This window comes from Salmo trutta, chromosome 1 (genome assembly GCF_901001165.1).
Source record: "Salmo trutta chromosome 1, fSalTru1.1, whole genome shotgun sequence".
Lineage (NCBI taxonomy): Eukaryota > Metazoa > Chordata > Actinopteri > Salmoniformes > Salmonidae > Salmo > Salmo trutta.
Window position 1 is genome coordinate 72,627,092 of NC_042957.1, and position 62,968 is coordinate 72,690,059.

A 62,968-nucleotide genomic window follows, 5' to 3' on the forward strand; every position below is an offset into this window, starting at 1 on the left:
CAATGTCCATATATGTCTTGATGATACTCAGAAACATGTATCTACCACATCAAAATCTTCACATTTTACATTGTTCTTAAGATAATTCCTAAAATAATCACATAAGGTTCACATATGGGAAAGTTAACAATATCAATTGTAATTTAATATACCTTTGCCTTAAAAATATGTACCGCGATGGTAATGACTTAGAGTTGTGGTAATAAATAAAGGTTAAATAAATATACTTTTAAATGACAGTGTGGTGGAAATTACATTTCATATAAAACTGATGAAAAATACCATTAAATATTTGAATGTCACAGTTGTACATGTTTAATTTTATTGAAGATATAGAACAGACCATTCGTTCCAAATCATCCCAAAGGTGTTCGATGGGGTTGAGGTCAGGGTATTGTGCAGGCCAGTCAAGTTCTTACACACCGATCTCAACAAACCATTTCTGTATGGACCTCGCTTTGTGAACGGGGGCATTGTCATGCTGAAACAGGAAAGGGCCTTCACCAAAAATGTTGCCACAAAGTTTAAAGCACAGAATTGTCGAGAATGTTATTGTACGCTGTAGCTTTAAGATTTCCCTTCACTGAAACTAAGGGGCCTAGCCCAAACCATGAAAAACAGCCTCAGACCCTTATTCCTCCACCACCAAACTTCACAGTTGGCACTCTACATTGGGGCAGATTTCTTTCATCGGACTGTCAAATGGTGAAGCATGATTCATCTCTCCAGAGAACGCATTTTCACTGCCCCAGAGTCCAATGGCAGCGAGCTTTACACCACTCCAGCCAACACTTGGTATTGCAAATGGTGATCTTATGCTTGCTACATGCTTCAGCACTCGGAGATCCCATTCTGTGAGCGTGTGTGGCCTACCTCTTCGCAGCTGAGCCATTGTTGCTCCTAGACATTTCCACTTCATAATAACAGCACGTACAGTTGACCGGGGCAGCTCTAGCAGGGCAGAAATTTGACAAACTGACTTGTTGGAAAATGTGGCACCCTATGACAGTGCTAAGTTGAAGGTCACTGAGCTCCTCATTACGGGCCATTCTACTGCCAATGCTTGTCTATGGAGATTGCATGGCTGTGTGTTCGATTTTCTACACTTTTTAGCAACGGGTGTTGCTGAAATTGCCGAATCCCCACAGCATGATGCTGTCACCAGCATGCTTTGCCGTAGGGATGGTGCCAGGTTTCCTCCAGATGTGACACTTGACCTTCAGGCCAAAGAGTTAAATCTTGGTTTCATCAGACCAGAGAATCTTGTTTCTCAGGGTCTGAGTCTTTAGGTGCCTTTTGGCAAACTCCAAGCGGGTTGTCATGTGCCTTTTACTGAGGAGTGGCTGCAGAGATGGTTGTCCTTCTGGAAGGTTCTCCCATCTCCACAGAGGAACTCTAGAGCTCTGTCAGAGTGACCAATCGGGTTCTTGGTCACCTCCCTGACCAAGGCCCTTCTCCCCTGATTGCTCAGTTTGGCCAGGCGGCCAGCTCTAGAAAGAGTCTTGGTGGTTCCAAACGTTTTCCATTTAAGAATGATTGAGGCTACTGTGTTCTTGTGGACCATCAATGATGCAGAAATGTTTTGGTACCCTTCCCCAGACCTGTGCCTCAACACAAATCTGTCTCAGCACTCGACAGACAATTCCTTCAACCTCACGGCTTGGTTTTTGCTGACATGCACTGTCAACTGTGGGATATAGACACACGTGTGTACCTTTCCAAATCATGTCCAATCAATTGAATTGACCACAGGTGGACTCCAAGTTGTAGGAACGTCTCAAGGATGATCAATGGAAACAGGATGCACCTGAGCTTAATTTCAAGTCTCATAGCAAAGGGTCTGAATACTTACATAAATAAGGTATTTCTGTTTTTAATTTATTTGCTAAAATGTCTAAACCTGTTTTTCACTTTGTCATTGTGGGGTATTGTGTGTAGATTGCTGAGATTTAAAAAAAAAATCAATTTTAGAAGGCTGTAACGTAACAAAATGTGGAAAAAGTAAAGGGGTCAGAATACTTTCCGAAGGCACTGTATATAGTTTCCATTTATTTAACTCTTTTTTTAAACAGGTGCATGAAATATTTTCTAATTATCAAGACCTTTGTAAGTGTAATGCATAGTAGAATGTCAAACGCCGGGGTGTGAGACAGGACAAAACAGTGAATTCCAGACATGAAACGCTTTATAAAATAGAAAAGAATATTGAAAGCTGAAATAAAAAGTTTAGGTTATAATCTCTGGATGTGAAGAATTTTTTTTTCTAAATTAACATTTTATCTTAATCTAACCCTGGGACACAAAAAGGCCAGTATTTGCAAAATCACCCATATATGCATACAGGCTACAGAAAAATAGTTGAAATATTTAATTAATCATGAAAGTTTTAGAAATAACGTTTAATAAAACAGATCTAAACTTTACACATTTTGTTCACAAAATATATAAACTCTTACATGTTCAGCATATTCATGTATTTCACTTTGTATAGACCTAATAGTACCACTTCCACCTTGTAACAGTGATATTGCAGTCAAATGTGTAAAAGGGCTGAACGTAAAATGTCTTATGTAAAATACTGTAGTCTACCTACTGTGTATGTGTAACAATCTGTCTTATGTAAAATACTGTAGTCTACCTACTGTGTATGTGTAACAATCTGTCTTATGTAAAATACTGTAGTCTACCTACTGTGTATGTGTAACAATCTGTCTTATGTAAAATACTGTAGTCTACCTACTGTGTATGTGTAACAATCTGTCTTATGTAAAATACTGTAGTCTACCTACTGTGTATGTGTAACAATCTGTCTTATGTAAAATACTGTAGTCTACCTACTGTGTATGTGTAACAATCTTGAACAAGTCTATTTTAAAGAAGATATACATCAACAAGACAAACCTGGATAAAGAAAGGCTCAATAGAATTTCCATTTTGTTGTGGTTTCCAAGTGTGTCTAAACAGTGTTGCTCCTTCTACAAACTGAAAAACAACGTGTTCCCTCCCTCAGTCAGGCTAAAATTATTAACATACTAAAGCTGTAATATAATCTCTCAATCAAGCAAAGAAAATAGCCAGAAAATGAATAGATAAACAATAGAAAACAGGGGCCTTTGCTGTTTAGCAAGACAGACCGAAATAGTTCCAGTAAGACTGTACATAATGTATGACCTAACAATCTGTCTTACGGAACATATAGGCACACATTCTATGAAACAGAAGCTATAGATAGCTAAGCACATAAAACATCCAACTCCACATCGGCCTCTGTGTTTCTACTGAAAGGGAGTGGGCGGCAGATAACCTAGAGGTTAAGTACGTTCGGACAGTAACCGATAGCTACCTGGTTCGAGTCCCGAGCTGACTAGGTGAAAAATCTGTTCACATGCCCTTGAGCAAGGCACTTGACCATAATTGCTCCTGTAAGTCGCTCTGGATAAGAGCGTCTGCTAAATGGCTAAAATGTAAAGGAATTGTGACCTGTTGCTCATCACCATGTTGGTTCATCTTAACTGTCTAGTGTCGTCGTCTTCCCCCGGTCACCTCCTACCTCTTTTCTCCTTCATCTGCACTGATATGACAACACTGGACAGGTGAAAGCCATAATGCCTATTAGGAACTTGCTTTTACCTGTCCAGATGTTTCTAGTCAGTGAATATGGAAGGAGACCAGGAGAAGTGTCCCTTCACCCTATATCCTCTATTGCTGCTCTAAGTTTATCCTCAGGCTATAACCATAACAAATTTTTTAGGGTTGAAATAATATGTTCAGCAGTGTTTCATTCTTTTGAGGGTCTCTACCTGGGGCGTATCACTAGGAAGCAAACAGACCGAAACAGGGAGGAACTTGTCCACTAAGAAACTTGTTTTTGCTGCAAAATGTTTTGATATGGTCTGCAATGCACTAATGAATACACCACTGTTCTGTGATCAGAGCCACTCAGTTCAATTACTTCATATGCCTGGGGTTGCTGCTGCTGAACAGGCTGATCCCAGATCCCGTCCGGACGCCCACCCCTTTTCCCACCCCTGGCTGCTGCAGAACCTTGTCCAGCGTAGTCTTCTTGATGGCTGCAGGAGAGATCTTCTCCTGGTCAGCCAAGAACTGGAGCTCCCTGATTGAAAGAAACAAAGAAAGAAAATAAATGTACATTACCTTTTACTCTTAACAGAGGCTGTTATCTCAAGTGACCTCAAGTGAAATATTCACACACTGACACTCCCGTTTGAGCCACATTATTTAAAAGAGATGGGACTTTGCTCATGGAGTGTGTCTACTATCTGTCAGTTACAAAAGGTTCAGACATATGCATCTAGCACCCTCTGCTGTCTAAACAATAGCATCCAGCCATACAACAGAGCACTATGACACAGACATTAAACACAAACATTCAAATTATTATTATACAAAACATATAGGTCTGGTTTCCTGAACCCAGATTTAGATCAGTCCTGGACTAAAAGCACACTCAATGGAGAATCTCCAATAAAAGTGCTTGTAGGCTGATTGAATCTGGGTTCGGGAAACCCGACCCATAGCGTAACTGCCATCAGTGCTACATCAGTATTATGTGGTTATATCAAAAAGCCACATTTTGTTAAATACTATGTCCAGATGGCCTCACTATGGCCTCACCATACCACCAGACATGGCTTATCCACAAAGATCCAACATATTGAATGTTGCAGATAGAAATGTAACACGGACTTGACATAGTTCTTTATTCTTCACGACAGGGGATCATGTCTTCTCTGCCACACAGATTTCTATCTGCACATTCCGGTTTGATTTCCAGGACACAGACTTAGCCTAGTCCTTGACTAAAAAGCATTTTCTATGGAGATTTTCCATTGGAAGTGCTTTTTAGTCCAGGAAACTGTCCCTCTGTAAAGTGGTGCCCAGCCTACCTGGTCCTAATGCAGGAGGTCTCTACAGCGTTGATGAGCAGGGAGCGGAAGCCCCCACTCTCCATGACGTGCAGGGCGTGAATGGTGGCGCCGCCTGGGGAGCAAACGTTGTCCTTTAGCTGGCCAGGGTGCTGCTCCGAGTCCAACAGCATTTTGGCTGCTCCCTATGGGAAAGACGAAATAGAGACATAAACATACTGTGGTGAATTTGGGCGTAGCATCGACCGGGGAACTGGAACCCGGGTCCCTGTGAGCGACAGTAACACATCTTAACCGTTACACCAAGAGATCCGAACCCATTGACGAGGTTGCTAGGTATACCAAGGTTGCTTCAATACGGTACACTCTACAGTCAAGCAAACGTTTGCAAGGCTCATGGTTATAGATGTCAAATTTAAGAGAAGAATTCTCCACATTTTCGCTCAGATGCAATAGATTTCTTACAAAATGTTTCCAGATCAAAATCTGATGTATAATAAAAAAAAGAAAACATTCACAAGCAGTCCTGAAAAGAGATTTGACAGATTATATTCAGGGCTTGCCTGATTGCTAGTCTCTGTTCAGCGTTGACATTCCCCTCATTGTACTCTGTGTCATTTGCCAAAGATAGCTGTGGGAGTTATCGAATCAGGATCAAATCCTCAAGCTCATTAATGATAGAATGTTCATATTTGAAGAAAGACCAGTCTCTTTGGTACATGACACGGTGTACAAGGAGTATAATGTTACAGAGACTCGTACCAAGACTAATTCAGGACTAGACGTTCATAGAGAATGCATGTAGATGATGTTCTCACCAGCAGGGCCTGTGCTCCTAGCCGTATAGCCAGTCTCCTGGGCAGACCCATTTTCACTCCCCCGTCAGCAAGCGCTTCCACAGCTGTAAATGCCTATAGGGAGACAAAGACGAACACACACTTATCATATGCACACTCATCACATGTGTAAAACACAGTTCAAAATGGGCTCTGGAGATTATACAATAGAGAAGAGTTAACAGAAATGACTAGCCAGCCAGTAGTTTAAGCGGCATAGTAGGCGTTCTCCTAGGGGCAAGGCAAGGCCCAGTTCTTATAACTCATTATTTGCATGGATGATCATGAAAATAATGAGCTAAAATAGTTTTACAACCCAAAGGTATGGTTGTAGCCCACTGGGCTAGCCTAGGCATTAGCTTGTGGAGCTAGTCTTCTGGAGTCAGGAGAGGTCAGTCAGCCCACAAGCAGGGTTTACTGAACCAGCTCAGTTACAGTGGCAGACATGCAAAGCGCAACTCAAAAAGAGCACATCAGAGTTATCTTGTTGCAGGTGTGTGGGTATAATGTGGTATCTAAAAAGAAAGGAGAAACCTGCACACTACTCCTGCTCGTACTGTATCACTTTTAACCACAGTTTATTCAAGCATGTCGGCCTCTTGGCCGTCAGAGCCTTTGTGATAGTCAATGTAAAATACAAACTACAATAACGTAACCACTCACATAGGCGGGTCCACTGCCACTGAGTCCGGTGACGGCATCGATCAGGTCCTCCTCCACCTCCGTGCAGTAGCCCACACTGGCCATCAGCTGCTCCAGCAGCCTCCCGTCCTCTAGCTCGGCGTGGGTACCCGTGGCGTAGACCGTGGCTCCCTCCCGAACCACCACCGGGGTGTTGGTCATGCATCGCATCACCTTGGGGAACGGACGGTACTGGAGCAGCTTCTGCAAAAGGCAGGGGGAGAATAACACAGAAGTTAAGATTACTTGATAGAAACATGAGGAAAAGCTTCATGAAAACGGTCTCCGCAGTGAAACTTCCTTTTCGAATAAGTTTTTTATAAACTTGCAATGACTTGGATATGTGGTTGTGTGGGGGCCAACCCAGATACAAGTATGTGGACACCCCTTCAAATGAGTGAATTTGGCTATTTCAGCCACACCCGTTACTGACAGGTGTATAAAATCGAGCACACAGCCATGCAATCACCATAGAGTAACATTGGCAGTAGAATGGCGCGTACCGAAGAGGTCAGTCCTTTCCAACAAGTCAGTTCGTCAAATTTCTGCCCTCCTAGAGTTGCCCCGGTCAACTGTAAGTGCTGTTATTGTGAAGTGGAAATGTCTAGGAGCAACAACGGCTCAGCCGCAAAGTGGTAGGCCACACAAGCTCATAGAACGGGACCACCGAGTGCTGAAGCGAGTAGAGTGTAAAAGTCCTCTGTCGCAAAACTCACTAACGAGTTCCAAACTGCCTCTGGAAGAAACGTCAGCACAAGAACTGTTCAACGGGAGCTTCATGAAATGGGTTTCCATGGCCGAGCAGCCGCACACAAGCCTAAGATCACCGTGCGCAATGCCAAGCGTCGACTGGAGTGGTTTAAAGCTCGCCGCCATTGGACTCTGGAGCAGTGGAGACGCGTTCTCTGGAGTGATACATCACACTTCACCATCTGGCAGTCTGACGGACAAATCTGTGGGGGAAATCAACTCCATATTAATACTCATGATTTTGGAATGAGATGTTTGACGAGCAGGTGCCCACATACTTTTGGACATGTAGTGTATATCCTTACTCATCTTTGCTTACAATCATATCATAAATAACCTGCCTAATGACTCACAACTTCAACATGCTCTAAAAGTAGGCAAGTGTTTTCCATCATTCTGTGCCCCACATTACACAGGACACAGAATTCCCAGAGGCCTCATCTCGTGACAATCCAACCTTGAACGGTCTCAAACTGCTGAATCTCTCTCTATGTACCGAAAGTAGCAGATGTCTCACTGTTACCATGTTCAATTGAAAGTTGTATCAGGTTCATATCAACCAACGTCTGTAATGATGCATGTACATGTATACAGCATTCAGAATGACTATATAATGTTGACACTCAGAAGAATAATTTGCCTTTGAGCCATGCCTTTTCAGCCACCTTGCTATTGGCCTTTTTCACGTGACCACTTGTAACCCAAACCTTTTCAATGTCAACTTACTACTGCAGAATTACAGCTTACGGTTGTTTTTAACCTACCACTCGCACACTGACTGGAAACTGCTCTGGATAAGAGCGTCTGCTAACGGACTAAAATGTAATGTAAATGTCACTAAGACAAGGGTTAACCTCCCTGGGCAAGCGTCCCACCAAGTCAACAGCCAGTGGAATCGCGTGGCGCGAAATACAAATACCTCATAAATGCTATAACTTCAATTTCTCAAACATATGACTATTTTACACCATTTTAAAGACAAGACTCTCGTTAATCTAACCACATTGTTCGATTTCAAAAAGGCTTTACAGCGAAAGCAAAACATTAGATTACGTCAGGAGAGTACCCTGCCAAAAATAATCACGCAGCCATTTTCAAAGCAAGCCTATATGTCACAAAAAACAAAACCACAGCACTAACCTTTGATGATCTTCATCAGATGACACTCCTAGGACATTATGTTATACAATACATGCATGTTTTGTTCAATCAAGTTCATATTTATATCAAAAAACAGCTTTTTACATTAGCATGTGATGTTCAGAACTAGCATACCCACCGCAAACTTCCGGTGAATTTACTTAATTACTCACGATTTACGTTCACAAAATACATAATAATTTTAAGAATTATAGATACAGAACTCCTTTATGCAATCGCGGTGTCAGATTTTAAAATAGCTTTTCGGCGAAAGCACATTTTGCAATATTCTGAGTAGATAGCCCGGCCATCACGGCTAGCTAATTTGACAGCCACCAAGTTTGGCCCTCACCAAACTCAGATTTACTATAAGAAAAATTGGATTACCTTTGCTCTTCTTCGTCAGAATGCACTCCCAGGACTTCTACAACAAATGTTGTTTTGGTTCCAAATAATCCATAGTTATATTCAAATAGCTCCGTTTTGTCCATGCGTTCAGGTCAGTATCCGAAGGGTGACGCGTGAGCGCATTTCGTGACAAAACATTTCAAAATATTCCATTACCGTACTTCGAAGCATGTCAAACGCTGTTTAAAATCAATTTTTATGCGATTTTTCTCGTAAAATAGTGATAATATTCCAACCGGGTGACGTTGTATTCGTTCAAAGAGAGAAAGAAAAACATGGAGAATTCACATGAACGCGCATCTCCAGTGTCAATGTTCTCAGCCTGACCACTCACAAAATCTCCTGCTGTTTTTCGCCCAGAGACTGGAGAGACGTCATTCCACTTTCTGGCGCCTTCTGAGAGCCAATGGAAGCCTTAGAAAATGTCATGTTACAGCAGAGATGCTGTATTTTTGATAGAGATGCCACAGAAGGAGAACAAATTGTCAGACAGGGCACTTCCTGTATGGAATCTTCTCAGGTTTTGGCCTGCCATATGAGTTCTGTTATACTCACAGACACCATTCAAACAGTTTTAAAAACTTTAGAGTGTTTCCTATCCAAATCTACTAATTATATGCATATTCTCGTTTCTGGGCAAGAGTAGTAACCAGTTTAAATCGGGTACATTTTTTTATCCGGCCGTGCAAATACTGCCCCCTAGCCCCAACAGGTTTTAAGTTAACGACAAATACCACTGAGCAACGGAACTACGGTATGGAAGGTAGATTTTAGTTTAGAAGTAGTGTATTAGGCACATCCAGTAACTTGCAGGTGCAGCGTACAAAAGTAAAAGACAATATAGAAAGATATGATTCCCACAAACAGTTGAATTCTTCCCCAGTTTTATTGTGCAATGGTTTGAACCAAGACCTTTCCAGCATTACAAAAAACTTGGTTTTGCTGTTTTGTGGTCTGGTTCTCTCAAATATCACAGTATGAATCTATCCTGATTCTCTATTTGTCAGTCTCTTGTGAGAGAGCATGACTGTTCATCAGATTGCAGTGTGTGGCAGCTTTCCCAGTATCAGGACAGAGGGCTGAGGTAATTTCAGCGGAACAGAATGGAAGGGCGATTCATGTTGTAGCAGCCGGAAGTTGCTATGTCTTAGGGCTATGTGAGACCAGAGCATGGTAGTGACTGAGGGGGCAGGGAGAGAATCTCAATGGCATTTCATTGATTTCTTGCGTCCTCTCACCTCCTTCAATTGAGATTCTCCCAGGGAGAGGAGAGGGACTTCTGACCTCATCCAATGGGTTTTGAGGACGATGAGAGAGGAATCAAGGAAATGCAATTTAGATTCTCCCAGGGAGAGGGGATGTCAGTCTGTCTGTGATACAGAACTGGAAGCCTCAGGTTAGGCTATAACAGAGGGCTGTAGCTTCATTGACCTGACAGGATGGAACAAGTTATTTCAAAGCAGGATTCCACCAGAATGCTTTCACCTATCCAATCATATCAGGGGCTTGTTCAATAGGCACCAATTGTAAGAAAACCAGTGAGATACTTGTTCAATAAGAAATATACATTTCAGTTCTGTTACAAAATGTTCACAAAATGAACACGACCCAGATCCGTAGTTCAGTACTGAGGAGAAAGAAAGCAAGAGACAAAACACTAGCTAAAGTCAACTTTAATTGGATTTCACAGTATGAATCTATCCTGATTTTGTATTTTTGTCACTTCCGTTTTCTGTTGCAAAACATTTCTAAAGATCTGTAAATCAGTAGAGAGAGAAAGCTCTAGCTAAAGTCGACTTTCACTGGACTCCAAACTGACCTTCTCAATGGAGCTGATGGTGACACCAGCTGCACAGGACACAATGAGGTGGCGGTCCTCAATGTCCGGTCCGATCTCATCCAACACGAAGGGGATGATGTGTGGTTTGACAGCCAGAAACAGAACGTCACTCTTGTTCACCACCTCCTTGTTGCTGGTTATGAGATTGACACCCATTTTCTGTGTAGAAGAGCACAGCCATTGTGTTGATCGTTACCCCTCAGTATGATAGCATTTCTAAAATATAATTGAAATGAACAAATGTATTATTATGTGCCTTTCTCTCGCTCTGTCTTTCTTTCTCTATGTATCTCGCTTGTGTGTGTGGGATTTCATTTGAGTGTAGCCGATGTGAGATTGTTATAGATATGCTGTAACTGAGGAAACTTATTCACACAAACATCCAGCGCACCCCAATGACTGATCCATTCTACTCACCCGCAGTCCAGACACTGTGGGAAGATCTGTGTCTGGGGAGCTGGCAGTAATCCTCTGGGTGGCAATGACACCTGCAGGGATGGGAGAGGGGAAAATCAACTGGAATACCCTGTTGGCTGTGTTTTGTACACTGGTGGCCAGCCGTGGCTGTGTTTTTACTGGTGACCAGCCTTTGCCATGTTCTGGAAACTGGTATAATCTAAAAATGAAATATTTGTAAACAACTAAAACAAAAACTTGCAAATCAGGCATGAAAACGAACAAACTATAATAACCTTGGATCGGTGTGGTCAGACCAGCTTGACCAAGACCATGGTGGCCCAGCTTGGTCACCAGTGTCCAAAACACAGCGATGGCTGGTCACCAGTGTCCAAAACCATCTCTAGACCATGCTGGTAAACCAGCATAACCAGCTAGACCATGCCAGTCAGACCAGCTTGACCAGCACCAGACCAGCTAAACATTTGGGCTGGTCTATGCTGTTTTTTCAGCAGGGCATTGAAGCGGTTAACACAGAATACATTTCAATCATGAAATCACTATACATTAATTCAGAGGTTCAAACTTCATATATGACAATATAGAATGGCTCATGCTCCTCAAAACACAGCCAGCAGACCTGACCCTCTTGCTTACAACCTTAATAGGGTCGGACAGCATTCCTGTGTATATTAAGACACCGTGGAGCCACCTTGAGCTAGTACCTCAATCCAGAGATGAGAAATGCGCTGTCCTCCGAATTGTCCTGTTATCCCAACGGTTACACAGAGAAGATTGAACGACTGCTCATAGGAACATTCAGAGTAAAAACTCGTTTCTGGATTGAGGTATATTTTCCGAGCCATATCTCGCTCCAGCTCTGCAGTGTCTTAATATACACATGAATACTGTCCGACCTTAGTGCAGCTGTAAGCAAGTGGGTCGGATCTGCCAGGTACTAAAAGCAATGCTTAGATGGTTACCTGCAGCGCTGAATCCCTTCACCAAGGCATGGGCCAACTGACCCGCTCCGATGAACCCCACGCTCATTCTGAAGTTTATGTTGCTGTGAAGGCAAATCAAATCAAGTTGATTTATAAAGCCCTTCTTACATCAGCTGATATCTCAAAGTGTTGTACAGAAAGCCAGCCTAAAACCCCAAACAGAAAGCAATGCAGGTGTAGAAGGCAAAGGACACTGCTAATATCAAGAGACACACAGGTATATGCCATTCACATAGCCTGTCCACCCGCCTTGTGTAAACAACAAAGAGTATGTACCATTTACAGTAAACCGTAGTTACTTCCTGATAACAAATGGAATCACAACACATGCAGTTATGACACAGTTGAAGCAATGGCGACAGCTGCCTGCAACGAAGTAACGTTAGCCTAAATATCTGACAGACGAATCAAACTTACGGATGTTGCGACGATGTATAAATTGTTTCCTTTTCCAATGTTGCCGCCAAACATATAATTCAACAGAGTTACAGTTGTAACCGCGTTAACATGGCTTCCACCCCAAAAACCGACTATGATAATGACATGCAACGTGACCAATAGGTTGAGAGAGTTGCTAAACGTCTAACCAATAACGGTGGCAGCATTCATTTACTGCGCAGTTATGGGTGGGTTCTGTAAACTGTGTACAGCCAGTTGCATCAGCCTTGGAAGTAGAGTGGGCGTGGAGAAGAAACCTCCAGGTTACGTTCTAGATCATGCCCTTCTACTGGCGGAATCCGGAAGAGCATTCATTATTACAGTATAAAGTCGCTGTTCTTTTATTTACTGCCTTAACACTTCGATTTGTTAGTGATAACATGTACTATCAAGGTATTTGCTTCTCTATTTCAGGACACTAATCCTAAAAGGCGGAGGCCTATTATAATTCACTCGTACATTAGGGAATTATAATGTTGAGATGGTGTTTTCACCATTTATACGGTAGCCTCGTACCAGCTTTGTTTTGGGTGTCAGTTGAGGACAGATGAGGACAGAACAGTTTGAACAGAGCCATCATTGTTTCTTTGCCCCCATTAATCCTAGTTCATTCTTCATTTAAAGGGCATTTTAGTCCAGTAAACCAGTCCATACATCACAGGCTATAATGCTATAAAAATGTAAGATCCTCTTACAGAGCAGCATTTTGTGTCAGAAACAAAACCTGATATATCTGATTAACTAGATGCATCAGTAATGTTTATGCCTATTACTAGCTAGTCTGCAGCCTACTATTCATGAAGGGAGAGACAAGGGGAGAGAGATGAACAGGCGCACAGACCAAACAATCTGTTCATTTTAATGACATTTTGAATATTCACAAGTTTCAGAACTTTTCTATCGGTTTAAATCATTTAGTACATCACATGGTTGTCATTACAATACAGTGTTCAGGGATGTTTTGCAGTGGAGACATCACATATCAAAAAGTGGTAGCTGTACCTATGCAGTCAATTCCATAACCCCCCCTTACACACACATACACACACACACACACACACACACACACACACTCACACTCACACTCATGCACACACACACTCACACATACTGTATATTACCAATTTTGTATTGACAGTTGATACACTGAACATTCAGCTCATAATGAATCTACACACTGACTGAACTTGGACTAAAACAAGAGGAGTTGAAGTTGAAACAAGCAGTTGGGTGTTAGTTTAAACACCAAAAGTACTCAGTGATGGAAAGCCAATTCAACACACTACACATTACATTTTTTATATATTATTGTCATTATTAGAAAAAACATCTTAGTTAAGATAAAAGTTTCTTGAAACACAATAAATAAAACAGACTATTTCAAGACATGAAAACAACCCAATGATGATTTACGACGTCCTTCAATACATAATGGGTAACATGTTCATAGTACAAAAGCAAAGTACAAAAATGACCATGAACCTCGTTATAATTTTGAAAATGTTTTTCAACAATGTGCATTATTAGTAGGCGACTACATTTTATCGATTGCTCGGTTTACTAAACCTTATAAATAATAGCTTCTTTATAACGCAGATTGTAGAGGAAAAGTTTCAGTTTAAATCACACTTCCAGATTATGAGGTTTACAGATTTCTTTTGCATTTAGCACATCGCTTTTGCACTACGAAAATGTTGCCCAACATGTTCAAAGCTCTGAATTAAACCAATGTACTGCACCATAAGACAGAGTGCCTACAACAGTACTGGCCCTTGTCTCAGGTTTCTCTTAGAGATTATAATACTGATACTACTGATAATAATGTTAAGACATAACACTTATGTTAACAACACTGATGTTAACAACACTGATGTTAACAACACTGATGTTAACAACACTGATGTTAAGAAAGACAGCACTGATGTTACGAAAGACATAACACTGATGTTAAGAAAGACACAACACTGATGTTAAGAAAGACGTAACACTGATGTTAAGAAAGACACAACACTAATGTTAAGAAAGACACAACACTAATGTTAAGAAAGACAATAGTGATGTTAAGATAGACGTAACACTGATGTTAACAACACTGATGTTAAGAAAGACACAACACTGATGTTAAGAAAGACACAACACTGATGTTAAGAAAGACAAAACTGATGTTAAGAAAGACGTAACACTGATGTTAAGAAAGACAACACTGATGTTAAGAAAGACGTAACACTGATGTTAACAACACTGATGTTAAGAAAGACACATCACTGATGTTAAGAAAGACACAACACTGATGTTAAGAAAGACACATCACTGATGTTAAGAAAGACACAACACTGATGTTAAGAAAGACACAACACTGATGTTAAGAAAGACACAACACTGATGTTAAGAAAGACACAACACTGATGTTAAGAAAGACACAACACTGATGTTAAGAAAGACACAACACTGATGTTAAGAAAGACACAACACTGATGTTAAGAAAGACACAGCACTGATGTTAAGAAAGACAAAACTGATGTTAAGAAAGATGTAACACTGATGTTAAGAAAGGCACAGCACTGATGTTAAGAAAGACAGCACTGATGTTAAGAAATACACAACACTGATGTTAAGAAAGACACATCACTGATGTTAAGAAAGATGTAACACTGATGTTAAGAAAGGCACAGCACTGATGTTAAGAAAGACAGCACTGATGTTAAGAAATACACAGTACTGATGTTAATAAAGACACAGCACTGATGTTAAGAAAGACACAGCACTGATGTTAAGAAAGACACAGCACTGATGTTAAGAAAGACAAAACTGATGTTAAGAAAGATGTAACACTGATGTTAAGAAAGGCACAGCACTGATGTTAAGAAAGACACAACACTGATGTTAAGAAAGACAAAACTGATGTTAAGAAAGATGTAACACTGATGTTAAGAAAGGCACAGCACTGATGTTAAGAAAGACAGCACTGATGTTAAGAAAGACAGCACTGATGTTAAGAAAGACACAGCACTGATGTTAAGAAAGACAAAACTGATGTTAAGAAAGATGTAACACTGATGTTAAGAAAGGCACAGCACTGATGTTAAGAAAGACAAAACTGATGTTAAGAAAGACAGCACTGATGTTAGGAAAGACACAGCACTGATGTTAAGAAAGACAGCACTGATGTTAAGAAAGACAGCACTGATGTTAAGAAAGACACAGCACTGATGTTAAGAAAGACAAAACTGATGTTAAGAAAGATGTAACACTGATGTTAAGAAAGGCACAGCACTGATGTTAAGAAAGACAGCACTGATGTTAGGAAAGACACAACACTGATGTTAAGAAAGACACAACAAGGCACAAAGCCATAACATCATTGAGGCGATATGTAATCTGTAGTAGGCATGGGGCATTCAGAGGCACTTGAGTGGAGAGGCTGTGTGTCATTTCCAGTGTGGTCTCTGTCTGTCTCTGAGGGCCAGGGGTGCAACTCAAAAGTCTATACCCTCTACTCCTCGTCTCCCTCTCCACGCCTCCTCATAACGTCAGAGCGAGGCAGAAGTCCATTCAAATATCGTATCTCCTCTTGTCTTCTCCAATGCTCTCCTCCCTTACCTTGTACGCCGTGTCCAATGAGGAACCGAGGAAAGATTTTTGAGATTCACCCCAGGAGTGAGGAGGGTAGAGGGGTCCCCAGGAGTGAGGAGGGGTCCTCAGGCATCAGAGTGGAGTGAGGAGGGCGGAGGGGTCCTCAGGCAGCAGAGTGGAGTGAGGAGGGTGTAGGGGTCCTCAGGCAGCAGAGTGGAGTGAGGAGGGTGGAGGGGTCCTCAGGCAGCAGAGTGGAGTGAGGAGGGTGGAGGGGTCCTCAGACAGCAGAGTGGAGTGAGGAGGGTGGATGGGTCCTCAGGCAGCAGAGTGGAGTGAGGAGGGTGGAGGGGTCCTCAGTCAGCAGAGTGGAGTGAGGAGGGTGGAGGGGTCCTCAGGCAGCAGAGTGGAGTGAGGAGGGTGGAGGGGTCCTCAGTCAGCAGAGTGGAGTGAGGAGGGTGGAGGGGTCCTCAGGCAGCAGAGTGGAGTGAGGAGGGTGGAGTGGTCCTCAAGCAGCGGAGTGGGAGACAAAGCGGATCCTCTGGGAGTAGATTAGGTCACTGAAGTACAGCACCATGTTGACATGGGTGAACACCGCCACCACCAGCTTGCTGTCCCAGGGACAGTTCTCCCAGGGACAGCCGTCGGGGCGACCCGGCGTGCCATACTTCCTGTCGAAGCTAAAGATGGGCCACACCAGGGCGGCGCTCAGGTACAGCAGCATCGCCAGGAACGTGTAGATGATCACGAAGCGGTCGAAGGGGAAACGCAGGGGCAGAGCCGAGGCTTTTCCCGACACGGTCACAGCGATCACGACCACGGTGATGGAGAAGCACAGGCTGTAGACCACCACGCAGTAATGAGTGGGGATGTGGCGGTTGTACTCGCTGCCGTTGGCCAGGGCCCCGAATATAATGCAGGCCACAAAGGCCTGGACCACCTTGAGCAGGCCTGACATGGTGGCCATGTAGCCCACCACACGGCCGGGTTTGGCCCGGGTCAGGAACACCTCAGCCGCGTAGGCGAAGCAGCAGAAACTGGAGCACACGGTGACAGCGATGCGGTAGTTGCGCACCTCGCAGCCCCCTTCGGACTTGGAGCACTGAGAGTGCAGGAAGTAGACGGGGTAGACGACGGAGGCGGCGACATACATGAGTGTGGCGAGCATGGCGAACGCCACGGTGAGGTTGTCCCAGGAAATGGGCATGCAGCAGGGGAGGCGTGTCACATCCATGGTGAACACCAGCAGGGTCATGGCGAAGCAGAAGCACCACACAAACATGCAGTAGATACCATAGGCGTGGTTGTATCCGGCGCTGTGGGCTACCAGGGCTATGATGGTGCAGCCCAGGAGGAGCTGGAGCATACGGGCCGCTCCTAGAGGAGACAGCACCGCCGCCTTGTTCAGGTAGTGGCCGCCTTGGGGGTCCATGGTCACACCTCCTGTCCCCTAATTGCCAAAAGCTGTCTGGGTGTCTCTTCTTCCCAATGAGGACTCCAGGCAGCCTCCTTCCCTTCGGGTTAGGTGTCGTTGCTGTCTGGGTCTGGGTGTCACTTACACTCAACAATGCCCCCAGGCAGCCTCTTTCCTTTGCCCCTAGGCAGCCTCCTTCCTATGCCTCCAGTTGGCCTCCTTCCTATGCCTCCAGTTGTCCTCCTTCCTATGCCCCCAGGCAGCCTCTTTCCTTTGCCCCTAGGCAGCCTCCTTCCTATGCCTCCAGTTGGCCTCCTTCCTATGCCTCCAGTTGGCCTCCTTCCTATGCCTCCAGGCAGCCTCTTTCCTATGCCTCCAAGCAGCCTCTTTCCTATGCCTCCAGGCAGCCTCTTTCCTATGCCTCCAGGCAGCCTCCTTCCTATGCCTCCAGTTGGCCTCCTTCCTATGCCTCCAGGCAGCCTCTTTCCTATGCCTCCAGGCAGCCTCTTTCCTATGCCTCCAGGCAGCCTCCTTCCTATGCCTCCAGTTGGCGTCCTTCCTATGCCTCCAGGCAGCCTCCTTCCTATGCCTCCAGACAGCCCCCCTCCCTCCCTTCAAGCTGGGTGTCTTTGGCCTGACTCTCCCCCTTTCTCTCTCTCTGTGTGGGGACCTCGCCCTTTGCCTGGCTCTTTTTATAGACAGGTCTAATTACAAATCTCTCTCTATGTTTCCCTGCATGCACCTTGTAATTACTGCAGTGTGTTGGAGATCAGGTTACAGTCGGCCACAATGGTGTTCAACTTACAACGCAGTCAGAGCCTTGAGCAGTGCTGATTTCATCTTCCCTGTCAACAGTTTAGCAATTTTGGATTCTCAAATAACATCAAATCTTGTAACTTCTTTGCTTCTCTAATGGTAATAATTTAATGTTGACCCAAGTGATCTGTCTAGTTTCTTACAGATGCTTGTATCAATAATCACATATTGAGATAAAGTCACAGATTGAGATTGACGGTGGCCAGATATAACATTACCCTTGTGTTCTAACTGAGAAGTCCAACTCAGTCACAAAGGGTCTTGTCATTCACTTCTCCTTCAGGTTATGGAAGAGCAACAAGTTCCTCGCTCCCAACACGTCATTCCAGAGATCCAGAGCCCAACAATCCATCAACAGGCTCATTCAAACGCAGTACAGTTACATGGACATGGGGGAGTGCTCCAATAATAACCCACTATAGAACGGGGGGTTAGGTTGTTGTTCTGGTTGTAGTCCTGTGTCCCATGCAGGCAGCTGTACTAGGCTTGTCAAGGTCCAACACTGATCAGCTCTGTCCTTGTAATCCTTCCACTGCCAGGACCTAAGCTCCCTGGAAAAGTCCTCCTCACTGTCTGATCTCTGTCTCGTGTCCCTCTTTCTCCCTCTCTTCTTCCGTGTCTCTCTCTCACACGCTATTTCTCTCTCTCCCTCCCTCTCTCTCTCTCTCCCACTGCCTCTCACCCTCTCTCTCCTGATGTGTTCTCTCTCTCTCAAATACACACACACACACACCCTCTCTCTCCTATATGACAGTATGTGCCCCATAGGCTGCCAGGGAAAGTTATTTAAATGACTGCTCTGCCCAGCCCAGGGTTATGGGCCAGGCCGGGTCTATAAATAGGGGACTATATTCCACAGAGGAATGGGGTGGGAGCCCACATGTCCAGGTCCGCCCCCGTCAGGCACCAGCATGGGGAGTCGTGTTTCTGGGACAGAGGGAACTTACTTAGAGTCAGACTCTCTCTCTCTCTCTCTCTCTCTCTTTCTCATTCTCTCTCTTTCTCTTTCTCTCTCTCTTTCTCTCTCTCTCTCTCTTTTTGTATCTCTCTCTTTTTCTATCTCTCTCTATCATGCTCTGTCTCTCACCGGGAGACTGCCTGGCATTTATCCCCAACATAATGACAGGGGAAAGAGCCCAAGACAGCCATTTGGGCCAGCAGTTATATACAGGTCCTAGGGATGATCATACATGAGATACTAGTAGCTACCAGCATTGAGCTTTATGTGTGTAAAATGGAGGTTTTAACTAATTACCAGTTTGGGGAAACACTGAAGCAGGTTAAATTTCAAAAGATTTTGAGTCGAGTTTTGAGATTGAGTTTGATGTGAAAATCAAGGTATAGTAACTAATTGAAATTCATTTCAAAATAAAAGCCTGCTAAGATGTTGAGTTTCTACATTTGAATCATTTATCAGACACTTAAAATAAGGTAGGTAGGGAAAATAAAACCTTCTTCAAAATAGACGCTATCTACACTATCAGTTTCTACCCTGATACATATGTGCGTGTACTGTGTGAGTCAAGGAGTCCACTATTGGTACTGTAGATTGAGGCAGAATGGCAAAGACATCAAAAAGGCAACAAGAAAACGTTTCTTTTGAAATAATTGTATTGTGTCCTTTCTTTAAAGTCTGATACAAAGACATGCAATCAACACAAAGAGAAAAAAACAGCAATATATTTACAATTTACAAAGAATCACTTCTCTGTGAATATAGCACTTATAAATATGATTTACATAACAAAATAAATATGTAAATTTCCAATATAGCTTGAGTTTTCTCTGTTAAAAAATATGTTACAGAACAAAATGACAATGAATAATACCTTTCCTTCTCTGGTGTCTGCTGAAAGAGGTCCTTTAAAACATAGTTTATACGACTTAACGTTGAGCATTACAGTACATACAACATTATCATTATATTAAAAGTGATTTTCTATTAAAAATATAAAGAAAAGGAGTTACAATAGTGAACACTTAAAAATAACCTGTACAAACACTCAGACAAAAATAATCCAGTATGTGATATTCTTCTCCATATGAATGGAAATTGCATTGATTTTACAGTTTGATGTTCAACAAAGCCCATCTAACGTGTAGTTCACCGTCTGATGCAATGATATACTGTCTGCATGGAAACTGTCATGGCTGACTAAAAAGGAGGATAGCTGATGATTCTGTTGAGAGGTAAAGAGGACTACATGCATTGGCACTGTGGTATAGATGGACTATTAGTGGGCCTGTGTGAGTGACCTACAGAACCTGGATTCATGCAGTTTTTGTTTCATTTTCAGATACTTTGAGTGTTTGATTGAGCCTGCGTAGAGGAGTGCTAGAATGGGGAGGGTGAGTGGCTTACACTTTTGGAACTATTCTATTGTTTCCATTGTGCCAGACATGCTAAATCAAGGCCCACCAGCACTGAGACCGATCTGAGCACCACAAATCAGGGAGAGCACCGTAGAACTCTAGACTGGCACGGTGTGGACATGAGATCCTACTTTATGGTCAATCATAGAAACAGAATTCCTCTAGAATTCTGTTTCTGTGTTCAATACCTTTAGGATCTGAACCATGTCTACCTGTGTCATGGTAAGGACTGTAGTTACCTGTATAATTGACTCTTCTCTACCACAACCATCTGAATCGTCATTCTTTAGTTGGAAGCCCCATGAGAAGCCTTTGTTTGAACTTTCATGATGTTCCTCCAATTGCCAATAGGTGGCACCCAATCAGTACCTTTGGTAGTTGTGTCAAAGTTCTCATTGGTCCTCATACAATTCCTGCGGTTTTCAAATGAACCGGAACGTGTACTGCTACAGATCATTATATAAAGGTTCATTCCGGTCTCGCAATCTGACTGGTCAATTCCGGGTTGCGGCCGTGATGTTATGCCTTTATGATACTGTATCAATCCATAGAGTAACAAACTGTCAGCCAGCTGGTGATTTGTTTAACGTGTTGCCTAGCATCACATTAAGAACAGTCTGATGTTGTTGTTATTACAGTGTGCTGATGATCAGGGGTGAGAGCTGGGTTGCTGCATTCTCCCTTTCTCATCCTCCTTCTCTCTTTCCACTCTTTTCCCATCCCTCCACTGCCTTGGAGATGAGACGGGGGTAAATACTGACCCTGTTCAGGAGGGTGCAAGGGTTACAGAACGTTCAGATAGATATGTGTTGTGTAGAGTAGATGTGATATCTGCCAAGTTCCTATTGGGAATTGTGCCTGATCTATTCGTTCCATTTCTGTCTGTAACATTCTGAACGTTTCACCTCACTGAATAATTCCATGTTATTGTTGCATCCCAAATGGCACCCTAGTGCCTGGTGGCACCCTAGTGCCTGGTCAAAAGTAGTGCACTATATAGGGAATAGGGTGGCATTTGGGAAGCAGTCACTGCCTCCTTAGAGAAGGACTACTTGTCCAGTGCTTTCCACCCCGTTAATGTGTGTGCCTGTTCTTGACTTGAGGAGAAAATACTGTGGTAGAAGAGACCCACAGTTAGACAGACTTAAACATTGTGTTTACTTCATATACTTTACATAGACTCCTTTAAAAAAACTTCCTTAAGTCATTGCTGCCTTTTTTAAACAATGACACAATTAAAAACTATCAACACAGGATAAAAGTTAAGGTAAAAAAACAAAACGAACAGAGCAAATAGCAACTAAACAATGAGCATCCTTAAAACTGGATTACATTCGTCATTTTTCTTTTTCTTTTACAACCAAAAGATAATTTAAGGAGAGTAGCAGAGAGGTGTGCCTTGTCTGTGTGGCGTGTTTGCCCCAGTACTCCTAACAGTACTGGGTTGTGAGAGGCTCTGTCGGGTGGGTTGGGGGTGAGGGGTTAGGGGTCAGACTGTAGCCCTTAGGTGTGCCAGAGGTTAGGGCTGAGGTGAATGGGATGGGGACAGGGAACATGGGGAGCAGAGCTGGAGGTATCAGATGTGGGGACCAGACTTGGTGTCGAATCCTACCTTGAGATCCACACAAAACTCAAGTATTTTGCTTAAAAGGCTACTTCAAGTTGAAAATAAGCTAAACCACCCCCCCCCCTAAAAGTGAACTATCCCTTTAAACCAAACATTGATGTCAATGGGAGATTAAAACAAGTATTTAAAAAAAAGATTTTTTTCTGGGATCTCAAAGTCAGGATTTGGCCCCATATAGCCCCCTGGTTTAGTCTACTGTACTAAGACTTTACTCCTGTCTCCTTAGCTCCCGCTGCTCAGCATCCCCAGTAGCTTGCTGGGGTCCATGCCCTGCTGCTGGGCCATCTTCTGCACGTCAAAGCCCATGTGCATGAGGAACTGGATCACGTTCATCTCCTGGCCCGTGAACTGGTCCCGGATGGTGGGGCAGGTGGGGTTGCAGTGTGGCCAGGGGCAGCTGTCAATCAAATGGACGGGGCAGCCCTTGGGCGGGGCCTTGTTGTTCCGGCTGTTGTCTTGGAGACTGCGGTCCCAGCAGTGCAGGGCTCGGGGAAGGGAGGTGCCTTTGACCTGAACGTCGATCCAGTAACTGTAACAGACCAGCCACAAGAGGGCACTGTTAGATCACAGCGAGTCACAGAATAAACAGCTAGCTGACACAGAATTATCTCTCTCTAATTAGAGTGGTGTTCAGTAGGGAAAAAGCAGGGAAAGGGGGAGGTACCGATTTGTCCAATAACGACACAGATTTCCATTTTTTGTTCCAAAATGTTGTTTGTATATGGTGTGCCCTACTGAACACAGGTTTGAAGAAAGTTGAAAAACCAAGTGATAAATGTGTCCAATAACAACACAAATTTCAGTTTCCTGTTGTAAAACCTTTATATATGATGTGCCCAACTGAACATGACCCAGGTTGAAGATGAAAGACAGAGAGATTGATACTTACTTCCTTGTGATGACTTCATGTGAGAGACAAGCTGGAGCAAACATGGCCCTGAAAATGTATGCAAAAAAAAATGTATGCAAAGACTTGTTGAACACAGTTGGCAGCATAACCTTGACACACTGTCTGTCTGTCAATCTTTACAATTCCTTTAAGTTTGCTGTTAGAGTTACTGTAAGTTTGCTGTAAGAGTTCATGTAGGTTTGCTGTATGAGTCACTGTAAGTTTGCTGTATGAGTTACTGTAAGTTTGCTGTATGAGTTACTGTAAGTTTGCTGTATGAGTTACTGTAAGTTTGCTGTATGAGTTACTGTAAGTTTGCTGTAAGAGTAACTGTAAGTTTGCTGTAAGAGTTCATGCAGGTTTGCTGTAAGAGTAACTGTACATTTTCTGTAAGAGTAACTGTAAGTTTGCTGTAAGAGTTCATGCAGGTTTGCTGTATGAGTTACTGTGAGTTTGCTGTATGAGTTACTGTAAGTTTGCTGTAAGAGTAACTGTAAGTTTGCTGTAAGAGTTCATGCAGGTTTGCTGTAAGAGTAACTGTACATTTTCTGTAAGAGTAACTGTAAGTTTGCTGTAAGAGTTCATGCAGGTTTGCTGTATGAGTTACTGTGAGTTTGCTGTATGAGTTACTGTAAGTTTGCTGTAAGAGTAACTCTACATTTTCTGTAAGAGTAACTGTAAGTTTGCTGTAAGAGTTCATGCAGGTTTGCTGTATGAGTTACTGTAAGTTTGCTGTATGAGTTACTGTAAGTTTGCTGTATGAGTTACTGTGAGTTTGCTGTAAGAGTAACTCTAAATTTTCTGTAAGAGTTACTGTAAGTTTGCGGGTGCTTACGGGACATCTTTGAGCGTGTTCCTCAGCTCGATGCCTAGGTTCTGGATGTACCGCCACTGCCCCTCCTGGACAGGCTGACCTGTCAGATGGATGTTGTCGACGGTCAGCTGGGCCTCGTCAAACAACCACTGGACCACAAACACTGGGCCTGCGTGGAGGGAGGTTGTAATGTATGCACAAGTGAACACACACACAAACGCACGCACAGGCTGTCCATAATGAACTCACTGACACACAGAGACATACACAGATATCTGTGCAAATTCACAAATGAATTCCTTAACCTTTGCTAGCACTCACTCTTTATGGAGGGGAACACTCTGTAGCCAAAGAAACAGTTCCACTCCTCCCCCAGGTGGGCCTGTCTACACCTCTCTGGCACCACGCTGCCCCAGTACCTGGTGACAAGAGGTCAGAGGTCAACATCTTACAGTGTCAGTTCGTCTAGGACCTGAAGAATAGGCTACTAAGGCTGCGTTTACACAAGAAGCCCGATCAGATCAAATCCCTAAGGCTGTGTTTATACAAACATCCCAATCAGATCAGATCTCTAAGGCTGCGTTCACACAAGCATCCCGATCAGATCTCTAAGGCTGCGTTTACACAAGCATCCTAATCAGATCAGATCTCTAAGGCTGTGTTTACACAAGCATCCCAATCAGATCAGATCTCTAAGGCTGCGTTTACACAAGCATCCCAATCAGATCAGATCTCTAAGGCTGCGTTTACACAAACATCCCAATCAGATCAGATCTCTAAGGCTCTGTTTACACAAGCATCCCGATCAGATCTCTAAGGCTGCGTTTATACAAGCATCCTAATCCGATCAGATCTCTAAGGCTGTGTTTACACAAGCATCCCAATCAGATCAGATCTCTAAGGCTGCGTTTACACAAGCATCCCAATTATCGGGCTGTCTGTGTAAACGCAGCCTAAGGTGAGGGGGATCAATATTTTCAATCCATTTAACAATGAAGCAACACATTACAGTACAACTAGGGCCTATAGCTTATCCTGGTCGGGCCACTGGGCCATGAGAAACACTCTGGCCCGAATCACTCAGAAAGCAGCTCAGAATAGAAGTGCTGATCTAGGATCAGTCCCCCCTGTCCATATGATCTTCTTGAATATGATCTAAATGTCGGAAAACTGATCCTATATCAGCACAATATGGTCCCAGAGGCTGCAGCTATAGTGGTGGAGTGCTCTCTTACTTGATGCCTCTCTTGATGGCCTCCGTGGGGGCACAGCTGATGGTGTCGTGACAGTCAGTAGATCGGTACTGCTTGTTGTCCAGGAACCAGCCCGAGTCAGCCAGACCTCTCACCTGGATCCCAGGGTGCCCCAGCCCCTCCAGCAGCTCAGCCACAGGGTCCACGTTCAGCAGGACCCCTGTCCCCCCCGCACTGTGGGGTAGAGAAGAGACACACAGATAGATAACACACACACACACAGGCATGGATACACACACACACACAGGCATCGATACAAACACACACAGGTACAAACAGACACACACACTCACTTACTCTAATCTCTAGTGACACACAGTTCCAGTTCATTAAACATATTTACATTACGTTAACACACAGACACACCCACACCAACATGTGGCCCCACCCACCTGCTGCCAGCCAGTAGTAGAACCTTGGCGTTGTCAAGCCCCTTGGTCAGCAGATCCTTCACCACCTCCTGAATGATCAGAGACCCCATGAAGGCGTAGCCACCTGCACACAGACGGCACGCAGGCAGACAGACAGTCAGTCACCAACACAATACATTCAGTGAATGAGTGACCAACACAATGCACACAACATGCCTACCTATCCTATGTCTATCATGGATAACTCAATGAACTAACCAATTTCCCTCTAGGAAAATATGTTTTAAGTTAATTGATTGATTGGTGCGGCAGGGTAGCGTAGTGGTTAGAGCATTGGGCTAGTAACCGAAAGGTTGCAAGTTCGAATCCTCGAGCTGACAAGGTACAAATCTGTCATTCTACCCCTGAACAAGGCAGTTAACCCACTGTTCCTAGGCCATCATTGAAAATAAGAATTTCTTCTTAATTAAATAAAGGTAAAAAAATACATTGATTGATTAATTTCTCGGTTGGATGGTTGCTTGTTTTATTGTTTTATTGGTTGCTTGGTTGATTGATTGATTGATTGGTTGATTAAATAGTTGATTGGGTGGTTGATTGGTTGGGTGATCGGTTGTTTGATGTATTGGCTGATTGATTGATTTATTGTTTGGGTGATTGGTTGATTGACCTCATTAGAAAATGCAAACACACATTAGTATGGCCAATAGTGATGTCTTACTGTGGTCCGTCTTGGCTGAGGCACCACTCCACACATCACTAGAGCAGTAGGGGATGAACCTAGAAAGGAAACACAACATCAATGTCAGGTCTTCTTACACCCTTATAAAGATCAACTGGACACACACACACACACACACACACACACACCAAATCCTGGAACTTACACCATGTTTGCGTTCCACCAGTGAGGGTTTTCCTCTGGGAGCGGAGACAGAATCCCTGTGCCTAAAGAGAGGAACGACACGGCAATAGAGAACATATTACATTAACCATCATGTCACCCAGAAACATCCCCATCTTCCTCATAATCACTGCATGAATGATGGTCCTGACAACACATTGAGAGAGAGAGGCACTTCCCCTTTCACAGGAGCAGGCGGCAGATAGCTCTGTACAGTAGTACGTTATGACTGTCTCAATAACACTGGTCATTACTACATAGATGACTGTCTCAATAACACTGGTCATTACTACATAGATGACTGTCTCAATAACACTGGTCATTACTACATAGATGACTGTCTCAATAACACTGGTCATTAACACATAGATGAATGTCTCAATAACACTGGTCATTAACACATAGATGACTGTCTCAATAACACTGGTCATTACTTCATAGATGACTGTCTCAATAACACTGGTCATTACTACATAGATGACTGTCTCAATAACACTGGTCATTACTACATAGATGACTGTCTCAATAACACTGGTCATTACTACATAGATGACTGTCTCAATAACACTGGTCATTAACACATAGATGACTGTCTCAATAACACTGGTCATTACTATATAGATGAATGTCTCAATAACACTGGTCATTACTACATAGATGACTGTCTCAATAACACTGGTCATTAACACATAGATGACTGTCTCAATAACACTGGTCATTAACACATAGATGAATGTCTCAATAACACTGGTCATTACTACATAGATGACTGTCTCAATAACACTGGTCATTAACACATAGATGACTGTCTCAATAACACTGGTCATTAACACATAGATGAATGTCTCAATAACACTGGTCATTACTACATAGATGACTGTCTCAATAACACTGGTCATTAACACATAGATGACTGTCTCAATAACACTGGTCATTACTACATAGATGACTGTCTCAATAACACTGGTCATTACTATATAGATGACTGTCTCAATAACACTGGTCATTACTATATAGATGACTGTCTCAATAACACTGGTCATTACTACATAGATGACTGGCTCAATAACACTGGTCATTACTACATAGATGACTGTCTCAATAACACTGGTCATTACTACATAGATGACTGTCTCAATAACACTGGTCATTACTACATAGATGACTGTCTCAATAACACTGGTCATTACTACATAGATGAATGTCTCAATAACACTGGTCATTAACACATAGATGACTGTCTCAATAACACTGGTCATTACTTCATAGATGACTGTCTCAATAACACTGGTCATTACTACATAGATGACTGTCTCAATAACACTGGTCATTAACACATAGATGACTGTCTCAATAACACTGGTCATTACTACATAGATGACTGTCTCAATAACACTGGTCATTACTACATAGATGACTGTCTCAATAACACTGGTCATTACTATATAGATGACTGTCTCAATAACACTAGTCATTACTACATAGATGACTGTCTCAATAACACTAGTTATTACTACATAGATGACTGTCTCAATAACACTGGTCATTACTACATAGATGACTGTCTCAATAACACTGGTCATTACTACATAGATGACTGTCTCAATAACACTGGTCATTAACATATAGATGACTGTCTCAATAACACTGGTCATTACTACATAGATGACTGTCTCAATAACACTGGTCATTAACACATAGATGACTGTCTCAATAACACTGGTCATTACTATATAGATGACTGTCTCAATAACACTGGTCATTACTACATAGATGACTGTCTCAATAACACTGGTCATTACTTTTATGATGACTGTCTCAATAACACTGGTCATTACTTCATAGATGACTGTCTCAATAACACTGGTCATTAACACATAGATGACTGTCTCAATAACACTGGTCATTAACACATAGATGACTGTCTCAATAACACTGGTCATTAACACATAGATGACTGTCTCAATAACACTGGTCATTAACACATAGATGACTGTCTCAATAACACTGGTCATTACTACATAGATGAATGTCTCAATAACACTGGTCATTACTACATAGATGACTGTCTCAATAACACTGGTCATTACTACATAGATGACTGTCTCAATAACACTGGTCATTACTACATAGATGACTGTCTCAATAACACTGGTCATTAACACATAGATGACTCTCTCAATAACACTGGTCATTACTACATAGATGACTGTCTCAATAACACTGGTCATTACTTTTATGATGACTGTCTCAATAACACTGGTCATTACTTCATAGATGACTGTCTCAATAACACTGGTCATTACTACATAGATGACTGTCTCAATAACACTGGTCATTAACACATAGATGACTGTCTCAATAACACTGGTCATTATAGATGACTGTCTCAATTTGTTCATTGTGTGGGTGCAGAGCCAGAACAGACAGCACTACAGCCCACAACCATTTTCTGTCTATAACATGTGGTGGGGCTCAGTTGGTAGGAGCACACCACTAGCAACAGAAGAGTGTATGCACTTACCATACAGTAGGTTGCTCTAGATAAGTGTCTGATATTTTCTGTAACATTCAGTTGACAGTAAGGTACTGTTTCCCAGACACAGATTAGGCCTAGTCCCAGACTAAAAATCATTTTCAAAGGAGAATCTCCATTGAGAATGCCTCTTAGTCCAGAGGGGTATACTAGGAAGCAGGTTTGAGGACTTAGCGAAGGTAACTTTGTTCAACTCTGTGTTCAGCTAGGTATAACCAGTAATAGGAATGTAGGTCACCTTTTAGCCAGGTACATTTCTTTGGCACCCAATCCTTCAGAACTAACCTGCTTCATGGCAGGCTGACCGACGGCCAACTCCACTTACCCTGAACGAAGTGACTGAGCCACGAGTTGAGGACTGATTAAATCAAATTCCCTCCCTCTCGCAAAGATTGCGTCTTCATCCACTTCATTTGAGGAAGATGACTGATTAAATATTTTATTAATGAAGTGTTTTTTTGTTTTAAAAATGTTTAATGTTAAAATATATCACATTACACATTTAGTAATGACAAAATGCATTTTAAACTTCACGCACAGTAACACTTTTGTATGAATTAATACAATTGTGTTATCAATAGGAGCGGGGAATAAGGTGCTTGTGCATTGAGAAGCACACCAAAGACGACATTAACGATAAGCAAAAACATAAAGACAACACTTCAACAAGCCTATTTCACACAATAGCCTGCTGAACTTGTAAGGTACAAATGAAAATGTGGCACCGACTCGGGCATGGATGGATGTATCAGCATTGTTTCAATGAAGAGTTTGGCATTCTTATATCCTGCCTGTTTGGCCCTGTCCGGGGGTATCATCGGATGGGGCCACAGTGTCTTCTGATCCCTCCTGTCTCAGCCTCCAGTATTTATGCTGCAGTAGTTTATGTGTCGGGGGGCTAGGGTCAGTCTGTTACATCTGGAGTATTCTCTTGTCTTATCCGGTGTCCTGTGTGAATTTAAATATGCTCTCTCTAATTCTCTCTTTCTCTCTTTCTTTCTCTCGGAGGACCTGAGCCCTAGGACCATGCCTCGGGACTACCTGGCATGATGACTCCTTGCTGTCCCCAGTCCACCTGGCCATGCTGCTGCTCCAGTTTTAACTGTTCTGCCTGCGGCTACGGAACCCTGACCTGTTCACTGGACGTGCTTGTTGCACCCTCGACAACTACTATGATTATTATTATTTGACCAAGCTGGTCATTTATGAACATTTTAACAACTTGACCATGTTCTGTTATAATATCCACCCGGCACAGCCAGAAGAGGACTGGCCACCCCTCATAGCCTGGTTCCTCTCTAGGTTTCTTCCTAGGTTTTTGGCCTTTCTAGGAAGTTTTTCCTAGGGAGTTTTTCCTAGCCACCGTGCTTCTTTCACATGCATTGCTTGCTGTTTGGGGTTTTAGGCTGGGTTTCTGTACAGCACTTTGAGATTTCAGCTGATATACGAAGAGCTATATAAATACATTTGATTTGATTTGATTCGACTAGCCATGCGCGACATGCACGCGCAGCTATAAGCCTGCTAGAGTTAGCGGAAGGCAGACGAGTAATATCAACCGTCGTAGTACGGATGAAGCCTGAGCTGAAATGTGAAGCTAACTGGAGCTCGCTAGCTTTACAAAACCCCGAGTAGATGTAGCTTGCTTCACAGGATACCGTTCAGGACTAGGATTCATTTGTGACAGCCAGCCATACAGACACAGGCGGGTACTGTAGGCAGAGATTCTGACCTGTTTTGGTTTGAGGCCACTTGGACGAGCTCATCAGTCTCCTCATGGTGTCGTATCGGCTGTCACAGTTGTCTTTGTTGAAGCAGTACCAGCCGCCCTCCAAGAATATCAACCACCGTCTGCTCCCTCGGGACTCTTTCATGTAGTACCTAGAACAGAAAGAAAACCATTCTATTTTAGAAACACAAACTCACAAACCATGGACAAGAATCGTGTATCCTCACGCAAAACACTCAAGTTGCCCTCACCGTCTCCAGGCATCAGTGACTGTGCCAAACAGAATAAACCTATGACTTCATGTACATATTATGTAATCAAAGAATACAAGACATGTTGTTACTTTGAAGATCTTTATCTCTGTTAGCAAAAATAATCTAAAGCTAAAACTACTTCCCCCAGATTTGAACTCACCTAAACAATGTTTGAGTGCTGGTTACACAGAGCCATGGTGTGGACGTCACACACACACACACACACACACACACACACACACACACACACACACACACACACACACACACACACACACACACACACACACACACACACACACACACACACACACACACACACACACACACACACACACACACACACACACACACACACACACACACACACACACACACACACACACACACAATCCTATCATGTGATAAAACAACAGATAGGAGCTCATCTATGTTCCTCCACCCTCAGTATTGAGAAAGGGAAGACTAGTATGCTTCCCAAATGGAACCCTATTCCCTTTATAATGCACTACTTTTGGCCTGTCAGAGCCCTATGGGCCACTATATAGGAAATTAGATGACATTTTGGAAGCACCCTAGGTGTTACCAGTGCCCTAACGGCCCGTGGCTGGCAACAGTGATAAGGAAGTGCAGTACCATCATATTCCCTGTTACTACTCTGCTGAAGTCACCGTTCTTTAACAGTGGTCTCATACATAGGCCCTCCATCTCAGGCTGGATAAAATCTCCACTACCCTCAGTGCCGGCCATGCAGAAATGAAAAACAGAGAGGAGATGACGTGCTGCCTGCAGCCTGCTGCAGCCAGGGATGAAAACCATGGTGAGGTCTGTGCAAACACACACACACACACACACACACACACACACACACACAAACACACACAGACACATCTCTGTTGCCCAGGACCCATATTCACTACATCCACCCAGAGGAATGCTCCCTTTGATGCGTCACGGAGAGTCAGAGCCTTAAACGCTATTCTACAGTGGATTAAACAGCACGACCTGAACCACCTTCTGAACACAGAGATCAAACACAGAGATCATTGTCTGAACCAAAACAATTAAAACAACTAACACCCTTGTCTTTCTTGGTTCTAACACTCACACTGTCTCTTCTCACTAGCACTGATTCTGCTGATAGATGCTTTATTGAGGAAAAGTTGTCCTTATTATTATTGTGATAGGAGGTTGTCTCACCTAGCTTCATCTTAAGATGAATGAACTTACTGTAAGTCGCTCTGCATAAGAGCGTCTGCTAAATAACTGAAGTGTGAATGTGGCTGAATGTAAATGTGGCTGAAATGTAAATGTGGCTGAAATGTTAATGTGGCTGAATGTTAATGTGGCTGAAATGTACATGTGGCTGAATGTAAATGTGGCTGAAATGTACATGTGGCTGAATGTAAATGTGGCTGAAATGTACATGTGGCTGAATGTAAATGTGGCTGAAATGTTAATGTGGCTGACATGTTAATGTGGCTGAAATGTAAATGTGGCTGAAATGTTAATGTGGCTAAATGTAAATGTGGCTGAAATGTAAAATGTGGCTGACATGTTAATGTGGCTGAAATGTAAATGTGGCTGACATGTTAATGTGGCTGAAATGTAAATGTGGCTGAAATGTTAATGTGGCTGAAATGTACATGTGGCTGAAATGTACATGTGGCTGACATGTTAATGTGGCTGAAATGTTACTGTGGCTGACATGTTAATGTGGCTGACATGTTAATGTGGCTGAAATGTAAATGTGGCTGACATGCTAATGTGGCTGACATGTTAATGTGGCTGAAATGTAAATGTGGCTGACATGTTAATGTGGCTGACATGTTAATGTGGCTGACATGTAAATGTGGCTGAAATGTAAATGTGGCTGATATGTTAATGTGGCTGAAATGTTAATGTGGCTGACATGTTAATGTGGCTGAAATGTAAATGTGGCTGACATGTTAATGTGGCTGAAATGTAAATGTGGCTGATATTTTACTGTGGCTGAAATGTTAATGTGGCTGACATGTTAATGTGGCTGAAATGTAAATGTGGCTGACATGTTAATGTGGCTGACATGTTAATGTGGCTGAAATGTAAATGTGGCTGACATGTTCATGTGGCTGACATGTTAATGTGGCTGACATGTAAATGTGGCTGAAATGTAAATGTGGCTGATATGTTAATGTGGCTGACATGTTAATGTGGCTGAAATGTAATGTGGCTGAAATGTAAATGTGGCTGACATGTTAATGTGGCTGAAATGTAAATGTGGCTGACATGTTAATGTGGCTGACATGTTAATGTGGCTGACATGTAAATGTGGCTGAAATGTAAATGTGGCTGACATGTTAATGTGGCTGACATGTTAATGTGGCTGACATGTAAATGTGGCTGAAATGTAAATGTGGCTGACATGTTAATGTGGCTGACATGTTAATGTGGCTGACATGTAAATGTGGCTGAAATGTAAATGTGGCTGACATGTTAATGTGGCTGACATGTTAATGTGGCTGACATGTAAATGTGGCTGAAATGTAAATGTGGCTGACATGTTAATGTGGCTGACATGTTAATGTGGCTGACATGTTCATGTGGCTGAAATGTAAATGAGGCTGACATGTTCATGTGGCTGAAATGTAAATGTGGCTGAAATGTACATGTGGCTGAAATGTTAATGTTTTCATATTCAATTCTATGGATCTGAACCTGAACGAAACTGGGTTCGATGTTTTCTTTTCAGGTTTTCCTTTTCTGCACAGGTCCAGCAACTACGATGGGCAGTTAGTTTCTGCTTGGTTTGGCTGAGCTTAGCTCAGTAGTGTAGCAAATTTTCACTCTGAAGAGTTTTTCAATCTGGATGCATGGGTCATTCACTTCAGGAGATCTGTTCATCCTCTGCCCACAAGAGGGCAATGCTATAATTGATCCCCATAGTCTCACAACTGTGAAGTGTAGAATCATCAATTCACTGCAATTGTATAAGTCTACAGTTCTGCCAAGGCATTTTAATACAATGCAACAGCATGCTAACAGATACCCATGAACTTCCAGTCATAGTGCTAACGTTAGTTAGCCTTGGCTCGCAAATCTACCTCTTAAATTCCTTCATACTGGAAACAGAGACATAAACAATTGTTCATCGGACTCTGGGGAAGTAGATAAAGGGCCTCATTGCCAAAATCCCAAAGTATCCCTTTAACTTTCTGTCACCCAACAACATTTCTACCATTTCACAGGATCAGACTAGCAGACACTACAAAAGACAGTTAGAAGCAGGCATGATTCTCACAATGTTTCTATGATGGCAAGGCTTTAGCTCAGCGGACTAACACAGACTTGTAGCACCCAAGAGGCCTGGATTCAAACCCCGTCGGCCATACAAGCAGGCATGATGCTATTCTATTCCCTATTTGCTTCTGCAATGTTCTGCGATGTTCAGAGACTGTTATTTCAGCAACAGACGTGTTAGCCTGCTGAGCTAAAGCCTAGCTTCTAAGGGAGCTTTGTCAGGCAGCTAGAGGGAACAGCGGTATCTGAACGCTCCTCTTTACCGACGACGATGCGGCTGCAGCTGAGACAGTCGGCTTCTCGGACCGGAAACTCTGGCGGCTGCCAGGCATATCTCATCATTGGGGCTCCCGAGTGGCGCAGCGGTCTAAGGCACTGCATTTCAGTGCTGGAGGCGTCACTACAGACCCTGGTTTGATTCCAGGCTGTATCACAACCGGCCGTGATTGGGAGTCCCATAGGGCGGCGCACAATTGGCCCAGCATCGTCCGGGTTAGGGTTTGGCTGGGGTAGGCCGTCATTGTAAATAAGAATTTCTTCTTAACTGACTTGCCTAGTTAAATCAAATAAAAATAACAAATCAAATCACTGGGAGGACTGCCAGAGTAGGCTGAGTGGTGTGGTGTTGGGCAGGCTAAGTGGTGTGGTGTTGAGCAGGCTGAGTGGTGTGGTGTTGAGCAGGCTGAGTGGTGTGGTGTTGAGCAGGCTGAGTGGTGTGGTGTTGGGCAGGCTGAGTGGTGTGGTGTTGAGCAGGCTGAGTGGTGTGGTGTTGAGCAGGCTGAGTAGTGTGGTGTTGAGCAGGCTGAGTGGTGTGGTGTTGGGCAGGCTGAGTGGTGTGGTGTTGAGCAGGCTGAGTGGTGTGGTGTTGAGCAGGCTGAGTGGTGTGGTGTTGAGTAGGCTGAGTGGTGTGGTGTTGAGCAGGCTGAGTGGTGTGGTGTTTGGCAGGCTGAGTGGTGTGGTGTTGAGCAGGCTGAGTGGTGTGGTATTGGGCAGGCTGAGTGGTGTGGTGTTGGGCAGGCTGAGTGGTGTGGTGTTGAGCAGGCTGAGTGGTGTGGTGTTTGGCAGGCTGAGTGGTGTGGTGTTGAGCAGGCTGAGTGGTGTGGTGTTGAGCAGGCTGAGTGGTTTGGTGTTTGCCAAGACACTGACTCACACTCTCGTCCTCAGGGATAATCTTTCATGACATGTTCAACTCATGACATAATAAACTAAGATTAAGCTTAGAATACCCAATTTTACGCTACATTTGGAGGGTACCAGTAGCATGGAGCAGACCACACTATCACTGCAACATCTATGGAGGTTACCAGTAGCATGGAGCAGACCACACTATCACTGCAACATCTATGGAGGTTACCAGTAGCACGGGGCAGACCACACTATCACTGCAACATCTATGGAGTGTACCAGTAGCATGGAGCAGACCACACTATCACTGCAACATCTATGGAGGTTACCAGTAGCATGGAGCAGACCACACTATCACTGCAACATCTATGGAGGTTACCAGTAGTACGGGGCAGACCACACTATCACTGCAACATCTATGGAGGTTAGCAGTAGTACAGGGCAGACCACACTATCACTGCAACATCTATGGAGGTTACCAGTAGCATGGAGCAGACCACACTATCACTGCAACTTCTATGGAGGTTACCAGTAGTACGGGGCAGACCACACTATCACTGCAACATCTATGGAGGTTAGCAGTAGTACAGGGCAGACCACACTATCACTGCAACATCTATGGAGGTTACCAGTAGCATGGAGCAGACCACACTATCACTGCAACATCTATGGAGGTTACCAGTAGCACGGGGCAGACCACACTATCACTGCAACATCTATGGAGGTTACCAGTAGCACGGGGCAGACCACACTATCACTGCAACATCTATGGAGGTTACCAGTAGCACGGGGCAGACCACACTATCACTGCAACATCTATGGAGGTTACCAGTAGCACGTTGCACTGTAACATCTACCATGGTAGACACACCACTAACTAACATCTACCAGGGCAGACACACCACTAACTAACATCTACCAGGGCAGACACACCACTAACTAACATCTACCAGGGCAGACACACCACTAACTAACATCTACCAGGGCAGACTCACCACTAACTAACATCTACCAGGGCAGACACACCACTAACTAACATCTACCAGGGCAGACACACCACTAACTAACATCTACCAGGGCAGACACACCACTAACTAACATCTACCAGGGCAGACACACCAGTAACTAACATCTACCAGGGCAGACTCACCACTAACTAACATCTACCAGGGCAGACACACCACTAACTAACATCTACCAGGGCAGACACACCAGTAACTAACATCTACCAGGGCAGACACACCACTAACTAACGTCTACCAGGGCAGACACACCAGTAACTAACATCTACCAGGGCAGACTCACCACTAACTAACATCTACCAGGGCAGACACACCAGTAACTAACATCTACCAGGGCAGACTCACCACTCCATCACTATAAGTCTCTTTATAATGTTGGAGAAAAGATTTCCTTGTGATACCTCTAGAGAGGTATCACAATAACTATAAACTACAGATTTATCACTATACAACACAGGAGGTTGGTGGCACCTTAATTGGGGAGGACGGGCTCATGGTAATGGCTGGAGCAGAATTTGTGGAATAGTATCAAATACATCAAACACATGGTTTCCATGTGTTTGATGCTAAACACCCTTTTCTCATCTGGACTGACCACCGCAACCTGGGGTACATCTGGGCAGCGAGGAGACTGAACCCTCGCCAGGCAAGGTGGGCCATGTTTTTCCCCCGTTTTGTTTTCACCCTTGCTTACAGACCAGGTTCCCAGAACGTGAATGCAGGGCAGACGCACTGTCCCGGCTGTATGGCACAGAGGAGCGGCCCATGGATCCCACTCCCATACTCCCGGCCTCCTGCCTGGTGGCACCGGTAGTGTGGGAGCTGGACGCAGACATTGAGCAGGCATTATGTGCAGAGCCCGCTCCCCTCCAGTGTCCCGCTGGGCGTCTGTACATTCCGTCTGCTGTCCGTGACCGGCTGATCTATTGGGCCCACACGTCACCCTCCTCTAGTCATCCAGGCATCGGTCGGATGGTGCGCTGTCTGAGTGGGAAGTACTGGCCCACTTTGGCTAAGACTGTGAGGGTTTATGTTTCCTCCTGCTCGGTGTGCGCCCAGTGTAAGGCTCCTAGGCACCTGCCCAGAGGTAAGCTACACCCGTTCCACAACAGCCTTGGTCGCACCTCGACTTCCTTACCGATCTTCCTCCCTCACAGGGTAATACCACGATCCTGGTTGTTGTAGACCGCTTTTCCAAGTCCTGCCATCTCCTCCCTCTGCCCGGTCTCCCTACGGCCCTACAGACTGTGGAGGCCTTGTTAACACACGTCTTCCGGCACTACGGGGTGCCTGAGGATATAGTGTCTGATCGGGGTCCCCAGTTCACTTCGAGGGTCTGGAGGGCGTTCATGGAACGTCTGGGGGTCTCGATCAGCCTTACCTCGGGTTTTCACCACGAGAGTAACGGGCAGGTGGAGAGAGTTAACCAGGATGTGGGTAGGTTTCTGAGGTCTTATTGCCAGGACCGGCCGGGGGAGTGGGCGGCGTTCGTGCCCTGGGCAGAGATGGCCCAGAACTCGCTTCGCCACTCCTCCACTAACCTCTCCCCCTTCCAGTGCGTACTGGGGTACCAGCCAGCTCTGGCGCCTTGGCATCAGTCAGATCGAGGCTCCTGCAGTGGACGACTGGTTCAGGCGCGGAGGAGACATGGGACCCCGCTCATGTTCACCTTCAGCGGGCCGTGCTGCGCCAGAAAGCTAGCGCAGACCGTCACCGCAGTGAGGTCCCGGTGTTCGCACCGGGGTACCGGGTCTGGCTCTCGACCCGAAACCTGCCCCGCCGCCTGCCCTGCCGGAAGCTGGGTCCGCGGTTTGTGGGGCCATTTAAAGTCCTGAGGAGACTGAACGAGGTTTGTTATAGGTTACAGCTTCCCCCGATTACCATATTAACCCCTCGTTCCATGTGTCTCTCCTCAAGCCGGTGGTGGCTGGCCCGCTCCAGGAGTCTGAGGTGCGGAAGGTTCCTCCGCCCCCTCTGGAAATCGAGGGGGCCCCGGCGTATTCCGTTTGCTCCATACTGGATTCGAGGCGTCGGGCGAGGGGCCTTCAGTACCTCATGGAGTGGGAGGGGTACGAGCCGGAGGAGAGATGCTGGGTTCCGGTTGAGGACATGTTGGATCCTTCACTGCTGCGGGAGTTCCACCGTCACTGTCCGGATTGCCCTGCACCTCGCCCTCCGGGTCGTCCCTGAGGCCGGTGTCGGCGTGCTGCTGGAGTCGCGCGTCAAGGGGGGGTACTGTCACGACTCCCGCCGAAGTCGGTCCCTCTCCTTTTTCGGGCAGTGTGGGACGGTCGACGTCACCGGTCTTCTAGCCATCGTAGCTCCACCTTTCATTTTCCATTTGTTTTGTCTTGTTTTCCCGCACACCTGATTCACATTCCCTCAACAGACTGAATGTATATTACCCTCTGTTTCCCCCATGTCTGTGTGTGGAATTGTTTGTTGTTATGTGTATGTGCACGTCATACTGGTTTGCGCCAGGTTATGTCAACCCGTATTTGTTTAGTGTTCTTAGTGCCGTGTGTTTTGTTCGCCGTAATAAAGGGCTCCGTTTGCTACCCAATTCTGCTCTCCTGCGCCTGACTTCCCTGCAGCCAGTTACGCATACGTTACAGTTCCAGCAATTATTATGAGCCGTCCTCCACTCAGCAGCATCCACTGCTATACAACTACCTAAACTATCACTATAACTATAAACTACAGCTCTATCACTATACAGCAACTTAAACTATCACTATAACTATAAACTACAGATATATCACAGCTACCTAAACTATCACTATACAGCTACCTAAACTATCCCTATAACTATAAACTATAGATATATCGCTATACAGCTACCTAAACTATCACTGTAACTATAAACTACAGATCTATCACTATACAGCTACCTAAACTATCACTATAACTATAAACTACAGATCTATCACTATACAGCAACCTAAACTATCACTATAACTATAAACTACAGATGTATCACTAAACAGCTACCTGAACTATTCCTATAACTATAAACCAGAGATATATCGCTATGCAGGTAGTACATACTGTATATTCACTATCAAGGGGCTTCCGGTTATAGCGTACTGCTGAACCACCGCATATTCCGACCGTCCACTACCACTATCACTACCACTACCACTACCACTACCACTACCACTACCACTACCACTATCACTAACACTACCACTACCACTACCACTACCGCCTACCACTATCACTATCACGAACACTATCACTACTACTACCACTACCACTACCACTATCACTACCACTACCACTATCACTATTACGAACACTATCAATACTACTACCACTACCACTATCACTATCACTACCACTACCACTACCACTAACACTATCACTAACACTATCACTGTCACTATCACTATCACTGTCACTATCACTAACACTATCACTATCACACTAACACTATCACTGTCACTATCACTGTCACTATCACTAACACTAACACTATCACTGTCATTATCACTAACACTGTCACTATCACTAACACTGTCACTATCACTGTCACTATCACTATGACTATCACTAACACTATCACTAACACTGTCACTGTCACTAACACTGTCACTATCACTAACACTATCACTATCACTATCACTATCACTAACACTATCACTGTCACTATCACTATCACACTAACACTATCACTGTCACTAACACTATCACTATCACACTAACACTATCACTGTCACTATCACTAACACTATCACTGTCATTATCACTAACACTATCACTGTCACTATCACTAACACTGTCAGTATCACTAACACTAACACTGTCACTATCACTAACACTGTCACTATCACTAACACGGTCACTATCACTAACACCATCACTATCACTAACACTGTCACTATCACTGTCACTATCACTATCACTATCACTAACACTGTCACTGTCATTATCACTAACACTGTCACTATCACACTAACACTATCACTGTCACTATCACTAACACTGTCACTATCTGTAACGCCCTGGCCATAGAGAGGGGTTTTTGTTCTTTATTTTGGTTAGGCCAGGGTGTTACATTGGGTGGACGTTCTATGTTCTGTTTCTATGTTTTTGTATTTCTTTGTTTTGGGCCGTGTGTGGCTCCCAATCAGGCACAGCTGAAGTTCGTTGTTGTTGATTGGGAGTCACACATAAGTGCATGTTTTTCCGTTGGGGTTTTGTGGGTAATTGTTTCTGTCATTGTGTTTCACCTGACAGGACTGTTTGGCTGTCAGTTTCTTGTTTTGTAGTTGTATAGTGTTCCGTTTAAATATTAAATATGATGAACACTAACTCCGCTGCGTTTTGGTTCACTCTCTCTCACGACAGCCCTTACAGAATTACCCACCAAACAAGGACCAAGCAGCGGAGGAAGGAGCAGCACCAGGAGAGCAGCATGATGGACTCATGGACGTGGGAACAAATACTGGACGGAGAGGGACCATGGACTCAGGCTGGGGAGTATCGCCTCCCGCAGTAGGAGATCGAAGCGGCGAGAGCGGAGAGGCGCTGGTACAAAGAGAGGGAGCGCAACGGACACGGGAGGCAGCCCCAAATGTTTTGGGGGGGAACACGGGGAGATTGGTGGAGTCAGGCGGTAGACCTGAGCCAACTCCCTGTGCTTACAGGAGGCAGCGCTGTACTGGTCAGGCACCGTGTTATGCGGTAAAGCGCACGGTGTCCCCAGTACGCGTTGATAGCCCAGAGCGCTACATGCCAGCCCCCCACAAGTGCCATGCGAGAGCAGGCATCGAGCCAGGACGGGTTGTGCCAGCTCAGCGCGTCTGGTCTCCAGTGCGCCTCCTCAGTCCAGGTTATCCTGCGCCGGCGTTGCGCACTGGGTCTGCAGGGCGCTGGGAGGGTCCAGTTCGCCCAATGCCTGCTCTCCGCCCGTGCCGGGCCAAAGTGGGCATTCAGCCTGGAGTAAGCATGTCGAGCATCCGTACCAGAACTCCAGTGCTCCCCCACAGCCCGGTTTATCCTGTGCCTCCTCCTCGGACCAGGCCTCCAGTGGGTCTCCCCATCCTGGTCCGTCCTGTGCCGCCTCCCAGGACTAGGCCTCCAGTGGGTCTCGCCAGTCCGGAGCCGCCAGAGCCGCCAGTCCGGAGCCGCCAGAGCCGCCCGCCAGTCAGGAGCTGCCAGAGCCGCCCGCCAGTCAGGAGCTGCCAGAGCCTCCCGCCAGTCAGGAGCTGCCAGAGCCGCCCGCCAGTCAGGAGTTGCCAGAGCCGTCCGCCAGTCAGGAGCTGCCAGAGCCGCCCGCCAGTCAGGAGCTGCAAGAGCCGCCCGCCAGTCAGGAGCTGCCAGAGTGGCCCGCCTGTTCGGAGCTGCCAGAGTGGCCCGCCTGTTCGGAGCTGCCAGAGTGGCCCGCCTGTTCGGAGCTGCCAGAGTGGCCCGCCTGTTCGGAGCTGCCAGAGTGGCCCGCCTGTCCGGATCTGCCATCGCAGCCCGCCAGCCGGGCACAGCCATCGCCGCCCGCCAGCCGGGCGCAGCAAGGGACACCCGCCAGCCGGGCGCAGCCAGGGTCGTCCACCAGCCGGGCGCAACAAGGGTCGCCCGCCAGCCGAGCGAAGTCAGTGTCGCCCACCAGACCTTCGGCGCGGCCAGGTGCACCACCTAAGAGGGCGACGCCAAGGGTGGGGCAGAGGCCACGTCCCGCACCTGAGCCGCCGCCGTAAGAAGGCCCACCCGGACCCTCCCCTTCAGTGTCAGGTTTTGCGGCCGGAGTCCGCACCTTGGGGGGGGGGGGGGGGTACTGTAACGCCCTGGCCATAGAGAGGGGTTTTTGTTCTTTATTTTGGTTAGGCCAGGGTGTTACATTGGGTGGGCGTTCTATGTTCTGTTTCTATGTTTTTCTATTTCTTTGTTTTGGGCCGTGTGTGGCTCCCAATTAGGCACAGCTGAAGTTCGTTGTTGTTGATTGGGAGTCACACATAAGTGCATGTTTTTCCGTTGGGGTTTTGTGGATAATTGTTTCTGTCATTGTGTTTCACCTGACAGGACTGTTTGGCTGTCAGTTTCTTGTTTTGTAGTTGTATAGTGTTCCGTTTAAATATTAAATATGATGAACACTAACTCCGCTGCGTTTTGGCCCACTCTCTCTCACGACAGCCCTTACACTATCACTATCAAATCAAAGTTTATTTGTCACGAATACAACAGGTGAAATGCTTACTTACAGGCTCTAACCAATAGTGCAAAAAAGGTATTAGGTGAACAATAGGTAAGTAAAGAAATAAAAACAACAGTAAAAGGACAGTGAAAAACAACATTAGCGAGGCTATATATAGTAGCGAGGCTATAAAAGTCACAAACACTGTCACTATCACTAACACTGTCACTAACACATCACTATTATTTACAAAAACAACAATAACAACAATAACAATTACCAGGGAGGGACAGGGCAAACCAGGAAGGGATAGGGTGAACCAGGGAGGAGCAGGGTGAACCAGGGAGGGACAGAGTGAACCAGGGAAGAGAAGGGAACCAGGGAGGGACAGAGTGAACCAGGGAGGAGCAGGGTAAACCAGGGAGGGACAGGGTGAACCTAGGAGGGGCAGGGTGAACCAGGGAGGAGCAGGGTGAACCAGGGAGGACCAGGGTGAACCAGGGAGGAGCAGGGTGAACCAGGGAGGGGAAGAGTGAACAAATGAGAGGCTGAGTGAACCAGGGAGGGACAGGGTGAACCAGGGAGGGACAGGGTGAACCAGGGAGGGGCAGGGTGAACAAATGAGGGGCAGAGTGAACAAATGAGGGGCAGAGTGAACAAATGAGGGGCAGAGTGAACAAATGAGGGGCAGAGTGAACCAGGGAGGAGCAGGGTGAACCAGGGAGGAGCAGGGTGAACCAGTGAGGAACAGGGTGAACCAGGGAGGGACAGGGTGAACCAGGGAGGGACTGAGTGAACCAGGGAGGGGAAGGGTGAACCAGGGAGGAGCAGGGTGAACCAGTGAGGGACAGGGTGAACCAGTGAGGGACAGGGTGAACCAGGGAAGGACAGGGTGAACCAGGGAGGGGAAGGGTGAACCAGGGAGGGGAAGAGTGAACCAGGGAGGGGAAAGATGAACCAGAGAGGAGAAAGGTGAACCAGAGAGGGGCAGGGTGAACCAGGGAGGGGCAGGGTGAGCCAGGGAGGGGCAGGGTGAGCCAGGGAGGGGCAGGGTGAGCCAGGGAGGGACAGGGGCAGGGTGAGCCAGGGAGGGGCAGGGTGAACCAGGGAGGGGCAGGGTGAACCAGGGAGGGGCAGAGTGAACCAGGGAGGGGGAATGTGAACCAGGGAGGGAGGGTGAACCAGGGAGGGGAAAGGTGAACCAGAGAGGGGAAAGATGAACCAGAGAGGGAAAAGGTGAACCAGAGAGGGGCAGGGTGAACCAGGGAGGGACAGGGTGAACCAGGGAGGGACAGGGTGAACCAGGGAGGGACAGGGTGAACCAGGGAGGGACATGAACTGGCTGGGAGGAATTAGTGTTAGAATCTGGTTATTTATATACACAAAGGTGACTATTACAGAGACGACATCTGCCAACCTCTGGCATGCTGGCCAGGTCTAAAAGCCTCTGTGTCCTCACTCACACTGCGATCCTAAAGAGCTAAGAGCTTTACGGGCTGGATGGGCCACTCTCTATGTGCCAGTCCCAAATGGAACCCTATTCCCTATGTGGTGCACTACTGTTGACCAGGGGCCATAGGGAATAGGGGACATATATGGAATAGGGTGCCATTTGGGATGGAGGATATGAGACTCTCTGAGGTTTAATTATAACGCTGGATTTATACGCTGGTACATCAAGCGTATGGGGATTAGAATGTAGGGTATGGAACATCGAGAGTATGGGGATTAGAAATGTAGGGTACGGAACATCAAGAGTATAGGGATTAGAAAGTAGGGTATGGAACATCGAGAGTACATGGATTAGAATGTAGGGTATGGAACATCAAGAGTACGGGGATTAGAATGTAGGGTATGGAACATCGAGAGTACGGGGATTAGAATGTAGGGTATGGAACATCGAGAGTACGGGGATTAGAATGTAGGGTATGGAACATCGAGAGTACGGGGATTATAAAGTAGGGTATGGAACATCGAGAGTACGGGGACTAGAAAGTAGGGTATGGAACATCGAGAGTACGGGGATTAGAATGTAGGGTATGGAACATCGAGAGTACGGGGATTATAAAGTAGGGTATGGAATATTGAGAGTACGGGGATTAGAATGTAGGGTATGGAACATCGAGAATACGGGGATTAGAAAGTAGGGTATGGAACATCGAAAGTACATGTATTAGAATGTAGGGTATGGAACATCGAGAGTACGGGGATTAGAAAGTAGGGTATGGAACATCGACAGTTAAAACAAACAGATATATAGTATTCAATAAATACTGTATGTATTAGCCTTTCAATGACTTGATGTATACTACACTATACCATATTAACCAATGAGTAGATGTACAGTCGTGGCCAAACGTTTTGAGAATGTTAATTTTCACAAAGTTTGCTGCTTCAGTGTCTTTAGATATTTTTGTCAGATGTTACTAATGAATACTGAACTATAATTACAAGCATTTCATAAGTGTCAAAGGCTTTTATTGACAATTACATGAAGTTGATGCAAAGAGTTATTTGCAGTGTTGACCCTTCTTTTTCAAGACCTCTGCAATCCGCCCTGGCATGCTGTCAATTAACTTCTGGGCCACATCCTGACTGATGGCAGCCCATTCTTTGTCAGAATTTGTGGGGTTTTGTTTGTCCACCCGCCTCTTGAGGATTCACCACAAGTTCTCAATGGGATTAAGGTCTGGGGAGTTTCCTGGCCATGGACCCAAAATATTGATGTTTTGTTCCCCGAGCCACTTAGTTTTCACTTTTGCCTTATGGCAAGGTGCTCCATCATGCTGGAAAAGGCATTGTTCGTCACCAAACTGTTCCTGGATGGTTGGGAGAAGTTGCTCTCGGAGGATGTGTTGGTACCATTCTTTATTCATGGCTGTGTTCTTAGGCAAAATTGTGAGTGAGCACACTCCCTTGGCTGAGAAGCAACCCCACACATGAATAGTCTCAGGATGCTTTACTGTTGGCATGACACAGGACTGATGGTAGCGCTCACCTTGTCTTCTCCGGACAAGTTTTTTTCCGGATGCCCCAAACAATCGGAAAGGGGATTCATCAGAGAAAATGACCTTACCCCAGTCCTCAGCAGTCCAATCCCTGTACCTTTTGCAGAATATCAGTCTGTCCCTGATGTTTTTCCTGGAGAGAAGTGGCTTCTTTGCTGCCCTTCTTGACACCAGGCCATCCTCCAAAAGTCTTCGCCTCACTGTGCGTGCTGGTGGACTCACACCTGCCTGCTGCCATTCCTGAACAAGCTCTGTACTGGTGGTGCCCTGATCCCGCAGCTGAATCAACTTTAGGAGACAGTTCTGGCGCTTGCTGGACTTTCTTGGGCGCCCTGAAGCCTTCTTCACAACAATTGAACCGCTCTCCTTGAAGTTCTTGACGATCCGATAAATAGTTGATTTAGGTGCAATCTTACTGGCAGCAATATCCTTGCCTGTGAAGCCCTTTTGTGCAAAGCAATGATGACGGCACGTGTTTCCTTGCAGGTAACCATGGCTGAATGAGGAAGAACAATGATTCCAAGCACCACCCTCCTTTTGAAGCTTCCAGTCTGTTATTCGAACTCAATCAGCATGACAGAGTGATCTCCAGCCTTGTCCTCGTCAACACTCACACCTGTGCTAATGAGAGAATCACTGACATGATGTCAGCTGGTCCTTTTGTGGCAGGGCTGAAATGCAGTGGAAATGTTTTGGGGGGATTCAGTTCATTTCCATGGCAAAGAGGGACTTTGCAATTAATTGCAATTCATCTGAGCACTCTTTATAATATTCTGGAGTATATGCAAATTGCCATCATACAAACTGAGTCAGCAGACTTTGTGAAAATGTATATTTGTGTCATTCTCAAAACTTCTGGCCATGACTGTATACTACATTAAACCATATTAACCAATGACTAGATGTATACTATACCATATTAACCAATAACACTGGATCTGTCTGGCAAAAATATATATTTGCCTTTGTACATGTGTATAGTATATTATACTACACAAGCCACACAACCCAACATAAAAGCAGTTCCCTTTGCTAAGATTTGGAGGCTCTAACCCAATGCAACCTGTTGAGTAGTGTCTCTGCATGCACTGTGCCATTGAGTTCAGCATTTGGCTTAACCATGTCCATGCCCTCTGGTTGTTTTTGTTGCAATAACAGACACAGTTAAATATCCAAATGCTTTTAGTCCCCCTGCTTATCCCTCATTAATGGGAAAAAAGGCTTTTCCAGTGCCAAATGGATTTTCTCTTAATGACAGACTACTTAAGGTCTTTGGAGAGAGAGCGAGAGAGATAGAGAATATATTTTTTTGAATGATATTTTAGAAATACTACCATACTGAGGCTAATGAGCAACACAATGGCTGTGCTTATCTATGCAGAAAACAGGTATCAATCTCACAACCATATTATTGGTGAATAACAGTTTATAAATATTAGCCTATAGTCCTTTATGGGAAATTGTATATGTAACATTGGTTTGGATGAACATAAAAACAATATAAAGATCAATATAATATTTTTTCCATTAAAATTGGGATTGAATTTATATGAACAGGTATGCTTATCTTCATTTAAAAAATACATACATAAAAAAAACTAATTTTGGTGCGTCGCGCACACGTAAAAATAATGGACCAATCCGATTTGCATTGCTTGTAGAGGGATTCCAAATGTGGAAAATTTATCAATTTTGATCACTTCTGCATCAGGAGATTAAGATGCCCACAGAAATCAAGCACTATGCGCATTATGCACGTGCCAGGCTGCAAAAATTCGCCGAAAAGCTGCCATTACGCACGGCAGCTGTCTTGGACATCTGTATAACACACTTAAAAAAAATATATATATATATATTTATATATATATTCGTTTTCATGTTCCCTTTTGTGATCCTCTAATCTAAAGTAGATATCGCAATCACAAAAACAAATCTATATTTAAACTATAAGGATAAGCAAAATTCAATAGGCAATCATGTTTGGAGTGTGCTTTCAACATGCTATATTTCTGGAAACCTCGACTGCATGAAAGAAAAAGTCACGCATGAGATGAGAAAAGAATACAATACCCTGCTGGAGTTCCATCGTTGCACGTGACTGAAGTATTTTCCAAAAAGTGCAACTTCATATCATAGTCGAGCTTCTGCGCCGAACACGGGTAGAGGGACTGCGCCAGGTTCTTCACCTGCGTCATGAAGTTGTCCATGTTCTCTTCAACGGCGGTGAAATCCAAAGGGAAACTCTCCGTGGTGTCACCCCGGTCCCGGTATGTGGGAGAAGGCGGTGTCCGTCGTGGTTGCGGGTTGCGACCACCTCGGAATCTTCTTGCGGCAAAAACTCCGGACTGCATAAACACCAGCAGCAAAAGCCAGGAAATCAATCTCATTGCCGTCATATTTTCCGCGAGCCACCTGCAGTTTAGGTCTTCCTTTGATGATTTCCGAGTTTAAGGTTTTCCTTCCGAAGAATTCTTGCTGTTTGGTGATTGGATTGGAATAAGAAGCAGAGAATTACGCACGGTTCGAACTGTTGCACTGCTATCCTCCGAACTAGGCTAACTGTTTTGTATCAGATGATCAAGGAAAATACTTTTTAAATCTCCTTTCAGATCAATGATGTTCAGTAACAACATGTATTTATTAAAAACAATTCAGTGGCTTCTATGGGTCGATGTGAAAAATGTCTAAAATAGAAGCAATAGTTTCCTAGATTATCTTAATCGAAGTCGTAAAACTGTTCTGTTCTCAAACCACTACCGCACTGTCACTGCTATTGAACCAAGTTTAGGGTTTGAGTTAAATGACAATACTCATCACATGCTCTGGAATTTTATTCAAACTTTCCCCCCTTCTCTCACCCGTCATCCAATCAGAGAGGAGGGCAGGACTCTTGGTTGGGCATGATCAAGCGTAGCAGACTTCCCCCCTTTTAATTTATTGAGGGGGAAAAAATGTCCGTGCTTTGGCTCTTTTGATCCGCGATGTTTCATTTGATGTGGTGTTTTTTTTATTGACTTTGAAATGGCTATTTCCCATTCCACACACATTTATAGAGTAAGAATAAGCCCCTTGTTACACACTAGCCTAAAACTCAAGAGTGGAAAAATACACAACACAAAATCTAACTCTGGCCGGAGATTAACAACCCAGTAGCAAACTATTATGTTAGACATAGATGTAACATGTTTTATACTTTGATTTAAATGAAATCGAAATTATTAGTCTATTATTATTATGACTATGATCATAATTATTGTTATGATTATTATAATAATCGTTTTTACTATGTCTCTTATTGAATTGTTGAATAGCCCTGTACATTTATTATGAATTAATGCACGGATACTGTCTTTGATCTCACATACTTTTTCTCTGAAAGCAATACTAACTTCACGCATTCTTTAATTTCCTCAAAGGTTATTACTGTGGTGGAGATCTTTTACAGATTGCTATATACCGACTTCCTCTTAATTCATTTTTAATATAGTGAAATGGTGCCCACAGGTGTTTCATGTTGCGAGTTGAAAGCCTTCCTGTGACGTCTTGTGGCGCGCGCGGACACCCCTAGAGCGCAGGCAGTGCGTGAAGTAGGCTAGCGCAGAAGCTATATGAGTTGCTATTGATGTGAATGATGGAGTGACACAAAATCTCACGCTAGTCGCAGTTTACTCCTAAACGACTTCTTATGCCGTAGCCTTCTTCGCTATCAATTGAACGCAGAGGACGTTTCCATCACTTCAATTGCTCCTTTTTAGCTATAATAACTGTAATGTCATGATATCATTTTAGAAAAGGCTATTATTCTATTATTCTAAGAATGTGTGGCATGATTTCATTTTGACGACTAAATATCCTTGCTCAAGCTATCTATCGTTAACATCTTCAGCTTTTACATGTGTTGTTTATAAATGCTTATTTCGAATAGATTTCAAAATAATTCAACATTACCTAGGTGTGCGCGAGCCTTTATTCCTTAAGAACGACACTTTCAATATGTTGGCTTTAGGGCAACTCTGAGCATGTTGTGTTTGTCTGCGCGAGTGGACGCGGACCCTTTTTTTTATCTACAAGGGCCCCCTAAAGATCAAAGCAGCCATCACTCTTTCTTTCTCTCCCCTCTCTCCCTCCCTCCCTTCGCAGCCCTGTCAGAACCCTTGCTCTACTGTATATTTTAAGTCAAGTTAAGCATCCTGAAGGGAAGCCCTCACCTTAACGCTGGAATGCCCGGTTGCGGTTGAAGTGTTTTTTTTAAAGGTTGGTCCCTCTCTGTGTCTGTGGAACAAATCCTTAATCTGATCCAGTCCGCAAGCGGCTTGCCTTGGATAAATACAATGCGTGCCATGCCATGTCGTCAACACTAGGCAATAGGGGATGCTTATTTATTTGCCTTGACGTATGTATTTGTCTTTAAGATCGTCTATAGGTTAGGCACGGCAATCACATTATAACATAACAGGAAGAATTTGGCAACACGCCCCTGACCTTTCTAACCCAATTGCCAAATTGAAATGCGTCACATTTGTTACTTTTCAAACTTCTTTTAAAATTGCTATTAGACTGCATAAAGGTCATTATATATCCCTGTCTGTCTGCTGTAGGTTAACTGTCCTTTTATTTCTGTCAACCGATGTCCCAACAAATGTTGGAATAAACAATAGACTACTTATAATATCAGAAATGTAACTTCGAGTAATTAGGCTATATACATCAGTTGGGCTCGACATTAGCCTAAATAAAACGATCAATAAACACCTAATTTGCATGCAAATTTGTGTAAAAAAGGCAGTCCAATTTAGGGCACCCGACACTTTCTCAGGATAATTGATATGGTAATTGGTTTATTCCCGCTATGCGTGGAGGGGGGTTAGCTATGATGTCTTAATTAACCGTCACGCGCAATAAACACATAAAGGTATTAGTGTTTTATGGACTCTGTGGGATCCTCGGCTGGAGAGCTTTATCATCTATAGGGGCGGCGAGACTAGAGAGAGCCGATGGGCTGGGACACTTAACTCTGCAGAACCCTCCCTGTTGCGCCTAACTACCGCCCCATCCGCGTTTACATAGCAACGCGGTAACTGGGGAACTCGCGCGCTTGTGACAGTGATTCAATGATTGACACACCAAGAGGTGCCCCTTACTTATTATTATTATAATAATTTTTTAAAAGAGATTCTCCTTATATTGGAACGCAAAACAGGGCTACTAGTGGAACATGGTCATGGATCGTCCTGTTTTCCAGACAGATATAGGCTACAGCTTCACAGGAGATCTTTCACGGACCTCCGTGTCAATACTTTTCAAGAGTGTCTATCAATTGTCCAGCGAGAGATTTATTGGACGCTGCCATTTCAATCAGGCCTAGCCTACTGTCTCCATAGCATCCTTTGAGCTCCATGAGCATCATATGTGCCTGTTGATGCCTTGGAGGTGCTAAGAAAAGGCGTTAGGGAAACTGCCATTCTCATGGTGCTCTTTGTCATAGCCTACTTATGTTCTGCTATTGCATTTGTACTACAGGTTAATATATTTTCTGTAAACAGATCAATGTATGACAGGACCTGAGGTTACAGTGAAGCAGCAATTGAGACAACGCCATACAACAGTATTCAAGCTGGTAATGTTTACAGCTCAATGTCATTTCTAAACTCAATCACAGGTCTATCAGAAAAAGGACAACATTCTGTTGTGGAAACAGGTGAGTAATTTACGTTGGTAAATACTTAATATGCGTTTCCCTTTTTCAAAATGTCTCCCAACCAGAAAAGTCCTTTGGAATACAAAAGTGAGTTAAGGCCTCTGCATGCTTCGATTGAAGCATTCTGGCGCCTAGCTTAACTCAGATAGGCGAACCAAACGAGTGTGCTGGCATACCTTCGACCTTCGCTTGAAAATACCTTTGTTTGAAAAATGAGAAAAAAGTGGTAATAGTACTGTTTGTCCATATTGAGACGCCGTAGCATGAATACACATCCTCAAAATAGTCATAATTAATCTAAGATTACTCAATAAATCTGCCATTAATTTTGACGTTTATGTCGAGGAGATCTCAGTCGCACAATTTGACATCTAACTAGGATGTTTGGTGCAAAATGTCTCAAGTGAAATGACAACAAACACTTCATTGAAGAATCCCCACTGTTGACCAATCACAGGCGAAGGGTATACACTTCGACTTTGAATTCAGGCTTGCCTCGAGAGAAAAAATGTTGTGTGCATGAATAGCCATAAAACCAGTGAATGTTAGTAAATGGTTGTGGAAATAAATATACAGTGAGGGAAAAAAGTATTTGATCCCCTGCTGATTTTGTACATTTGCCCACTGACAAAGAAATGATCAGTCTATAATTTTAATGGTAGGTTTATTTGAACAGTCAGAGACAGAATAACAACAAAAAAAAACAGAAAAACGCATGTCAAAAATTGTATAAATTGATTTGCATTTTAATGAGGGAAATAAGTATTTGACCCCCTCTCAATCAGAAAGATTTCTGGCTCCCAGGTGTCTTTTATACAGGTAACGAGCTGAGATTAGGAGCACACTCTTAAAGGGAGTGCTCCTAATCTCAGCTTGTTACCTGTATAAAAGACACCTGTCCACAGAAGCAATCAATCAATCAGATTCCAAACTCTCCACCATGGCCAAGACCAAAGAGCTCTCCAAGGATGTCAGGGACAAGATTGTAGACCTACACAAGGCTGGAATGGGCTACAAGACCATCGCCAAGCAGCTTGGTGAGAAGGTGACAACAGTTGGTGCGATTATTCACAAATGGAAGAAACACAAAAGAGCTGTCAATCTCCCTCGGCCTGGGGCTCCATGCAAGATCTCACCTCGTGGAGTTGCAATGATCATGAGAACAGTGAGGAATCAGCCCAGAACTACACGGGAGGATCTTGTCAATGATCTCAAGGCAGCTGGGACCATAGTCACAAAGAAAACATTTGGTAACACACTACGCCGTGAAGGACTGAAATCCTGCAGCGCCCGCAAGGTCTCCCTTCTCAAGATAGCACATATACATGCCCGTCTGAAGTTTGCCAATGAACATCTGAATGATTCAGTGGACAACTGGGTGACAGTGTTGTGGTCAGATGAGACCAAAATGGAGCTCTTTGGCATCAACTCAACTCGCCGTGTTTGGAGGAGGAGGAATGCTGCCTATGACCCCAAGAACACCACCCCCACCGTCAAACATGGAGGTGGAAACATTATGCTTTGGGGTTGTTTTTCTGCGAAGGGGACAGGACAACTTCACCGCATGAAAGGGACGATGGACGGGGCCATGTACCGTCAAATCTTGGGTGAGAACCTCCTTCCCTCAGCCAAGGCATTGAAAATGGGTCGTGGATGGGTAATCCAGCATGACAATGACCCAAAATACATGGCCAAGGCAACAAAGGAGTGACTCAAGAAGAAGCACATTAAGGTCCTGGAGTGGCCTAGCCAGTCTCCAGACCTTAATCTCATAGAAAATCTGTGGAGGGAGCTGAAGGTTCGAGTTGCCAAACGTCAGCCTCAAAACCTTAATGACTTGGAGAAGATCTGCAAAGAGGAGTGGGACAAAATCCCTCCTGAGATGTGTGCAAACCTGGTGGCCAACTACAAGAAACATCTGACCTCTGTGATTGCCAACAAGGGTTTTGCCACCAAGTACTAAGTCATGTTTTGCAGAGGGGTCAAATACTTATTTCCCTCATTAAAATGCAAATCAATTTATAACATTTTTAACATGCGTTTTTCTGGATTTTTTTTGTTATTCTGTCTCTCACTGCTCAAATAAACCTACGATTAAAATTAAAGACTGATCATTTCGTTGTCAGTGGGCAAACGTACAAAATCAGCAGGGGATCAAATACTTTTTTCCCTCACTGTATATATATTGCTAACATAATATATGCACAAAGTGTTCCGGATGGGAAGCATGTGGACACCTTTAACCTCCAAAGTGTGTACAAAGGTGAACAACAAAGCATAGACCAGGAAATGTGGAGGTATCTGAAATTCTAGATAGATTAATAATACCAGTAAAGAATGGAAACTCTGTCCCATAGGGGAGAAAGGACATCATTACAAAGCAGACAAGAAAACAAATGTATGGGTTCATGCAACAAGGACTTACAGACCCATATCGATGTACTACTGCTAAAGTGATTGGCAGTCCCAAATGACAACCTATTCCCTATGTAGTGCACCAGTTTTGACCACAGTCCTATGGGCTCTGTTTGGACGCAACCTTGGAGTAGGCGGCCAAGTAACCTGGATATGAAATCACACTCACCAGCAGGACTGAGGGTATTCATTGGGCAACTTCAAACGGATGCTTGTGTAGATTAGAACATGTGCTGCTAGGGCCTGTAGAAAGGAGAGGGTCTGTCACAGATTGAGTCTAGTCACTTTGACCCATATTTCCCCAAATGTTATTCAATGTCATCCCCGGAAATGTAACTCTTAAGTCCCTCACAGATGGACCGTGGCCCCTCTGACACACTACAGAGAAGAGAGGTGCCTTGATGGAGCTTCAAATGGCCTCATGACAAGCTGGTTGAACTGTGGGCTTACTGTTATATGGTGTTTTTACTGTTGTGTTGTACTGCAAAAACTGGGCACGAAACTGAAAACGTTGTGAAAATGAATGTTTCGTATTAGACAAGCCCAGGTAGTCCCTCCCTCTTTGTTAAGTCCGTTTTCTTCTGCTTGATGAACACAACCCAGGTGTATCTGATTGACAGGTAACCACCAAAATAAAGGAAACACTAACATAAAGTGTCTTAATAGGGTGTTGGGCCACCAGGAGCCGCCAGAACAGCTTCAGTGCACCTTGACATAGATTCTACAAGTGTTTGGAATTCTATTGGAGGGATGTGACACCATTCTTCCACGAGAAATTCCATAATTTGATGTTTTGTTGATGGTGGTGGAAAACGCTGTCTCAGGCACCGCTTCAGAATCTCCCATTAGTGTTCAGTTGAATTGAGATCTGGTGACTGACACACACACACACACACACACACACACACACACACACACACACACACACACACACACACACACACACACACACACACACACACACACACACACACACACACACACACACACACACACACACACACACCTTTTAAACCCCCTGTGCTCCTTTGAGATCCCTATTTCAAAGTCACTGAGATCTCTTCTAGCCATGGTAGCCAAAATAATGGGCAACGTGTCATTTTTATACATGACCCTAAGCATGATGGGATGTTAATTGCTTCATTAACTCAGGAACCACACGTATAGAATCACCTGTTTTCAATATACTTTGTATAACTCATTTACTCAAGTGTTGGCTTTATTTTGACAGTGACCTGTACATTGTGTATTATAGGTCTGTACACAGTCTGAAACCCTAAATGACCAAGAACTGACACCTGAGTACTCCACATGCATTCACAGGTTTGGAGACTGGTCATATTTTTGTCTGCGGTTTCACAGTAGTCTCCACTGCCTTTCATGCAATTCATCTAATTTTCCAATCTTCATCTGGGTTTCAAACCAGGAGGACCAGGAACAGGTTACTCTTCAGACATATTACAGTTGTCCTCTATCTCTCTATCTCTCTCTCTCTCTCTGTCTCTCTCTCTCTGTATCTCTCTCTCTCTCTCTGTCTCTGTCTCTCTCTCTCTCTCCCTCTCTGTCTCTCTCTCTCTGTCTCTCTTTCTCTGTCCCTCTCTGTCTCTCCCTGTCTCTCTCTCTGTCCCCCCCTCTCTCTCCCTTTCCCTCTGTCTCTCATCCTAAGCAGAAATACAAAAACAATTGCACACAAGTGGGTTTGGAGGCTTTGCTCAATTTAGTTCTGTAATGTGCAGTTCAGTCAGATGCCCTTGCAGAATGCACATCTTACCTATTGTTTTGCTGGAAATTCATGAAATTTGAATGCATTTGGTGTCAAAGCAATGTAGAAAGGTTCCACAGTTTAGCCCACATAGACTGCTGTTGTGTTCACTGTGTGAAGAGTTTTGAAAAAGTGACCTAAGTATTGAGAAATGGGTCCTAGCGATTGAAAAAACTGTAATCCCAGAATTAGGACGTTCAATTGACCCAGCTGTTCCGATGGCAGCCAGTCCCTCAGAAGTGCCCCCGTAGCCCCGTTAGCCCCAGCCTCAACCCCCCTTCCGGCTCCAGCCCTCCTATGAAAGTCAAAGCCCTGTCTTTTATCTGCGATCACTTGCATGTGCCCTCCACAGATCCACAGGTTTTACTGTTTAATTCTGGGCTGGCAGGGCCCATCATGTGATCTGAACGTCTGCCTGTTTGTCTGTGTGCCTGTCTGTATATCTATCTGCCTGTCTGCCTGTCTGGCTGTTTGGTTCAGAGTTAAGACACATCACAACAATATGAGCTAGCTCAATCTGCGCTACCCTCCTCCTCCTCCTCCTCACACATCAAACCCCTCCCCTCCTCCTCCTCCTGCTCCGCTTCCTCCACCTGATCTTCCTGATCCTCCTCCTCCTCCTCTTTACACATCAACCCCCTCCCCTCCTCCTCCCCTCCCCTCCTCCTCCTACTTCTCTTCCTCCTCCTCCTCCTCCACCTCCTCCTCCCCCCTCCTCCTGCTCCTCCTCCCCTCCCCATCCACGACTGTTAGTCTTGATTTGCACATGCTGTTGTCCGGCGTCCATCCGTGATCATCAAATCCTGCTAGTTGGAACTGTTAGGTCAGGTTACATCAAAGAGATCAAGAGGGATCAGGCTCTTGAAAGGGACAGGCTGGGGCTCACATCATCAGAAACAGGTGGAGGTCCTCCTTCCAAGAACAAAGGAGAGATCACCATCTATAAAACCTTTGTATTTCACACAATAGTTGCTTGAAATTCCTTTAATGTGGCACCCCTCGCTTTTTTCTCTCCACATAGTCCACGAGCTGTTACAGTAGGTACCAGCTTAAGGCCGTTTCTCTGATATCAGGTTTGGACGTTTCCAGTTTAGCCTCCCTACTAAAACCCTCTGGAGGTCACAGTCACACTTCTAACCTGTGATTTAGTGGTATTACACCACACAGTGTTAAAGTGTGGAAATCTGATAAAACTCTTGGAACTAAAAGAAAAACGGAAATCTGATTAATACACTTCAGGTGTTACGAATGAGTTGTAAAGTTGTTCAAACATTCATTGACTTTATGGGTAATATGATAATTGACACTTCATTTCCCGGCTGGCTCACATTTCAGAGCTCTTCTTTTGAATGTCATTGCACTTTTGAAAGAGGAACACGTTCTTGTTGTCATACTGTCATAAACTGTAACTCATGATCTTGTTTGGATTGTTTGCTCAAAATGCATTAAAAAAATCTTTAGAATCTATTGCTATTGTGGTCGTGTAAAGGAAACATTCAGAATTATTGTTTGCAAATTCTTTATCTTTGAAATTACCATATGTTTTATCATTTCTATGTCTGTGACACTGAATGAAATGGACACGCTGTCATGTTAGTGAGAAAGAGACGTGTAATTAGGGTTGCAAATTCCCTGGTTTTCCAGAAATCCTGGTTGCGTTATTCCGGATTCCTGCTTATTCCCTCCTGATTCCGGGAATCTTCCAACCGGGATTTCAGGAATACCAGGGAATTTATTGAAAGTTCCCGGAATTTTGCAACCCTATGTGTGATGCACCTACGTGCCCACTATATTTTAGGTTCCTTTAAAACATCGTAGCTCCTTCCAACACATTCTCTCAACATTTCTGGAATCCGGTTCCTTTAAAGTACATTTTACATTTTAACCACTGTTTAAAAAAATAATAATTAAAAAAATACAGAAAACATGTAGAGAGTTTTGGGTGTTAACACTGTGCCTTTCATGTACCCCTTCACCACATGTTCTCTATATTACCCCGAGAATTAGTCAACAACCTTGATCCTGACTTGAGTCAAGAGGTGCCATCTAAGATGTGGACTTCAATGGGGAGTAAGAGGAGAGGCTGAAGACATCTGTCCAACAGGCTCCTATTTTGTAAGAGGAGATCTTATATTGGTTTCAGATGATCTCGGGCCTGTTAGATAAAAACAAAGTATTTCAAGATAGGACAGCGTCCATTAGTGGTCTGCTGGGTCTCCTTGGTTACCAAGGGGTGACCCAATAGTCACATGGACAGGTTTTGCGTAGCATTGAAGATTTTGCAAGTGGGTTTGGAGGGTTCTTGTGCCAATGTTTCTTTTTGTCCCTTTCTCAGCATCAATATGATGTAATGGCCATGTTTTAGCAGGTGTCCTTTTTATCAATTCTCACTCCTAGATTCTCTGGCTATTCTGAATGGATCTGTGTCTCTGTAGATTTGGTTACCTTTATCCCAGTTTTTTTCCTGTAATAATTTTGTGTTTTCAGATTTCATGTGTGTGTTTGCAAGCTGCTAGTATGCATGCCGTGTGTGTGTGTGTGTGTGTGTGTTAAAGATAGCTCAGAGACACCAATGTGTGAGTCCTGGAGCCCCCCCCCCCCCCCCCTTCAGTAGTTTCCACTACATGCCTGGTGCCTGAATCACCGGAAGCCCCTGGGATGCCCTCTCCTACAGTAGGTGGGGATAGGGGAGGGAGTGGAAACCAATTATCATCCACAACATGCTGTTATTATCTGACAGGAGGCTCCCCTCCTTCCCCTCTACCTTCCCCTCCATGTCCCAAATGGCACCCTATTACCTGTGTAGTGCACTACTTATGACCAGTGCACTATAGAGGGAACAGGGTGCCACTTGGGATGCAGCCATCTCCATAGAGATGGAGGGATAATCAGGTCTCTTTGTTTTGGAAAGGCAGGTTTGTACCGTGATGTTAGAGCGTCAGCGGACATGGAAAAGACCTCTATTACACTTCATAATTACAGGTCAGGATGACAGTAGCCACGTAAGAGCTTATTAATAATATCCCTGTGTTTAAACTCGTACAGTTCACCCCCCCACGAAAATACAAAATCGTTTAAAGTTATAGCATTGCAGAAGGTTAAGATGATTTCATACCTTAGACTACAGTTTAGTCCTACAGATGTAGGATCTTAATTTGATCACCTTTCTGTTGCTGAGAATTTTCCTGCACCATAGGAATAGCAGATGAGCTTCATGATTTACATAAATTCACTGAAAACCCACACTAACACACGGTTACACAATATTACACAATATTAACAGTATTGCACTTTCATGTAGGCTACTTTTGGCCAAGTAATAGCCTAACCACAGATCAAGCAACAGCATGATTCTTTTGCTTTGGCAATATAGGTCAAAATAAGATCCTACATCTGTATGCATTCAACAGAACGTCCCACACCCAGGTACAAAATGGAGTCAATACGAGCATAGTGTAGTGGATGTGAATCTTGCCTGTAGCATGTTGGCTGTAGTACATGAGTGACGTCAACCCAAAGTGCTGTCGCCGAACCCAGGAAATGCTTTGGAATGGACAGTGTTTATTGGGTGGCATGTGTTGTGCAGAAGGTTATAAGTTTGAGCCCCGCTCGGGTCAGAACAGAACTCTGTTACAGTACATTGAACAGTTGGTTGGCACAATCAGCCCCCCATTCCACCCAACCATTCCATCCACTTTACACCAACCAAGTATTTTCTCTTCCTTCAGTCCGAGGATGAAGAAGGATCCAGTAATCAAAGAAGACAATGAGCATTGACAGCCTCTTCTCCCTACCCTGGCATATTATTGTGGTGCAGCGGCGGACTCCGCAGCGTCCTGTGCCAGAGCACGCCCGTGCCAGAGCACGCCCATCCCAGCCAACTGTCTGACAGCAATCCTTTTATCAGGATGACATCACTGGGCTACTTGATTACTTTCCACAGATGCTTCCAGGTCTGGGAGTTTTCTCCCAGGAATCTGGAATGATCATCCCTGGCTATCTCTCGCTTTTCCCTTTCAGTGTGTCTAAACATCAAAAAGGGACCATCGCGCTCTCCCAGAAGTTTGGTCGGTGCGTAAAACCCGTGAATTCAGATAAATAAAATGGTTTGATGGGTCCAACACTCAAAAAGATGTTGCATAAAGCTTACTTCATCTTTCAATTACTTTTATTCTTTCCACTGCATCAGGGATACCGTACAGAGATGTTTCGGATTTGCAGCCTTAAGGATGTAGGTACAAATCTTTTCAATTCAAAACAGCATTTGTTTGGAACACAGGTCAGCAAATGATGAGCAGCAAGTGCTTCTATTCAGGGATGTGGCTTCTCTGGTCTACCTGTATACAAGTTACAGTCACAAAGAAAATACAGAATTATTGGGTATGGGAGCTGGCACGAAGGAAAAATAAAAACTTAAGTCAGATTTAAGTCAGTCAAATTTCTGCTAAATTTCCTCTTGTGCGCCACGGAGTGGGCAGTGATAAATTACAAGGTAAGAATCTGAAATGTTTTCTTTCAGAGGAAATTGCTGCATGAGGTGGATATTTATATCCTCAGTTGGTGTTCTAGGTCAGGCCAGGCCAGGCCAGGCCAGGCATGCCGTGTTCCCTCTGTGTCCAGCCTCCTCACAGGCCTGACTGGCCTGTCTGTCTTCACCTATGTGGAGTAGTAGTAATAGCAGTGTGGACCGCACTGGCGTACATGAGCCATGGCAAAAAATGTAACAATTACAGGAAATTTGCTGTAAAACTGCAACATTTAATCTCAGCCTCATTGCAAAATGAGTAGAATAGCATGAGATTAGCTATAAAACTGCCAATGTTTTTCTCTGCCCCATGGCAATATGTGTAGAATTGCAGGAAATTATGTAAAAAAATACAAAATTCTCTCAGCCTCATCGCAAAATCTGCAGAAGAGCATGAGATTAGCTATACAACTACTAATTTTTCTCTCTGCCCCATGATAATATGTGTAGAATTTCAGGAAATCTGCATTAAAACAGCAACATTTTCTCTCAGCCTCATGGCAAAATGTGTAAAATAGCATGATATTAGGAGGGGTAAGGATACTGGGCAGGATACTGGTTACTGAACCACCTCTGGAACACATGGACTCTAGTTTACAATACAATAGAACAGAATAGAATAACTCTGTCATGCTACAGGAGGCATACGGCATCTTACACTGTCACAAAAAGGCAGAATGACATGCTTCTGCACTGCTTTCTGCATGAGTAAAGCCTCATAAATTCTTGTGGGTTTTGTGCCTTCCTGAAAATATCTTACCTTTAGCCACCTGTGGTTACCTAAAGGAAACATTTATTCAAAACAAGATGATAAATATTTTTGTATATACAACAGCACCCACTTCCCTTTTCTCCTGTGGCAGGAAGAGGAGGGTTATTTGCGGGAAGAAGAGTGTTACTCAGGCTTTACTCATAAGAGTAGCCAACGTCAGACCACATCCATTTGCTTTGAGGTGACTAATAGACAGATTGCGGAAGGAATCTCTTCACATCTTCAATATCTGGCTTTAATCTGACCAGAGATCAGTGCGAGCACCTGGAAAAGGAAATAGGGGTTCTCTTTGGAACTTGTCCAGACAAACAGGTCCCTCTTACAGTAAGGTTAAAGTGAGGATGAAATTTACTGTAAAATATAGAAATTAACACCATGATCACATAGGTCCAATACCGGTTTCAGTCTGTTTTCAGTTTATTACCGGTTTCAGTCTGTTTTCAGTTTATTACCAGTTTGAGTCTGTTTTCAGTTTATTACCGGTTTGAGTCTGTTTTTCAGTTTATTACCAGTTTGAGTCTGTTATCAGTTTATTACCGGTTTGAGTCTGTTTTTAGTTTATTACTGGTTTGAGTCTGTTTTCAGTTTATTACTGGTTTGAGTCTATTTTCAGTTTATTACCAGTTTGAGTCGGTTTTCAGTTTATTACTGGTTTGAGTCTGTTTTCAGTTTATTACCAGTTTGAGTCTGTTTTCAGTTTATTAACGGTTTGAGTCTGTTTTCAGTTTATTACCAGATTGAGTCTGTTTTCAGTTTTTACTGGTTTGAGTCTATTTTCAGTTTATTACCGGTTTGAGTCTGTTTTTAGTTTATTACCGGTTTGAGTCTGTTTTCAGTTTATTACCAGTTTGAGTCTGTTTTCAGTTTATTACTGCTTTGAGTCTGTTTGCAGTTTATTACCAGTTTGAGTCGGTTTTCAGTTTATTACTGGTTTGAGTCTGTTTTCAGTTTATTACCAGTTTGAGTCTGTTTTCAGTTTATTAACGGTTTGAGTCTGTTTTCAGTTTATTACCAGTTTGAGTCTGTTTTCAGTTTATTACTGGTTTGAGTCTATTTTCAGTTTATTACCGGTTTGAGTCTGTTTTTAGTTTATTACCGGTTTGAGTCTGTTTTCAGTTTATTACCAGTTTGAGTCGGTTTTCAGTTTATTACCGGTTTGAGTCGGTTTTCAGTTTATTACCGGTTTGAGTCTGTTTTCAGTTTATTACCAGTTTGAGTCGGTTTTCAGTTTATTACTGCTTTGAGTCTGTTTGCAGTTTATTACCAGTTTGAGTCGGTTTTCAGTTTATTACTGGTTTGAGTCTGTTTTCAGTTTATTACCAGTTTGAGTCTGTTTTCAGTTTATTAACGGTTTGAGTCTGTTTTCAGTTTATTACCAGTTTGAGTCTGTTTTCAGTTTATTAACGGTTTTATACTACTTTTCAGTTTATTGAAAAGTAATGTAAAATAGATGCCCAATTTTCAGTTGTTGAATTGGAATTTCAGTTTAGTTCCTGAGTTGACTGCCTTTAATTCTAATTCCAATTGACCCCAATTCTGCTAGGTTCCATTGGAGACAAATTCTATCTAGTTTATTATTTAAAGGGAAGTCCTGCAATGTTATTCCTCACAGCAACACCAGCACACCAACAGACCAGGCCAGCATTGAGGAAAGAGAGAGAGAGACAGAGAGAGACAGAGAGAGAGAGAGAGAGACAGAGAGAGAGAGAGAAAGAGACAGAGACAGAGAGAGAGAGACAGAGAGAGAGAGAGAGAGACAGAGAGAGAGAGAGAGAGAGAGAGAGAGAGAGAGAGAGAGAGAGAGAGAGAGAGAGAGAGAGAGGACAACTGTAACATGTCTGAAGCGTAACCTGTTCCTGGTCCTCCTGGCTTTGAAACCCAGATGAAGATCGGCTGGCCGCGGCCCTGAAGTCATTACACCTTCAAAGGTAATTAACACATGGCTTTTGTTGGGGCCCCGGCCGATGAGGCCCAGATTGTGCAGGTACAGATGGTCAGAGAGGGGGGAGCAGACGAGGGGTGAATGAGGGGCGGACGAGGGGTGGACGACAGATACGAAGAGCAAGGTGTGCTTGGATGTGCTTTTGATGTCAGCAGGAAGGGCTTGACCTTTCCTCCACCCCCCTCCCCGACCTTGAATCCAGCCTGTCAACGCCACTTCCTGGAGTGCCCTGTAAAGATGAACATGTGGACAGACGGAGACAAGGGGCTGCCGGACCCCCTGCGAGGAAACCCAGCTGGTATGGCTGCTTTTTAAAACATCTCTTATCACCTCCACTACTGTCTGTGTACCTCACATAAGT

General features: G+C 44.2%; 3 protein-coding genes across 3 annotated transcripts; all 3 read right to left on the reverse strand.

The window, feature by feature from the left end:
- Positions 1–2,027: 2,027 nt before the first annotated feature.
- On the reverse strand, positions 2,028–12,485 carry LOC115207126 (pyrroline-5-carboxylate reductase 1, mitochondrial). The gene is made up of 8 exons (XM_029774116.1): positions 12,359–12,485; positions 11,921–12,003; positions 10,959–11,029; positions 10,521–10,700; positions 6,386–6,607; positions 5,705–5,797; positions 4,908–5,071; positions 2,028–4,114 (listed from the first exon to the last, which is right to left on the reverse strand). Exons 2-8 carry the CDS (start codon positions 11,985–11,987, stop codon positions 3,949–3,951), a joined length of 963 nt encoding a protein of 320 aa, XP_029629976.1. The 5' UTR covers positions 11,988–12,003; positions 12,359–12,485; the 3' UTR covers positions 2,028–3,948.
- Positions 12,486–13,203: 718 nt separating this feature from the next.
- LOC115207135 (myeloid-associated differentiation marker-like protein 2) lies at positions 13,204–18,800 on the reverse strand. The gene has a single exon (XM_029774124.1). It carries the CDS (start codon positions 17,379–17,381, stop codon positions 16,458–16,460), a length of 924 nt encoding a protein of 307 aa, XP_029629984.1. The 5' UTR covers positions 17,382–18,800; the 3' UTR covers positions 13,204–16,457.
- A 972-nt stretch (positions 18,801–19,772) lies between these two features.
- Positions 19,773–48,273, reverse strand: notum1a (notum, palmitoleoyl-protein carboxylesterase a). Its single transcript, XM_029774134.1, has 10 exons — positions 47,564–48,273; positions 30,679–30,827; positions 26,394–26,454; positions 26,228–26,286; positions 25,528–25,630; positions 25,118–25,309; positions 24,204–24,301; positions 23,904–24,051; positions 23,069–23,116; positions 19,773–22,708 (listed from the first exon to the last, which is right to left on the reverse strand). The coding sequence occupies exons 1-10, from the start codon at positions 47,887–47,889 to the stop codon at positions 22,402–22,404; spliced, it is 1,491 nt and encodes a 496-aa protein (XP_029629994.1). The 5' UTR covers positions 47,890–48,273; the 3' UTR covers positions 19,773–22,401.
- Between the last annotated feature and the right edge of the window lie 14,695 nt (positions 48,274–62,968).

Coding starts and splice junctions, on each gene's coding strand:
- LOC115207135 (XM_029774124.1), bottom strand. CDS start 17,381: ATGGACCCCCAAGGCGGCCACTACCTGAACAAGGCGGCGGTGCTGTCT.
- notum1a (XM_029774134.1), bottom strand. CDS start 47,889: ATGACGGCAATGAGATTGATTTCCTGGCTTTTGCTGCTGGTGTTTATG. Junction 26,455..30,678: donor GTGGCCTCAAACCAAAACAG/GTCAGAATCTCT, acceptor TCCTCTCTTTAG/GCACAGGGATTCTGTCTCCG. Junction 23,117..23,903: donor AACACGCTCAAAGATGTCCC/GTAAGCACCCGC, acceptor ATACATTTTCAG/GGCCATGTTTGCTCCAGCTT.
- LOC115207126 (XM_029774116.1), bottom strand. CDS start 11,987: ATGAGCGTGGGGTTCATCGGAGCGGGTCAGTTGGCCCATGCCTTGGTG. Junction 10,701..10,958: donor CCACAGTGTCTGGACTGCGG/GTGAGTAGAATG, acceptor TCTTCTACACAG/AAAATGGGTGTCAATCTCAT. Junction 6,608..10,520: donor CCATCAGCTCCATTGAGAAG/GTCAGTTTGGAG, acceptor TGCCTTTTGCAG/AAGCTGCTCCAGTACCGTCC.